Genomic DNA, 72,089 nt, shown 5'->3' with positions numbered 1-72,089 from the left:
AGGCATTTTTGATTAATATCTACCACTTCAGTCTTAATTGTTTATTAATGCATTTTTATGTTAACTAGGCGGTGGATTTTTTCCATTATTTCATCGCGTAATTCCCAGCAGTCGCTAATATAGCTTAATTACCTGCAGTCGGTAATCTAGCATAATTATCAACAGTCGGTAATCTAGCTAGCCGTAGGTAATCTAGGTTTATTTTCAGCCGACGGTAATCTAGGTTTATTACCAGCCGACGGAAATCTAGCTTAATTACCAGCCGACGGAAATTTAGCTTAATTACCAGCCGTCGGTAATCTAGCTTAATTACCAGCTATCAGTAATCTAGCTTATTTACCATCAGACGGTAGTCTAGCTTATTTACCATCAGACGGTAGCCTAGCTTAATTACCAGCTATCGGTAATCCAGCTTAATTACCAGCTGTCGGTAATCTAGCTTAATTACCAGCTGTCGGTAATCTAGCTTAATTACCAGCTGTCGGTAATCTAGCTTAATTACCAGCTGTCAGTAATCTAGCTTAATTACCACCAGTCGGTAATCTAGCTTAATTACCACCAGTCGGTAATCTAGCTTAATTACCAGCTGTCGGTAATCTAAATTAATTATCACCAGTCGGTAATCTAGCTTAATTACCACCAGTCGGTAATCTAGCTTAACTACCACCAGTATTTTAACCGGGTTCTTTGTTTTGAAGAAGAGAAGGATGAAGAAGATGCTGATACAAGAAAGAGGACGGCCGCCTCTTCAGTATTGGGATTTTCTCCCTATCAACTATTCCCTCATAAGAGCATTCCCGCTCTTCAGGGAAGTTCAACACCCTCAAATTTCCCTCCTCAAACTGGGATTGATTCCCTTGTTCCGCCCAAATCTGCGTCAAAAGTGTCAGGCCTAAAGTTAGTTTTCCTAACACTTTACCTTCTCCTAGAGTTAAAACAACCGGAACTCAAATGTCTCCGTCTCGACAAGTCCCTCAATTTGGACCAGACACTACTGACGAGGAATTAAGATCCTTTATATTACCTTTACTCCAAACTTTGGCAGATAATTCTACCAAACAGGCTAATGCCGTAGTCCAAAATGTAGCAATAAACAGAGCAATAGCTACTAGTTTGGATAAATTAGTTAGGGATCTACCCACATTAATAAATAGAAGTACAATTCCTCAGACGGGAAAAGTCCCTATTGAACCGCCGGAAAGGTTAGCATTTATGGGATCTTCGAGTGATAATGCCTCAGAGTTCTTAGCCGCTTTTGAGAAATATGCTAAATTCCACAAGCTATCAAATGAAGATAGGTTAGCGGCATTGCCTCTCCTTTTACGAGGGCATGCTTTGTACTGGTAGAAGGATTAAATCCTTCAGTATGACGATATTTGTAATTCAAACCCTGCCCATCGTCATTTAGCTTGGAAGACATTTAAAAGACACTTTAAGGCTCAATTTAGAGACTCTGAAGCTGATTCCAAACTTAAAATAGAGATTTCCCAAAGGAGTCAGAAGGATAAGGAATCTGTCGAAGATTTCTTCGAGGATGTTATGAAGTTAAACTTAGGGATGACCCATCCTCTTTCCGAAAAGGAGTTAGTTCCTATAATTAAAAGTAATTTAAAGGATGAACTAAGAACTCCTCTCCTCTTTTTGCAATTCACTACAATTATTATTATTATTGTTGTTGAGGAGGGCGCGCGCCCTAGCACCGATGCCAAAGGCATATTGTGCATCCTCATACTCAGGCCTTGAATAGGCCCGTAGCTGCAGTGTAACGAAGAATTCCCTCCACGGTAATAGAGGAGACCCTCGAGGGTTCCAAAGTATGTGAATCAAAATATTCTAGTCTAAGCGAGGCGAAGCAGTCGCACTCGCAAAGTATGTGAGCGGATGTTTCTTCCTTCTCCTGACACGACCTACAAAGAGGGTCGTCGGCAAAACCCATCAGATGGAGGTGCCTATTAAGCCGACAGTGCCCGGTCAAAAGACCGGTGGCCAGCTTAATATCCCATCTGCTGAGCGAAATTAGGTCTCTGGCACGAAACCTGCAGGGACCATTCACAAAAAGATTTGTCTGTCTCTGGCCCTCCATGTTATGCCAGAGCTGGTTTTGTATGACAGTCAACCTGTCATGCAGACACCGTTTGACGTGCCTGTAGGGGATGGGGAGAACCGGCTCCGGCCCCAAGAGCTTGGCCTCCGCACCCCTTTTCGCAAATCTATTGGCTTGCTCATTGCCATGATATCCGCTATGGCCTGGCACCAAGTACAACAGAACCCTGTTGCAGGATGCCAGTCGCGCTAGCAGATCAAGGCAGCTGCGCACCAGTTGAGAGGTAATCTGACACTGGTTCAGCGCGTTCAGGGCGGCCTGACTGTCAGAATAAATTCTCACAGTCCGTCCGGTATACCCTTTGTTAGTACAGTAATCTGCGCAATAACAGATCGCGGCAATTTCCGCCTGGAACACACTAGCGAAGGTACCCAGGCAAGCAGAAAAGCCGACCCTTGTGGTTTGGCAGTAATAGCCGGCGTCAGCGCCGGAATCAGTCTTGGAACCATCGGTGAACCAAATAGTTTCACCCCCAGTGCCAAGAGGCAGCAGGTTAGTCCACTCTGCCCGACTGGGGAAGTGGATGCTGAAAGGCTTAGTGAAATCAAAACTGGTAACGGTTTTGTCAGAGCACATCGTAAGCGACGGCTCAAGTGCGGCGTACTCCCGAAAGAGCTTCGTATGGCTGTGCTCCCAAAGTCTTGGAACCCAGCAGCCACTAATGTTGAGCCTGTAGGCTCCCATGACAGCCTCCTCCTCAATGAAGAGATGAAGACGAAGCAGTTGGGGTCGATCTCATGGCCCCCGTAACACCAATGCAGGCAAGCCTTTGAAGCTTGCGCAGGGCAGCCTGCACCGTCTTAAGCCGGACCCTTGTCCACCAGACAAGTGCCCCGTAAGAAAGTATGGGTCTGATGATCCCAGTATAGAGCCAGTGTACAGCCTTGGGGTTGAGGCCCCAAGTCTGGCCGCAGAGCTCCTGGTCCTCCAGAAGAGCATCTTGGCCTTCTTAATACACCGATCAAGATGCGGCTTCCATGGGGGTCTGCAATCAAAGGTAACCCCCAGGTATTTCACCTCGGAGGACTTTGTCAGGACCTGGCCAAAGAAAGAGATATCATTGAACAGATCCTTAGTATTCTTCCTCGTAAAAGGAACAAGGACAGTTTTATCAGGATTAACGGTGAGGTTAACCGCCTGACACCATTGCTCCACGCTAGAGAGAGCAGATCTCATAAGCGCGGTAACAGTATCCGGGAACTTCCCGGTAAAGACTATCGCTACATCGTCCGCATACCCGAAGCAGCTACAGCCCCCAGCACCCCCGAGCCTCCCCAAGAGTTCGTCCACCACCAGGCACCACAACAGGGGGAGAGCACTCCACCCTGAGGGCAGCCCCTGCTGGTAGTCACCCCTAGAGAGTCCCCAAGGAGGGACGCCGACACCTCGCGGTCGGTAAGCATAGACTTGATCCAGCGGCCAAGAGTATCGCTGATGCCAAATCTCTTCACAGCTTCAGTAATAACCGAGCTAGAGACCTTGTCAAAGGCCCCCTCAATATCGAGGAAGACGGCCAGTGAAGTTTCCTGAAACTCGAATGCCCTATCCAGGCAATTCGTAAGGCCGTGAAGGGCCGTCTCAGTGGATTTGCCTTTTTGGTAGGCAAATTGTGAAGAAGAGAGAGGAGTTACCGAAAGTACCTCGTCTCTAATGTACCTGTCCACCAGCTTCTCCAGAATTTTGAGGAAGGAGGTCAGGCATATGGGCCTAAATGCCTTCGCCTCGAGATAGGAAGCCTTCCCGGGCTTGGGAATAAAGATGAACCTAGAGCGTTTCCAGTCACGAGGTATGTGACCGAGAGCAATGCAGAATCTGTAGATCTGGCAAAGCGGAGAGGCGATGTGGTCTAAGCCCTCCTGCAAAAGCAGAGGGAAGACCCCATCGGGTCCCGGAGACTTGTAGGGCTCAAAACAGTTGACAGCCGACCGAAGCATCGGAATCGTGACAACCTGTCTGGCTACAAGCCAGTCTTCCCTCTTAGCCCTGTGCAAGACAGGGTAGAGAGAGTCGGGGTTTGTTGGATTGATTAAAGTAGAGTCAGGAAAATGGACCTCCAGCATGTGCTTGAGAGTCTCAGCCCCAGACTTAGTGTACACACCCTCCTGCAGCTTAATAGTATTAATCCGATGTGTGTTGTCGTGCGCTAGGATCTTCATGACCCTAGCCGTGGCAGGGACATTGGAGACTTGCTCACAGAAGGTCCGCCAGGAGTCCTTCTTAGCAGATCTAATTCACTACAATGGAACAATTAAGTAATTCCTGTAAGACCATTGAAAAAGATATCGAAGTGAGGAAAAAGAATGCCGAGAAAAGGGAAAAGAGGAAATCTCCCCCTAAACCTAAGGTTATAGTAAAGGCTGAGTCCCCTTGCCAGCAAACTGGGGCTCCGCCCATAGTCATTGTTCCCTTGGGCCGTGTCAAAACCCTTATAATCCTCCTACTTCTCCTTCACATCCTAAAAGGGAATATCCCTTACACCCTTTAGACTCCAGAGACAATGCTAAAGCTAACAACTCCTATAGAGGTCAAAGATCCTATAATAGATATAATAATCAGAGATCAAAATCTCCTGGTCGTCAATTAGCCTTGTCCTACCCATCTACACGTACTGTCACGTGTTTCAATTGTCAGAAACCAGGTCATCTTGCACCCGACTGTCAAGAAAAAATATTAGCGAGTCGGGGGAAGCCAAAGCGGGAGAGGTCCCTCGTGGTCCCTCTCCCGGCGCCTAATAAATTCCCCTACCAAAAAGCGTGTCGCGTTCCCCCTGAGGATTGAATCCGTCAGGAAAGGTTCAGTTTATAAAAGGGTTACCATTCCCGTTACTTTTGAACACGCGACCGTTCACGCTAAGTTAGATAGTGCGGCCGATGCCTCTTTTGTCAATTTAGATCAGTGGCAGAAAATTTGTAAATATAGAAATTCTTCAGAATTACCTGAAGATGAACAATTAGATTGTGTAGTTTGGGGCGATGGCCGTTATACTTTTACAAAAGGTTCTCACGAACTAGAGTTTACTCTTAAGTCAATCGAAAGTGAGAAACAATTTAAATTTAAATTTTACATAGTTCCTTCCCTCAATAGTGACTTTATATTGGGTCAGGATTTCCTTGAAGAAAACAGGGTCAAGTTAGATTTTGAATCATCTCAATGTTTAGTGGGTAACCTAAAGATCCCCTTTTCAATTCCATCTGAAAACGATCCAATAGATAAGGAGATTGTGAATAGTATTAGGGACGCAGTTTCCGCAGCCCCTATTTCGGATGAACAACGTCAGCAACTAGAATCCCTATTGTTAAAATTCCCTGAATTATTTTCGGATAAAGTAGGAAGAACAGGACTAGTCTTCCATGAGATTCATACGGGAAATAGTCCGCCCATAAAATCTCAGATTTATCGTGTTAATGACCAGAAAAAGAAAATAATTGAACAACACGTCAGGGAAATGTTAGATGACGGGATAATCAGACCCTCAGCATCTCCTTGGGCTTCGCCCGTACTTTTAGTTGATCAAACAAAACGGGGTAAATCCTATAGGTTTTGTATTGATTACAGAAAACTAAACAGTGTTACCCTTATTCCTTGCCTAATGTAGAGGATATGCTAGCTCGAGTAGGAAGACCGAAATACATTACAACACTTGACCTTAAATAAGGTTATTGGCAAGTGGAAATGCACCATAGGAGCCGACCTAAAACTGCTTTCGTGACTCACATGGGAAAGTACGAGTTTAATGTACTCCCTTTTGGGCTTTGTAACGCCCCTAGCTCTTTCCAGCGATTAATTGACGAAATTTTTAGAGATGCCGATTATTTCCAATTAATTGACTATTTAGATGATTAAATCTCTCTTAGTGAGGATTGGGATCAGCACTTGACGTGTTTAGAATACGTCTTAAATAGATTAAGGGAAGCGGGTCTCACCCTTCAGTTGAAAAAATGTCGGTTCGCTCAGAAAGAAGCTACTATTTTCGGCCACATAGTAAATGAGAAAGGAGTGCATATAGATCCTTCAAAAATAGAAGCCATTCAGAAATTCCCTCCGCCTAAAAATGTTAAGGAAGTCCAGAGATTTTTAGGGATGGCGGGTTGGCACAATAGGTTCATTGGTCACTACTGCCAAATAGTAGCCCCTATTAACAAGCTTAAAAGGAAGGATCAAAAATTTATTTGGGGTATCGAACAGCAACAGGCTTTCGAAAAGATAAAGGAAGAAATCTGTAAGGCTCATCCCTTAACTTCCTTTAGAAGGGATTCCCCGTGCATTTTAACTACCGATGATAGTGATGCAGGGTTAGGTGCTCTTCTTTCCCAAATACAAGACAATATATAAGTTCCTATAGCCTATGCTAGTACAGGACTTAAAAATGCAAAAACAAGGTACTCCACTAGCGAGAAAGAGTGTTTAGCCATTTGTTGGGCGGTTAAGAAGTTTAGGCCCTTTCTAGAAGGTCGTAAATTCACTGTCCTTACTGATCATCAGGCTCTACAATGGTTATTTCATATTAGGGAACCAAATTCTCGTCTAGTTAAATGGGCTATGTACCTTCAAACATTTGACTTTACTATTAAACATAAAAAAGGAGTAGAAAACGTAGTAGCAGACGCTTTGTCGAGAGCTCCGATAAACGTCATAAGCATTAACTTTAGCTCTTCTACTTCCAATTCTACTAGTAACCATGATCCAACTAGTAGTAGCACTAGTACAAATTCTACCGGTACTAGTAGTAGTTCAACTTCCTCTAGTGATTCTTTTGAAGGTCGAATACGTCCTCCTTATATTCTGTCTTTACAATAGAAGACGTAAGAAAATCTCAAAGGGAAGACCCATTTGCTTCCCCTATTATTAATTCCTTGCAAGGACCTAACCCAGTTAGGAATAAAATGTTCGAACTAAAGAATGATCTTCTCTATAGAAGACCTTACAGGAACTATCCTGAGAAAATTTATTTACCTCCTCGGTTAAGGCTAGAAGCCATGAGGTTATTACATGACCACCCACTATCAGCTCACATGGGGTAAAGATAAGACCCTAAGTAAAGTGACGTATAGATACTGGTGGCCTACTATAGTTAATGATGTCCAGGATTATGTTAGAGGATGCACACTATGCTAACAATTTAAGGCTAGAAATAGGAAAAAGCCAGGGCTAATGCAACCTTCTGAAATAACAAGTCCTTGGGACCAGATTAGTGTCGACATAATGGGACCTTTCCCTCAAAGTAGACACCACTTTAAATATTTAATAGTATTTGTCGATTATATGACTAAATTCGTGGAAATAATTCCACTTAAGACTATTACAGCTAAGACATGTGTCCAGGCTTTAAGGTCTATATTACTAGGTGGGGAGCACCGAAAGCTATCCTTAGTGATAGAGGGGTACAGTTTACCTCGAAACTTTGGCTGCAGACGTGCAGAGCTTTTAAAATAAACCCAAAGTTTACCACCCCCTACACACCTAAGGTAAATCCCACCGAAAGAGTAAATAGAGTAATGGGCGAGTTAATATCTTTCTATGTAGGGAATCACCAAGATAGATGGGATGAATCCCTTGACCTTCTTCAATTTGCTATAAATTCCTCACCCCATGAAACCACGGGCAGTTCCCCTTTCTTTTTGAATTTAAGGCGGGAGCCACGTCTCCCTTGGGATTTAGACATTGAAGAACCCATTCAGGACCCTGACGACCCCGGTCGTACAAAAGTTTTAAAAGTTCTTAGGGAACAATTAGCATTCAGTAATGAATTGTCGAAGTTAGCTAAAGCACACCAAAAAATACTATGACCTCCGCCATGACCCTTTAGAGTTTGAGGTAGGAACATTAGTATGGATGGAAACGCATCCTTTATCAAGTACGACAGGTCAACTTATGAAAAAGCTTAGTCCTAAATGGGCAGGTCCCTTTAAAATAGTAGCAAAACATTCTCCCGTTGTCTACGAGTTCGACGATGCTAACTCAGGGCAGAATATAGGGAAAGTTAACTTAGAGCATCTAAAACTCTACTGGACTAATGTAGCCGTCTTCGACAATGCCGAGAATGCCCCCGCTTCTCAATCGAACGTTGCAGATGATCCCGCGTCTAGTCCCTCAACGAATGGTGGTACCATGGACCACCCTCTTACGGAGACTTCCTCAACCACATCATCATCATCATCTTCTACGTCACCGTCACCTCGGGACGATCAGGAAGTCGATCAACCGATCATTCCTGCTATCCCAGATGTCCTTCAAACCTCGACATCAAGTATTCTAGAAGATCAAGCAGCGGATCAACAGATCCCTCCTGCAGTTCGAGAGGATTCACATCAACCAACGGACTCGGATAGTGAACCGGGCATGGCCCTTTTTGAAGACCCTCCTCTCCTCCTTTTTACCTATCATGATATGAGGGCTTTTCAGCTCGATCATCCCACTAACGATAGTCCGCCTTCTGCGGCAGGGGAGGCTTCCCCTCTGATCTTGAATCAGTCGTGGAAACTAAGCTTCATACACCAACATCCAGTTTTACAGAAGACATTGTAACGCCGGAAGACAAATCAACGTCCTCTGAAAAGTCCATATCGGAACTTGCGTTACATCATTCTCCTTCTTCTGGTTTTTCGGAAGAAATGGTCCCTCCTGAACAGATTTCTACTCTTTCGGAGGAAATATCTACCCCTGAACAGATCCCTCAATCGAAATCCCAATCACAGCGTGTGTCTGACAGTTCGTCGACCACGTTGTCGGAATCAATGAGAACTCCTCGTCTAAATAGGGCCACATTACCCGATATTTATTTAGAACCTTTTAAATTGGGATGGCGACGAGAGGTATGTAAGAGGGCGACGGTTCAGCCCGGAGGTAATGAAGTTGATATCTACTATCGACCTCCTGATGATAAAAGGTTAAGGTCACCTTATGAGGTTCAAGTTTACCTTAACAATAATAATGTCCCGAACTTAACCAGGGACCATTTTTGTTTTTCCCGAGAGCCAATCTCTGTCTTTCCTTAGGAATTTATCTCCCAAGCAACGAAGAGAATCTATTAAACAACTTTTATTTTGAGATGGTCGAAGGAGGACGAGAACATAATACAAGACCTACTTATTTTGACCCTCCAGTCGGAGCCACTAAGTTCACGATTGAACAACATAACCGCATTCCATCCAAATTAGATTCATCCCAGGATATTTGTATCAAATACTCCTCATACTGTACTAACTGCGGACAAGATTCGCATACACCAAGAGATTGCTATTTCCCTAAGAGGGGAAAAAGGAGAACCTCTTCGTTGTGTCAACTGCGGACAAAAGGATCACTTGTCTAAAAATTGCAAGACCCCTTCAGAAGAGATACCCTTAATACTGATAGCCGATCATGACGAAAGAGTTCCCCTATTAAGGGAAACGAACGCCAAGTCGAACTTTATAAGAACGAGTACGAATATCGTCAAGAGCTTATCAAGAAGGGTAAACAAAGAAAGGACGAGTTGGATGAGCTAGAAGGCCGAGAACTCCAGGCTCAACTTAAAACGGAAACGAAGGAAGTTAGCGACACGTAAGAGGAAGGAGATTACCATCTTGATGCTGAATGTGATCATATCAATAATAAAGATGAAGACTCGGACGCACCTCCAAAAATTGAGCATCCACCAAGGGAACAAAAAGCCCAGGAAGTCAATTATCAGGTCATCTTGGACGAAGCCCAAAAAGCTCGTGTCGATTATCATAAACCCGAGCAAGGCCCCGTTCTAGTTTCCCGAGTTCCTTGGCCAAAACCCCCTGCTATACCCCAGTAGCACAAGCCTTCCGCATAACAGTCGGTTAAAGGTCGAATAGTCGGTTTACGGTCCAGTCAGCTGTACCATGCTTATTCCGACACTTTTCCGACTCATGAAGCCGACTACTTCTTTTAGTTGGCAATGCCGACATCTATCTGACAGTTGGAACTGTGGTGGGTTGAAGTAGGCTTGCCTACGGTCTAGAAAATTCCAACTTATTTTTTGCCAATTGATTACCGATTCTCTCGCGCTAGTCGGTATTGTGACGTTTAAGAAGAGTAAAATTAAAAGCAAAGTTATTCTTAGGCCGTTTAGTTACCGACATTTATCCGACAGTTGGAACTGTGGTGGTTTGAAGTAGGCTTGCCTACCGTCTAGAAAATTCAAACACATTTTTTGCCAATTGATTACAGACTCTCTCGCGCTAGTCGGTATTGTGACGTTTAAGAAGAGTAAAATTAAAAGAAAAGTTATGCTTAGGCCGTTTAGTAACCGACATTTATCCGACAGTTGGAACTGAGATGGTTTAAAGTAGGCTTGCCTACCGTTTAGAAAATTCCAACACATTTTTTGCCAATTGATTACCAACTCCCTCGCGCTAGTCGTTATTGTGACGTTTAAGAAGAGTAAAATGAAAAACGAAGTTGTTGTATAGGCCTTTTTCCGTGGGACGGTTTTTTTGACTTTTACTATTCAGCATATGCCACCAAAATATTTTTGTTAAATATTTAACTTATACTATATTTCGACCCACAATTAGAAGTTGATAATACTATATTTTTGGCAACACTAGAAACATAACCTTACAAAAAACTGCAAAGTAAGAAAACACATCTGATTTTCTAGTTTGAATTTTCCCTCCTGTAATTTCTCGGGTCAGGTGACACGCCTCTGTTCTATTGGCGTAACTAAGGTAACGCCATGCACGTCATCGTCGAAGAGGGCGCTGTTAGTGCGAAAGCTTAAGCAAGTCAGCCTTTCCAGTATCTCTGACGCTGCTGAGTCGTTAGAATGTTTTAAGGAGATTTTTGTGGCCGAAAATGATTAGTTCTTGGCTTGCTAACTTTCAATTTCATCGCTAAGGTTCTTTGTCACACTATATAAACTAGAAACGTCTTCGTTTGTCACTTAAGGTTTGAATTTTGTTATTGAATTATCAATTAATCTACCTCTTAGAGCCAGTTTTATGCTTAAGCCTTTGCTTTTTACCTAGCTTCTCATCTGCTGGGAACCACACCCCTATAAAGTGAAACCAAAACTTAAAAGTTTATGTATACGTTCAGTTTCTTTGTTTGAATATAAAAGAAGCAAGTGCTTTGGGGCGCTTGGAAATCAAAAACCTTATATATTAAAGATTTTTGGTTGTGAAAATAATACTGAATTCCAAAATAGATCTCAATTTGTTTTAGTTACAGAATTTTTTGCGGTTTCAAACATTTTAAGAGAAAAATGTGTGAAAAAATACCCTTTAGAATTGTATGTTTTTCTTTTTCCTTAAAAAAAATCTGTAAGTGTATATCAGGGTTGCCACAGTACCTGGATATCCTGGAAAAGTCAGGGAATTTAAAAATGGGCCAAAAGGTCAGGGAAAAGTCGGGAAATTTTAAAAATTTTAGCAAATTCTGGGAACTTGATTTTAGTGGGTAAAATTATTTATTGAAAGAGTAATGAAACTTTCTCCTTATCCTCTCTTAACACAGAAAACTCCATGAGCAATCCTTAAAAATGTCTAGAATTGTTTTTATAAAGTAAATGCCTTCAAAAAAGCTCTCAAGACTGTTATTTATAGTTAAAATAATTCTTATTCATTTTGGTGCAACAAATACATTAGAAAACTTAATGTAGAGAGTTTATTTAATTATAAGCACTTAAAACGTGCTGTAAAAATTTACCCTACCGCCCAAAAAGGTCTGGGAAAATCTGAGAAAAAGGTCAGGGAAAATATGGAAAAGTCCGGGAATTTTGTTCTGAAAATTCCGTGGCAACCCTGTATACTTTTCATTAAGATTTTTGTAATTTAAGAGATAGTAACTGGCCACATCGAAGATATTAACAATGAATATTAATAAATGCTTTAATTGATGTAAATATTATACTCGCCCTGAAAAATTTTACTTTTGGTTAAAACCAATTAGCTAGGCAGCTAATATTTTCATTCGACTAGTCGTGTCATATAGAATACATTGTTTAATATTTGAAATTGTTATAATTGACCTGCATGTTACTTGAAATATAAAAAGTACAAATTCTTAAGTGTTGATCATTGAAAATGTATTAAAGAAATTTCAATACTAGGTATCAGTATCCTTTACTATAAGCGAATGAAGCCTCGAGTTAAGGCTTGATCGTCGCTAAACCATCGGGCCTCGAACTAAGGTTTGATCGTCGCAAAAGCGTCGGACCTCTTGCTGACAGGCGGTTAAGTCGACTCTCAAACGTGTTGGATGAGGGTCCTATTTCATTCGTGTCGTAACAGTCGGTAAACCAGTGGGCCGTCGTCCCACCGGGCGGACATTTCGATTCTCAAACCCTTACTCTACCAGCCCTTTACCGACGATTTACCGTTCCTATACTAAAAAGCCGCGAAATCGTCGGATTGAGCGCGGCTTTAGGTAGGCATAATGACGCCGACCTATAGTCGGCCAACAGTCGTTTTATAGTCGCCTCATAACAGTCTGAAAACCGGCGGGCCGTCGTCCCGCCGGGCGGACATTTCGACTCTCAAACTCTTACTCTACCAGCCCTTTACCGACGATTTACCGTTCCTATACTAAAAAGCCGCGAAATAGTCGGATTGAGCGCGGCTTTACGTAGGCATAATGACGCCGACATATAGTCGGCCAACAGTCGTTTTATAGTAGCCTCAAAACAGTAGGAAAACCGGCGGGCCATCGTCCCTCCAGGCGGACATTTCGACTTTCAAACCATTACTCTCCCGACTTGTTAGTGACTTTTTACCAACTCGTCGGTAACACACAAAGCCGACCATGTAGGCCCTACGTCGGCAGTGCTACTGGGGACCGTTCCCAATGAAGCTCGTCCTCTTCATCCAAATTGAACAATGGGCACCATTTACGGGGAGCAGGAGCAACAGGGAACGTTTGGACGCATGGGATGGACCCCGAAATTACCACCTAAAATTCTAATTCCAGTGAAGGTTGAAGAAGCGAAACACTCTCTTATTTGGAACACGATAATCTGCAAACGATGCAGAAAAACTGGACATCATGTCGTGTCAGACTGCCCAGGAGGGCGCAGTAGGGAATCAATTGCCCGTCGAGAAGCACGAAGACTTGCTCGTTTAGAGAAAAAACATTCGACTAATTGAAGAAAAAAAAACAACTTGTGATAAGTAATTCGCCACCCCTGCTCAAATGTTCAAGGTTCCTCGGGGTAACCTTTTCCTTTTTTTTGTTTTGTTTTTGGTACTACAAAATAGTTCCTAAAGAGGGGGATGTAGCATGGCTGCCAGATTCCTGGGAGATTCTACTCCTAGGATCTGGCAGGGGATATATGCCTCCATGCTACATGCTCCTCCTCCTTTGTCAAAGCTTCTGCGTTTTTAAGATAAGATTGCATTCAGTCGCTAGTCAGCTCTCAGAACGAGCAGAAGTTGTTTTTTGTTATTCACTGTCGAGTTGCGGTGTATTTGGGGATATCCCTTTTTCCTTGAGTAATAAAAATAAAGTACATTTCTCTTCTAGTATTGGATTAAAGTAAGTTGTCTTTATTTACTTATTTTTATGGCCCTCGGGAGAATCTCCCTTATTTTAATTAATTACTACCGAGGGTTACAAAATGAAATTATTCAATTGTCGTTTAAGGTTTAATAGAGAGAAATTCGAGGCGTGTCTCGAAATTTAACTCGAGAACTACGAAATATAATGCTCTAATTAACCCTTACGGCGAGAAGACAGGTGAGGTACTCTTTGTTTGGCACAAATTTCCTTAAATTTTAAGGTTAAAATTATCTCGTTAAATCTTCGTTTAAGGTTTAATCCGCTTAAAAAGGAACGAGTATCTTGAAAAACTATGCTGAAACAAGGACATGGTTAAAGTTAATGGTTAAACTTTGGGCATAATTTTTTGGTGAATTATTTTTTTGGGTTTTTCTAATATACAGCTCCGTGTTAAGATCAAGGTCGGCCGACGTTAGACTTAGAGAAGGCCATAAACGGAAGTGAGATTTGTCACGTAAAAGATACGTTAAAGATGAATAACACCCAAAAAGATAGTGATAAAAGCCCTAGTTGTAAAATAATGAGCTGGGAGCCGAGGATCTCCGTAAGTTACCCTGATAGGGTTTATTATTGGAACCGTTTTACCGGCAATGCAGTTTGAGAAATTCCGATTGAATCTGACGCTGTAAGTTATAACTTATAATATTGTTAGCGTTAATTTCTATTTGATTTTGACGCGTATAACGTTGTACAAGGTTTTCCTTAGAAATCATCTTGTTCATCTTCATATTCGAAATCAAGCGGAGCCAGTTCGTATCCTCCGAAACCTCCAGTTGCCGTGACAAAATTCATTGACAGTTCCAAGAAGGCTGAAATTGAGACTTTAGCTCAAGATTCAAAGGCTGAAAGTGCCTCAAATTCTATATCTAAAAATAATCCGGATAAAAATCCTATAAAATATTGTTACTCCGACAATGACCCGATTAGTGATATGGAAATTGAATTGATTCCATCGGAAGATGAAGAAGCACTCGCCTCGGACGTTGAAACAGAAGATGTAAGATTGATGGCCAAACTGCCTAAAAGCGTAGCACAGTCGTGTGCCAGGCCCGCGATTTCCACAACCTCGATCTCCTCCTCCCCTCCCCCCTCGACGGCCACGCGTTCCTTCAATGAAGTTCATAAACAATTTAACCATTTTTAAATGTTTTCTCCTAATAAGATATTTCCAGAATGATACCAAATATCCCTCGCATTCAGCTTTATACGCTTTATGGGTATGGTGTTAAAAAACGCAGCCCTTTCAAAAACATTTTTTTAGTAATAGATTCATTCTTGTATAGATTAGAGTATATGTAGACCGAGTAGCGTCAATAGGCAAAATGCTTTCAAAGTTATAATTTTTTGGGGAAGGAAATGAGGAACGCATTATTTTCTATGGTGCCTCCAACTCAGATGCAGGACTCAATTATCTACTGGATATCGTTTATTCCATTTGAACACTTATATGTACACATTGGTTTCTATCCTGTCATCTGTTAACGGCTTTGTACGCATTTTGCGCGGGTATGTCGTGAATATTAAATCATAAAACGAAAAGAATTCGTAGTCGAAGTAGCGACAATAGGTGAGATATAAGGTGAAAACATTTTCCACTCCCATCTATACTAGAGTATCTTTAGTCCAAATAGAGCCAATAGGCCTAAATGGACGCCAAAGTTAAAGTTTTTGGGAAACCCATCAAATCATGTTTCCTCTTATTGTCTATAGCTTGGATGAGTAATAGTGCCTTTGGATATAATACTAACGTTCGAGAATGTCGTTATTTACATTTACGCGATCCCTTAACTAACCAGACGTGACGTTAATGGAAACGAAAAACGAGACTAGCTTTGTTAGTCATATGCTGGACCACGTTCGTCTTCACATAGCCCACTTCATCACGCGCTGGACTACTGAAACTGATCACACTGTAGAACTTGTTCAACAGGCCAAAAAGTGCGAAGGCGGAAAGTTCGAAGGAAATCAAAATTAACATAAAGTTCAATGGGAGGATGTCATTGTCATAACAACATTGTAAACAATAGAGAAAAATGCTACGAGGCACGAATTTAGTAAAATAGAGATCCTGTAAAGAGATTGTAATTTTGTGACCATTTTTAAAAGATGTGAGAAGAGTGACAAAGTTATTCGAGTTAGATCAAAGAGACCATTTTAAAATATTCGGGTTACTTTAACAATTCTTGGAACTAACGAACACAAACCGCGGTTTTTTAAATCGCCCAAATATGCAAACCGATTAGTCACCCCAGATGTCGATAAAACTAACTCCGTTTTCTTCCCATTAAAACATGTATATTTTGGGGGCTTTTTAAAAATAAATTAAACGGTTGCAAATTTACTGAGGCAAAGAAAACTGAAGTTGAACGTAGGTTCATGGCGTATTTGAAAGAGATATGTCAAAAAACGCTGCTTTCTCATAGTAGCGTTGTGAGAAAATTAGATTATATAAGACCTTAAAACATATTAATGGCCCAAATTGTATTAAAAAATTCCCAGTAAAATACTTCAACGAGTGTTCGTTAAATGATTTAGAAAATCCGGCTAGAATAATAAGGTTCAATTGTCATTTAGTAAAATAGAACAAAACAATAAAAAAGTAGCGTAAAAAATTGCGGCCATCTTGGATTGCTGTAGATTCAGTTCCTATTGTGAAACAAAAACTGAGGAAATACTTGTTCCGGAAAGTGTCGGGATGAAAGATTACAATCCAAGATGGCAGCAATGTTTTAAGTTACTTATTCATTGTTTAGTTATATTTAGAAAATTGACAATTGAACCTTAAAAGTAAGGGAAAACCTGTTAAAGTCGGGGAGTTTGAAAGTTTCGTGGCAACCCTGTTATATCTTTTTTTGGTATTTAGTCGAAATTAAACCGTACGCAATGATCTCTTTAATTAATGGTTTTTCCCTTATAAATTTGCCCTACGTAACTCCTTTAAAAAATCATAGGTTAATCAGAGAATCTTTGGATTCTCTTTTCTCTGGTTAGTAATCTCCTAGTTGCCCCATGATAGACAGACCACCTTCCGAGTCCTTATCCAGTGCTCGTCCGGAACTTCAATCAAACCCAGGGGCGGCGCAGGTTTTTGTACCAAGTGGCGTTATTTTAGAAGAAAACAATAACGTAAACCCGTCACAGTCCCCGATAATGAACTCGTGGTTGCGCCAGTTACCATTGCTTCACGGGTCACTAAAACTAGAACCCACACCGTTGGAAGAAACTACAGTGGTTCAAATAAATGAGAAAATTATTTTTCAGTGATGATTTTAATAAATTTCCAGCGTTGGTCAAATATCTTCTATCATTGTGAAAAAAAAATCAGGATAAACTTGTTCCGGAAAGTGTCGGGATGAATTTTGCACTTTACTTTAAGTCAAAGAGAACTTACAAAAGAATGGCGAATCTCAAGTAGGTACTGTAACAGTTAAGTTAGTAAAAGATTAAGTGGCCAAACTTATCCCGATTCATAAGGAAAATAATTAAACTTAGAAGTTCCAAGGTTCCCGCTTAAAGGACTTAATGTTCAAGACTGATTTAAAACATCATAACTACAAATGATCCAGTGTATAAAGGGCACCCTACACGCTCAATAAATTGCGCAAAAAACGTGCGGCTCGTTATTTAAGTTACGAAGTATAAATTATACGTTATTCACACTAAAATTAGTACAAAGTTCAAATATAATGCTACAATATATTTTGAGAAATAGAAAATCATTTGCGGGAAATTTTGGGCAATATTTGCGTAAAAAACTGAACATGTATATTGCGTTAGTTTTTATTGCTCAAAATGCCACTCAAAATACGAACAATATTTCGCATTCAAATAAAACTAAAGTCTGAGTATTTAACTATTTATATGTTGTGTTTGGTCAATAAAATTGTACACGGTCCATGGACTCAACATCAACTTTTTTAGTGTGATAAAATATATTCAATATAATTGAATAAATCGTGTGGAATATGATCAATATGTTTGTCCAATAAAATTTTAAATTTTTGTTATACATATTGAGCTTCAATATCATGATAGATTTTTATTTGCACAATTAGTGAAAAGTCTTGGGAATAATTTATAAGATGATGAATTTTATAAATGTCCCCTACTTAATTTGTGCAAAACATTAAGCGTGTAAAGGGCGCTTGAGATGTAAGAGTGATCCAGTGGTTGTCATAATAAGACTTTTATTTACGTTCAATAGCACAAAAGAAACAATCGCGGAGGTCGCGGAAAACGACAAGACAAGACTGTCTTATATTCTTTTTAGCCCACGCTTTTTACTGCGCACAAAAAATACTAGGTGGTGGCGTTAAGGGCGCCACCCCAGAAAATGAAGGAAAAGTTATGTATGTCTCCCCAGAGCAGACGACGTACTTTCCTAGGGTAGTGAGGGTTACAGTACTGGTGGTTTTTTATTATTTTTACTTTTCTTTTTGAGTAGTTCAAATTTGTGTATTACTTATTCAAAGTTGTCGTATAGTTTAGAATAAAATTAATCAAAATCTATTTTGCTCTTTTATCGAGATCGCATTTGACTAGAAAACCCCATAAATTGCGGAGTTTGCTCGGGATATTTTATATATTCAATTTTAATTCAGTTGCTCTTTTCGAAGTAAAATGGAACTTATTTTTTTCTCGGATTGGGCAGCATTTTGAGTCCTACACATTCCTACAAAAACATTATTTCCTACTATAAAATCATTTTTTACCTATAGTTCATTTGAATTTTTGAATGACTTCTTTTTATTTTTGAAATTTGTACCAATTTTCGCCTTAGAGTTGCTCATTTTCTAAAATCTTAGCGGAAGGCTTATATAAAATGTCTTTAGGTAGAGACTCAAAATTTGGTGAAGGATTGTGACAGCATTTGTGATAAAAACCATATTAATAAGCACATCCTTGATTGTGAAAATAGCATTGCAAATAATATCTCGATTCTTAGAACCTCTACCGTTGTTGATCCCTCCACGGCTAAATCGAAATATATTTTTGATAACACCACCAAATGCGCACGAATCTTGTTCAAAGTGAAGAAATGTTGAGCCTTGGAGAAAGAAGGCCTGACTTGGTTGAACTACCCATCGCTTCCGCTTTGTTACAAATTCAAACCGTAGCCGAAATTGTAGTCGTGTCAGAAGATTCTGAATTCGCAACGTCTTCTTGCGTTGACAGTCCGGGATACGTTTATCCTAGTGCTAGCGTTTGTTCAAACGTAGAACTTTCACCCGAAACTATTGTTCTCGTTTTCATCAAACCAAATTGCAAAAACATTGAAGAGGAAATCATTGAACAAGATGATGAAAATATCTTAGTTGATAAACAACTTTGGATATCCAATACCGAAATTGTTAACTCGTTGGAAAATGCCAGTGATAAAATCGAAAATTGTTTGCCATCTCTTTACAATGCCGCTGTGCGCCAAGCACCGTAGCAGATTATTACACGAACCACCACGTTCATTTCATACAGTTTGAGCCTTAGTCGAAACCACCGAAGTCACCACCACCACTGGTTCTCGAGTCAACCGCTTTGAAAATCTGAAATAAATCCATCTCTATTATCTCAAAATCGCTAATTTCTAATACTTCGCCCGTTGAAGAAATCGCAACAACTCCGGATAAAAAATGTAGGGTCGATATTCCATATTCCCAAGAAACGGTCGTTTAATCTTGCCAATGCCAAAACCTGGACCAACGCAGGTTCTCGTAAGAGACGATTTGCGCGTAAATACCCTTACCGCTAACTCCGCTCTATCGCCAATCGACACTAACCAAGCCCCAAAAATTGACACTGCAGCAATCAATCAGTTAAATAGGCCTCGTTCGCCTCCACCTACTACGACTCCTAATAGTCCCGTTAGTAGGACGACCGTGCCCAGTGTCTCAACAGCGCCTAAAAGGAAAGTTTCCTTGTCGGAGTATCGTTTGAGAATGAAAGAAAATGTTAGCAGAATTGGCGGTAGTGGTATCAATAAAAATAACGATGGTTCAACGGACGATGGTGATAGTTGCAAAATGTTTCCCAATTTACAATCGTCTTCGACATTTTCATTGCCACTTTTCTTCTCAGATAGGGCATCTCCAATTTTGAAGAGGGCAACTTCCTTCACTGTTAAAAACACGAGTCCAATCACTGTTTCAAAGTAATACAAGTTTTCCGATATCATATTTACAAGACCACGTGATGTTGCCGAGAAGGGACATCGTGTGTGGGTTACGCTTGTTCCCAGTGCCGCATCCACAAGTACACCCGGGCTGTCTACTGCCAACCGCAGAAACGCCAAGATTTGGTGAAGGATAGTGACAGCATTTGTGATAAAACCCTTATTAATAAGCACATCATTGTTTTAGAAAATAAGGTTGCAATAATAGCTCGATTCTAATAACTTCTACCGTTGTTGATCCTTTCACGGATAAATCTAGTGATGTTTGATACCACCACTAAATGCGCGCGAATCTTGTTCAAAATGAAGAAATGTTGAGCCTTGGAGAAAGAAGGCCTGTCTTGGTTGAACTACTTCCCATCGCTTCCGCGTTGTTAGAAATTCAAACCGTAGCCGAAATTGTAGTCGTGTCAGAAGATTCTGAATTCGTAACTTCTTCTTGCGTGCCCACACTGTAAAAAAGTGAGGTTCATCTTTGATTGCTTAGGCGTACATAGCCCCGACACTGTGGTGGTACGCTTAACCATTCAAATTTGAATAAATTCTTTGCGTTCAAATTTGAATAACTTCTTTGCGTTCAAATTTAAACAGAACACTATTGTTCAAAATTAAACGCTCGTGCATTCATATTTGAACGGTGCTAAGAGGTTAGTATATCTTGTAAATTTAAGCACGAAATCGCTCAAATTAAATTGGAAAATTAAACGTTTAATATTGTATCTTTATGCATTCATTATTGAGCAACATCGGAGAGTTTGATCAAGCGTTCATATTCAATTGCTTACGTTTAAAATTAAGCAGTTCACCATTTAATAATACATGGTGGACAAGCGTTTGATGAAGCATTGAAATTTGACGTTGAATTTTGAATAGCCTGGAGAAATTTGATTTCAAATTTCATCGCTGAATGCCTTATAATAGGGCATACGATATTAAATATAGTAAACACACTGATAAGGAAGAAATCTAATGTGTTCGAAGCTTGTACATCTTCTGAGGGCGGGTGAATTTGAAACACATAAACTATAATCTTTGTGTTAAATAATAATTCAGTTATATGAAGAAAGTCTGCGCTTAAGGAAAGCGTTCATTATCAAGTTCTTTCCGATTATAACGTTGTAGCAATAAGTTATATTATCAAACTATTTGAAGGCCTATGTAAATTTAAGGGAAAGGTGAAATACGCAATAATCCGTAACATTTCCTTTGATATTATTTTATAATGATGTTTATACAGGCAAATATATATTTAATTCAAGGTAAATAATCAAATTATAGTAAATTGTTGAGAAGTTATTGTATTTTTAATGAAAGCTTTGTTTGTAGTAAAAATTTACAGCAGCAGAATCAAGTAATTTTAGGGCAGAATTAATTTTGTTTGGCACACGTTTTGCGATTGAACAATTTCGTTCTCGTTTGAACGCCCATATCACACTCGTTTCAACGCCCATATCGCACTCGATTGAATGCCCATATCGCATTCGTTTGAACGCCCATAATGCACTCGTTTGAAAGTCAAAAAATTTTATTTGAATACCTAAAACGCTCTTGTTTTAATAATAATACAAATACAATCCTATTTGAACGCCAAAACGATCGTATCCGAACGCTTCATTAGCCCAAGGCGGTTATTCAAAATTGAAATTGAATGGGATAAAGATTCATTTTTGAATGGTTATGTATAAGTTGTTCAAAAATGAATGGTTGAGTTAAGTTTTGATCGACATGACGGTAGTTTGATCAAAAATAAATGCTCATGACTGGTTTTGAACGCCTAAAACACCCCTTGTTAAAAATTGAATGTCTCTGGTTAAATGTGAACGCGTCAATAGAGGCTTGTTCAAAATTGAACGGTCACTATCAGCTTTGAATGCCAAAAGCACGCTTATTTTTTACAGTGCAGTGTCTCGACAGCGCCTAAAATTAAAGTTTCTTTGTCGGAGTATCGTTTGAGAATGAAAGAAAATGTTAGCAATATTGGTGGTAGTGGTATCAATAAAAATAACGATGGTTCAACGGACGATGGTGATAGTCGCAAAGTGTTTCCCAATTTACAATCGTATCGACATTTTCATTGCCCTTTTTCTCCTCAGATAGTGCATCTCCAATTTTGAAGACGTCAACTTCCTTCACTGTTAGAACATTAGTCCAATCCCTGTCCAAATTTGAACAAAGTAATCCAAATTTGGATGGCTAGTGATGTAAGGGTCCAAAAATGGTAGGTTAAATCAAAAAATTAATGCCTTCGATTCTTGGTACTAAAACTATCCAAATATAAAGAAATTAGTTCAAATTTCGATGAAGAGTGATGGAAGGGTCCAAACATGCTAGCTTTAAGCCAATAAAAGGATGCCTTCGATTGTTGGTACGAAATATATCCTTACTATCTCAACCATAGACATTATAACACTATTAAGGCCTAGACAACCTATTGGGGAAAGCGGTCCTTGAACGTTTTTGTGATGGATTTTTCGCTTCTTCTCCTTCGCATGTGTGATAGGGTGAATGACTGGTGGCGTTTCCCTAGCGACTAGCAAAGGAGTTATTAAATAAATAAAACTAAAATGCGGGAAATTCAAGTTGCAATTTCTGGATTTTTGAAAACGATATTGTATTAGGCCTAACGTAAATTTGTAATATTTATATCAATATTAATATTAATAATTCACAAAGATTATTAAATGGAAAAATGGTTTTTATTTTGAATAAAGTATAAAATATTGGAAAAAGGTCGTTTATGTAAAAATTTAAATATTATTTTTTTTAAGAAATCAAAATTTGCATTAATTTTTATTATTTTAAAACCTAATTATTTACCCCAAAATGGGTAAATATTGCATTGTTTCTTCTTGAAAAAGTTTTTCAGCAAAGGATAAAAAAGTATTATTTTGATATTATATTTTCACTTTTTTATTAAAAAATAAAAATCTATGGTACAAATTTTTGTCTGATATAGATTCCCACTAAGCAAACTACATGTGTGTTCGAAATGGCTTAAGGCTATAAATAAATCAGATTTAAAGCTAAGTCCCTACCATTTCGTGTGTGGAAAGCACTTTACGGAAAGTGACTATCGCGTTATCGCGAGACGGCGTGTACTTCGGGATGGCGCGATTCCCTCGGTTTTTACGGAACCAAAAAACTCGGACTTTAACGTTAAATTTAATTACACTGGGACGAAAGTTTATATATTTATATGACTTTAAACGTTAATTATAGTAATATCGGAACCTAATACCTGGTTTTCAAAAAACATATAGCAAACTAGAAGCATGCAATTCATCAAATGAATTCCCTGTCCAGGACCCCAGTAGCACAAGCCTTCCGCATAACAGTCGGTTAAAGGTCGAATAGTCGGTTTACGGTCCAGTCGGCTGTACCATGCTTATTCCGACACTTTTCCGACTCATGAAGCCGACTACTTCTTTTAGTTGGCAATGCCGACATCTATCTGACAGTTGGAATTGAAATGGTTTAAAGTAGGCTTGCCTAACGTCTAGAAAATTCCAACATGTTTTTTGCCAATTGATTACCGACTCTCTCGCGCTAGTCGGTATGGTGACGTTTAAGAAGAGTAAATTTAAAAGCAAAGTTATTCTTAGGCCGTTTAGTTACCGACATTTATCCGACAGTTGGAACTGAGATGGTTTAAAGTAGGCTTGCCTACCGTCTAGAAATTTCCAACACATTTTTTGCCAATTGATTACCAACTCCTTCCCTCTAGTCGGTATTGTCATGTTTAAAAAGAGTAAAATGAAAAACGAAGTTGTTGGTGGGCCTTCTTTTTCCGTGGGACGGTTTTTTTGACTTTTACTATTCCGCATATGCCTCCAAAATTTTTTTGTTATATATTTAACTTATACTATATTTCGACCCACAAGCAGAAGTTGATAATACTATATTTTTGGCAACACTGGAAACATAACGTTACAAAAAACTGCAAAGCAAGAAAACACATCTAATTTTCTAGTTTGAATTTTCCCTACTGTAATTTCTCGGGTCCGGTGACACGCCTCTGTTCTATTGGCGTAACTAAGGTAACGCCATGCACGTCATAATCGAAGAGGGCGCTGCTAGTGCGAAAGCAAGTCAGCCTTTCCAGTATCTCTGACGCGGCTGGGTCCTTAGAATGTTTAAGCGAGATTTTTGTGGTTGAAAATGATTAGTTCTAGGCTTGCTAACTTTTAATTTCATCGCTAAGGTTCTTTGTCACACTATATAAACTAGAAACGTCTTCGTTTGTCACGTGAGGTTTGAATTTTGTTATTGAATTATCAATTTATCTACCTCTTAGATTCAGTTTAATGCATAAGCCTTTGCTTTTTACCTAGCTTCTCATCTGCTGGGAACCACACCCCTACAAAGTGAAACCAAAACTTAAACGTTTTCGAATACCTTCAGTTTCTTTGTTTTTATATGAAAGAAACAAGTGTTTTGGGGCGCTTGGAGTTCAAAAACCTTATATATTAAGTATTTTAAAGATTTTTGGTTGTGAAATTAATACTGAATTCCAAAATAGATCTCAATTTGTTTAAGTTACAGAATTTTTATTCGGTTTCAAACATTTTAAGAGAAAAATGTGTCAAGTAATACCCTTTAGAATTGTATGTTTTTCTATTTTCTTAAAAAAATCTGTAAGTGTATATTTTTCATTAAGATTTTTGTAATTTAATAGATAGCAACTGGCCACATCGAAGATATTAACAATGAATAATAATAAATACTTTAATTGATGTAAATATTATACTCGCCCTGAAAAATTTTACTTTTTGTTAAAACGAATTAGCAAGGCAGCTAATATTTCCATTGAAAATGTAATAAAGAAATTTCAATACTAGGTATCAGTATCCTTTACTATAAGCGAATGAAGCCTCGAGTTAAGGCTTGATCGTCGCAAAACCGTCGGACCTCTTGCTGACAGGCGGTTAAGTCGACTCTCAAACGTGTTGGATGAGAGTCGTATTTCATTCGTGTCGTGTAAACCAGTGGGCCGTCGTCCCACCGGGCGGACATTTCGACTCTCAAACCCTTACTCTACCAGCCCTTTTCCCGACGATTTACCGTTCCTATAATAAAAAGCCGCGAAATCGTCGGATTGAGCGCGGCTTTTGGTAGGCATAATGACGCCGACATATTGTCGGCCAACAGTCGTTTTATAGTCGCCTCATAACAGTCGGAAAACCGGCGGGCCGTCGTCCCGCCGGGTGGACATTTCGACTCTCAAACCCTTACTCTACCAGCCCTTTACTGACGATTTACCGTTCCTATACTAAAAAGCCGTGCAATCGTCGGATTGTGCGCGGCTTTAGGTAGGCATAATGACGCCGAGATATAGTCGGCCAACAGTCGTTTTATAGTAGCCTCAAAACAGTAGGAAAACCGGCGGGCCGTCGTCCCTCCAGGCGGACATTTCGACTTTCAAACCATTACTCTCCCGACTTATTAGTGACTTTTTACCAACTCGTCGGTAACACACAAAGCCGACCATGTAGGCCCTACGTCGGCAGTGCTACTGGGGGATGAATGCTTTAATTTCGCTGAAACAGAAATAATGATTTCTGATAACGAAAACACAGAAGTAAATGACCCCAAGAATATAAGTAAACTTATTTTTTAGTAAAATGTCATAAATGTAACTTGCTAATTTTTAACGTGAAGTCTGCAAATAAGAAAATTTCAAACACACACTTCTTGTGCGAAAATGAAACTACAGAAATGGAAGTTGATACTACTGGACAAAACTGGAGAAAATGTACTACGAGATCATGTAGGTTGCTGAACTTTAAAACATAGCGCCGCTCTATTGGATCCCCTACAAGTTGACTTTCCTTACGAAATTCAGTTTTGGCTTGGCGAAGCTAGAGGCATTTTTGGGCGGAATTTATGCGTGCATTTATAAATCCCGCCCACTAGCCTTTGCCAAGCCCAACGCAAAGTTCAGGAGGAAAGTCCCCTTGCAAGGAATCCACCGGAGCCGCTCTATGCTTTAACTTATGTTACTGGTGAAGATTGTTAGTAACTTTGCTTCGTGGATTTCAGACTTATTCTAGGCAATTCAGTGGCGTTACCCCCTCGTATCAGTTTACAGGGTTCATACGAAATTTCCAAAGCCAATTTCCCTGATATTTCCAGGTTTTCCAGAGTGCTTTTACAATGAAGGAGTGTTATAATTTGAAATAGGGTTACCAGACTATACCTACATTAGCATACGTTTACCACGAAAAATATATTAAAAATATTGTAGTCAATTCAAGTGTTTTATTTGGTTTTCATTCCTCAAAAATATCACAATTTTAATTATCAAAGCCGGTTGTTTTATCACATATAAATTTGGTTAACATTGGAAAATAGGAACTATATTATTTTCAAATAGAATCTTCAATCGCTTTAATTTGAGAATCCAATAAATCTTTCTCAGAAGTATGTGCCCTTTCCAGCTTGGTCTTTTTTCTTTTAACAACTTTAATTCGGCAAATTTTCTTTTCTTTTCCAAAGAAACTTTTTCACATTCTTTGTCCTCCTTTCGCTTGTCTTCTAACGCCATTTCATACATGCGTCTCGCTGAATGAGCACTTTGTATTAAAGAAGGAGTTATTTCCACATTTAGAATGTCATTTACTGATTTAACATGATCGTGCACTTGGCGCATGCGAACGACTGTTTCTTCTTTCATATTTTCAACTAGAATACCTTTGTTTATTGAAAAACCACCTTCCACTTCCGCATTTCCATGAGAGAAATTAAGCAAAATTTTAATTACGTCAAACAAATGATTGTAATTCGCTTTGCCATGTAGGAGATTAAAGTAGAATGTGTCTAGCCTATCATCATTTTCAGAAAAACTCAAAATCCTTTTTAGGGTGGTTTTAGAAAGTTCCTAAAAGTGTTAAATTGCTTCTTGGCTTTCTCAGCAATATCATCAGAGATGATTTTCCTTTCGTACATTTCATCCAAGCACATCTTAAAACGTGCAGCTGTGATCTTGGTTTCGAGGAGGGGATCCAGTGACGAAATACCCTTGACCAATCGGTATTTAAGAGGGCTTCTTTCAATAAGTTTCTGTACCATTTTGATGATAAATTTCTGGCAGGACAAACGGAAACTAAGTTTTTCCTTTTCCGAGGCTTTTCTTAGGTTAATGTGAGGTAAAAAGTTATCTTCCTTTTTCAAACCTATGAGCGTCAGTAGTAGGGACTATACAGATTCGCAGAGATCCAAGATGGCCGCCACCCCAAGATGGCCGCCCTCTCCCCATCTACCAAACTCAAACCAAACTTTTCAGACAAGTCTGGACTAGCCCGAGCTGTTAGTTTCAACCCCCATGACATCATCTTCTTAACTTAAACTAAAACTAAAAGCTATAGTCAACCTTGACGTCATCCCTGGCTTGCTGACATTGGGTGTTACCCTTTAACCACTCCAGCTTTTCTCTCTGTAAGCCTAAAGTTAATAAAAACACACATTTTAAGACATCAAATATTTACTTTTTATAAGATGTACAGATATGCGTAATAAATAAATACAAAATATATAGTACAAAATAATCAACGATAAGCAAGGATAAACAAACATGTTTTAACGAGTTCATTTTTCACATTGACCCCGTATCGTTATTTGACTCGGAAGTGCAATCGGCGGAAGGCCGTTTGGGTTTATTTTCCAGCTGTTTTCTGCTTCGCCGCTCGATTTCGTAAAGAGTTAACAAAATGTTGACTATTAACCCGTAAACAAAAAAGAAAATGAGGCATAGCATATTGGGCGGGTTACAAAAGCAAATGATATTTAAATAGCTAGTACGTGATATATATGTAATATAATAGCAAGGAAAGCGATATTGTTGATTGGTTTCTACTTGGCTTATTAGGCGGGGTGTAAGTAAAGAGATAAATTTCATTGGATAGGTTAATTAAGGCGGAGCTAAAAAATAAGCCTATTATTATAAGTCTGAAAAGAATAACAAAGATACTAATAAAGATTTTTTAATAACAAGTCCCAAATAATATATACAATAAAATAATACAAAATAACAAAAATATATAAAACTAAAATATTTACATAAAAAAAAACCCACCACCAATAAAAAATTACTAGACGCCGGTCGACCCAAACCCCCCACTGCCGCGTGACGTAGAGGTCAAAGTCTAGAAACAACATAAAAATGTGTCACATGTTAAAACCTAAATTAAAAACTCTAAAATATTTACCGCCGTTTCCACCGGTCTTAGCAATATAACCGGTGTAACGATCAATTGGGCGAAACGATCGCCCCGCTTGACAACGTAGGGGGTTTCCCCGACATTTGCGACGACGACTTTTATGGGTCCCCGATAGTCGGCGTCTATTAGTGTTAAGAATTATTATACTTTTGCGCATTATAAAATAACTAATAAACATACCTATCGTCCCCTCGGCAACAAACAGCCCTTGGGCCGTTAAGCTGCTACGGCCAACAATGCGGCCGTAGCTGTTCTCGGGCAGCATAACGCCTAACCCAGTCGACACAATTTTGATACCGTGAGGGTCGATTACGGTATCCACTGGACAATATAAGTCCAGTCCGGCCGACTGGGGGGTGGCACGACGGGGAGTAAGCGCTGCCGGATGGATTTTGATCACAGGCAGGCAGGGCAAACGAGGAGCGGTGGAAAAAGACATCTTAAAGTTCTTGGGACTGGTATTTCAGAAACAGAAGTTAAACAACTGATAACTTTCAGTTTGAAACACGGGGCTTATATACAAAATTAGCGAGGTCAAATCTAATAGTGTCTAGCCAATACTTTCAAGATTCTTAAAACTCAATAAAGAGCAAAAAGTTAATTAGATAAATAGGCATAAAATTACCAAAATCTCTCCGAGGTCTAAGTTTTTTTCGTATGCAAAAAAGTTGTCTAGGAGTGTTTTAAATAATTCAAACGAGTTCGTGTTATATAAAAAAACCCTTTAGCGAAGGTTAAAAAGAAGTTACTTTGATAGCTGCCTAAGGGGACAAATATTATTCGTATGCAAAAGCTTGTTTAGGCGTGTTTCGAATAATTAAATTTGAATAATTCTCACAAGATCGTTTTATATAAGAAAAACAATTTATTAGTGAAGGTTAAAACTAATTACTTTGGGAGGGATAGAAATTGTTTTTTAACATGATTTTAATCTAAATAAATGTATATTAATATTAAACTAAACAGGTTATTTTTTATATAGATAGATATATTAATGTCCTTTTTAATCTTTAGTATCAACTCCACAATGAAAAATGTATTTTAGGTTAAATTAAAAAATAGCGTATCAGACATAATTATATTTTTTTTAAACTCTTAATACGAACAGAATAAGGTTGTGTTATAAAAAAACCATGTCTGGGCCTGTATTCTAAAAAAAATGGCCCTGAGATTTTGGGTATAAAAGCTCAAGCATGGGCATAGGGTTTTCACAATCAATCCAGCCATGAGTAGCAAATATCTCCAAGAATCACAGTCTATGTTTGACTCTCCACCGTCTTCTCCTGGGGATCGAGCCGGAACCAGCAGCGGTAAGCGCACCATAAATCCATTTTTGAAGCCCGACCCTGTCGAGGTGTTAATCGACTCGGACGACGAGACGTTCGTCCAAGACGTACTACAAAAACACGTCGTTGGCATTCACGGAATTGAAGGGTCTTACCGGCTGAGGAGCGACGGTCAATACTTCGAGACAAAAGTCCCCCCGCGAAAAGGGGACTATTTTGTAGACATAAGTGTCTACAAATTTAAAGATATAAAGGACTCCCAAGCCGACAAGCTTTGGGAGTGCAGCCACAAGCGGCTGAAGCGAGTCGTTGACGGGAAAGATAAGGACGCGGTCAAACTCCTCAACGCCTTCCACCGGTTGGTGGAGGACATAAAGGGTGACGCTCAGGCCACGCAGCAGCCGCCAAGCAAAGTAAGTATCTTATTAACAATAAATTTACAAACCAAAATTTTGTTCCAATTTTTTTTTATTTCTGATAGAGATTCAAAAAATGAGTTCGAGCAGCGGCAGCAGCGGGAGTGACTCGGAGGGTAGTGAGGGAGAAGAACACGCACAGGTAAACCGGTACTACACAATTGAGCGGCAGATTGACAAAACGAGTCGCAAGTGGCATTGTAAACAAATCGATTTGCGTATAGCTTTTAAAAATTTGAATGACATTCCAACGCGAGATTTTTTTCAAATTTTTCGAAAAATTCTCGACGAAGTTATACGAAAATTAGTAACTGAGAATCCCGGGTATAATCGGGTTCGATTTGTTTTAAGCTCCCCCGGATTGACGACCCCCGTTAATATTAAATTTATAAAAATTGACAAATTCACCAGTAAGCGAATTATGCGCACCATCTATAGAGTAACGCAATCTAGTCGGGACTTTGTCTTTAATGGCGAAGATTTTCAGTTTGATATAATTTTTCTAAACCTCGATGCAAATATAGCGACTTATTATAAATCCATAAAAATTAGAACTTTGGTTAATTTGGATTATTTCGTTAAACAAAATAACCAATTTATTTTTATGGAGAATAATGATAATCTCTGTTTTGCTCGGAGTTTAGTTCTGGGTAAAGAGATGGCCGATCGCAATTTTTATCAACAAAATAAGCAAGGTCCTCCCTTTAACCAGAACAATTTTGACAAACTGAAACGCAATAGCACCCTCGTGGGTAATATTGCGAAAATCTTGCACAGAAAAGCGGGAGTCCCCGAGGGTTACGTTACTCTAGAAGATATTCAAAAATTTCAAAATTATTTAGTTCCCCATTATCGGATTGTGATAGTTGATGCGGCGAATAATTTTACCATATTTTTCAAAGGACCCCAAGCTCCTAAATTTATCTATCTCTTAAAAATTGGCGACCATATCCACCCTGCAAAAACTTGGCACGGTATGATGGGCGGTTGTATTTCTTGCGATTTATGCTTAAAATCTTTTTACAAATACGAATTGTTAAAACAGCATAAATGCCCCGAGGATACAAAGCCCTATATATGTTTTCGGTGCCAAGGAGAAGCTTTTCATTTAACCAACGAGGATGTTTTAAAACGTTGCGACGAATGCCACCGCTACTTTTTCCCGGGCCCCTGCTACGAAACTCATTTACTTAATGGCACCTGCGCGAGTCAAAAACGATGTTTAGAATGTGGGCGACTTATGGGTGACGATCACGACTGCAATCCCGAATGCTCTCAGTGTAAATTAGTTCATCCGCCAGGTGAACATTTTGTTATGCCTTTGGAAACCAAAATGAAAGCCTCGCGGTTTATTTATTACGACATTGAGACTATTCTTAGAAATAATATCCACGTCCCCATTTTACTAGTTTGCGACGTAGAGACTGAAGCTGGCTTTGAAACCAAAATTTTTTACGGCGCCAATTGCGTCGAGCAATTTTTAAATTATTTATTTAGCGTAGAGCAGGTAGTTTTGACTGGACAGAAACGTAAAACGTACCAACCGCGCTTTACTAACACTCAAGTAGTAGCTCATTACGCGAAAGCTTTTGATAACTTCTTAATTCTTAACGCTTTAGTCCATAGACACGTCACCCCTGCCGTTATTTTTGACGGCAGTAAAATTTTAATGATTCATCTTGAGGGACCGCAAATTAGATTCCTCGATAGCTTTAATTACATTAGTCAGCCTTTGCGTAATTTCACCAGCATGTTTAGCCTCGGCGATATAGCGAAAGGATTCTTTCCATTTGATTTTCATACCGAAGAAAATCTTAATTACATTGGCGTCATCTCTGAAGTTTCGTATTTTAACGTAGCTCAAATGAAAGCCAATGATTATCGAGATTTTCAAACTTGGTACGCGTCAATGGAAGGATCTATTTACAACATCAAAGAGGAGCTTATTAAATATTGCATTCAAGACGTCAAAGTCCTAAGACAAGGCGTCGAAGCTTTTAGAAAAATTTACGTAGATCTAACAAAATTAGACCCTTTTTGCGTAAAAAATATTACTTTGGCGGGTGCTTTAACCACTATTTATCTTAACAATTACTATAAACCTTACAGCATGGGTATTGTTCCTTCTAACGGCTATAACGCAAAATTTTATCACAGTCAGATTAGCTTAAAATATCTCGCTTGGGTGGAGAAAACGGAAAATATAAAATTGCGAACGGCTTTAAGCTATGGGGGTGAATATCGGGTGGGGCGCTATTTAGTCGACGGCTATAGTGAAACTCCGCCCAAAATCTACGATTTCCACGGTTGTCCATGCCAAAAACTCAATGCCTACAATACCCAACTCAAAGCCAGCAACAGATTTCTGTACGAGCGGACTCTAGATAGAGAGTTGTTTATTAAAGAGAAGATGGTCGGGTATGAATATACCTCGATTTTTGAGTGTCAATTTGCTAAGCTTTTAAAAGAAAACGCCGAAGCAAAGGCTTTCTGCAAAAGTTTAACTTTTCGACCTCAAATATCAGCCCGTAGCGCTCTCTATGGGGGACGAACGGAAAATTTTGTTCTTAACTGCCACGTGCAAGGTGAGGAGAAAATTTTCTACAAGGATATTATTTCTTTGTACCCGAAAGTTTGTCGCGATTGTCCGTACCCTAGCGGCCACCCCATAATCTATAACAGAGATTTTGACAAATCGCCAGGGTGGTATTTTGGCGTTATGAGTTGTCGTCTGCTAGCCCCTCAAGATCTCCACATCCCCTTAATTCCCTTTCGCAGCGGTGGTAAATTAGCTTACGCCCTCTGTCGCACGTGTCTAGAATTGCGAGCGGAAATCTGCGAACACACTGTCAATGAACGGGCTTTCGAATCAGTCTGGCCAACGGTCGAAGTCTATGCCGCTATGGAACATGGTTATAAACTCCTCGATATATTCGAGGTTTACCATTATCCAAAAACGGAATATTTCTTCGCCCAGTACATGACTGATTTTATCGCCTTGAAAGTGAAGAATTCCGGATTTCCAGCTCACGCGCAAACGCCTCTGCAAAAAGAGGCGTATATCGCTGATATAAACAAGAATGAAAAGCTTTCTCTGACCATAGCGGATATTCAATCAAATCCTTCCCTGCGTAATATCGCTAAAATTAATTTAAATTCTCTTTGGGGTCGCATGGCGTTAAATACGGGATAGATTCGCAGCATCTTTATCAACAATTATTACGAATTGATACGATACGCGAGCGATTACACTCTGGAATTAGTCGACTTACGGCCAGTTACGGAGTCGATCGCTCTCTTATCGTACAAAGCCAAAAGCGATTACGTTTCGGACTACAAACTGGGGTCGGCCATTGTGGGGAGCTTCGTTTCTTGCTACGGGCGACTCGAATTGAACAAGATGCCTCTTCAATTAGACCGCTCAGCTTTGTATTGTGACACCGACTCGATAATCTACCGCCATCTACCGGGAAAGTTTGACATTCCAACTGGCAATCATATTGGTTGCTGGGCGGACGAACTCGGCGGTGATTATATAACTTCCTTTTGTAGTACCGGTGCCAAAAGTTACTCGTTTCGCACTAGCAAAGGAAAAGAAGTCAAGAAAATTAAAGGGTTGACGTTAAATCGAGAAAATCTTGAAAAACTTGACTTTGAAACCTTTGAAAGTGTAGCGATGAATCCGGAAAAGGAAGTTACAGTCAATGTCCCTTTTAGTTTTAAACGGGACAAATACAAGCTGCAGCTAGAGGCCGTTAAAATCATCAAAAGATTTCGCCAAACCTCGAATAAGAGATTGTTGAACGCCGATTTGACAACCAGTCGACCCTACGGTTTCAAAGAGGCAACACCCGCTTCAACATCTCTTTCGCATGAATTACGAGGCTAGGCGAAGACATACTTTTGAGGGCTTGTGGGAATCTTGCGTTCCTATCGAAGCCCTGGCCAAAGACGGTTTCTATCTTGCAGATGTAGAAACACAGACGACGCGCTGCGCCTTTTGCGGCATCGCCTTGTACCAGTGGCGTTGCACGGACCATCCATCGAGGGAACATCGGAAACACAGCCCATCGTGTCCGATGGTTTCCAAAAAACCGTGCAACAACAAACCACTGCGTCAGGGGTTTCCCGAATTCCCGACCAGCGAGGGCGAGGATGTTTGCGAGCCTCTAATCCAAACATGCCCAGCCACCAACAACGAGCGGTCGGGAAGCGAAAAAGTGCGCGTGCGCATAAATCCGTCGTGTTTTCATCTGTAGTGCGTGTGTACCAACTACCCTCCGAGTCTCGCGTGAACTTTGACCTCATCAACGACCAACGCTTTCGCCAAAGGATAACGGAATTTGAAAAAAAAAATTTAAAAACAATTAATTAATAGGGATTTTTTTGGGTAAAAGGGTTTTTTAATGCTGTTTAAATATGTAAGGGTTTTTTTGGGGTTTTTGGATTTATAGTGTTTTAATTTTTTTTTGGATTATTAATGTTTTTTAAATATCTATGTTTTTAATATAAATAACCTGTCAACAATAATAAAATGTTTATTATTTAAAATGAATTCGACCGAGTCAGTCTCGCATTCTTTAAAGTTCCAAACACCCGCCCAGTTTCTAATCGTGGGGCCAACGCAAGCGAGGAAGAGTTTGCTTTTAAGTAACTTATTGCAAAATCATCAGCTTATGTTTGACCCACCGCATAAAAAGGTTATTTATTGCTACGCCGCCTGGCAGCCAAACTACGAAAAATTGAAACAATTGATTCCGGGAATTCAATTTATTCAAGGCTTGCCAACGGCGGATCCGGACTTTTGGGAAATGAATCGCGACTCCTACTTGATATTAGACGACTTAGCTAGCCAATTATTTAAACAAGCTCATATTGCCGATTTAGTGTGCGTGACATCGCATCATTTAGGGTATACGGTTATTATTATTACTCAACAACTGTTTCCCAAGGGTAGCCAATCGCAAATAATTTCTCAAAACTCTTCCTATTTTATAATAATGAAAAATCCTCGAGATGTCGCCTCTATTAGGTATCTAGCCCAACAAATAAGTCCAGATAACCCAAAGCGTATTACGGACGCGTACAGACTAGCCACTAGAGAACCCTATAGCTATTTGTTAATTGATTTAAAACAAGAAACTCCTGAAAATTTACGATTAAGGTCGCGTGTTCTACCTCACGAATCACCTATGTATGTCAATGTCGATTAAATTTAATTGTCATTTGAATAATGGCCCCACGCGTTAAACGTCGATCAGCAAAACGCTCCCGACTCGTCGTAGCCCGTCCCTCAGCCAAGTTTGCCAAATTTGTCCCTTATTTACAGAGTTTGCGTCAAACTAGCTGTAAACAACGGCGAACCCTCTTAAACAATAGTAGCGCGCCTCAATTAAAGAGCATTCAGACAATTTGTAAGAATTTAAAGGGCGGGGGTATTTTTTTGAGTAAAGACCGCAAGAAAAAGCTAGCAAAGTACAAGAAAATTATTAGACAACTCGGATCAAGTACCTTGTCGCAGAAAAGCAAAAAAGCTGTTGTTGCAGCAATCAGGTGGTTTTCTTACGACGTTGCTTGCAGCAATTTTGCCTTCAATTGTCCAAGCCATAGCTGCTAAACTATGAAACAAATGGTGCTTGTGCCCGCTAGCGCAGTAACTTCAACAGCTGCCCAAGAACACTAGGCTTTGGACCGAGAGATTGAGGATATTTCAAAATCGCCATTGAATGCCTACGATAAATTATATAAATATTTAGACGCTTTTAAGAAATATTTAAGTATCGAGAAACAAATTCCTTTACCTAAATTTGAGGTCGTAACACAGGCAATGTCCAATGTCCCCACGCCGCCATTACCGGTCACCCCTAAAATGCCGCCGCGAAAAAAACAATTGTCATGGCCGACTTATGCCCCGTCATCACCGACAACAAGCACGTCGGGCAGTTCTTTTACTACGCCTAAACGAACCGAGCCTCGGCAAAAGGTTTTTAAAGCGAAACGGCTGTTGGGACACCAACACAAGAAGATTTTTACCAGCAATATGGGCCGACCTATGTTGGAGATATGGTGAAACGGCAAGCCGAAGTTCTTGCAAATCATTTGCAAAACACATTTTTTACGCCAAAAAGAGAGCTAGAAGAAGGGGCTGTTGGTTATGCAAATCGTGACGACAATTTTCAAGAAGAAATTGTCGATGAACAAGAGAATTTAGCGGAGGAAAACGGGGACAATTTAACGGACTTGGAAAACCTGTTCGAGACGGCCTCCGCTAAACAGAAGAACAAGAAAAAAAAGAAAAAACCTCGGAAAAAGAAAGACGAACTTCAAAATCTCGGTCCAGTAGTTCCATCTAACGAACGAAGACCTCGACACCATAAATGGCGTGATATTGATCAATAAAATGTAATATTAAGACAAATAAAAAACTGTTTTATTGCGAACAATATCTGTGTACATGTTTTTTTAAATGTAAAGATAAATATAATAAGGCGACATAGTCGTTAAGTTTAAGATTCTGGTCATAGATGGCGTCTAATATCGTCTTTCTAGCCACGCCCTGACAGCGGAGTGCTAGGTACAGACTACAATGCAAACCGCACAGTTGAAAAAATGGATGTTGAATTTGTTGTTTATTGTAAACAACTCGTTTCCCGTATCGTTTTAAATTAACTTTATAGTATCGCGGCGACTTTCCGTAAGTGCAAAACATTTCTACCGTGTCATTGTTAGAAAAGCACGCTATCCAATGTTCTCCAGCCTCTCCAGCTGCTTCATTATTGAATATAAAGCAAAATTTGGGCCTTTTTGGACGTGCTGGGAGTCTGTTTACTGGGAAGCATCCTAAATAGTAGGGTCGCGTTCTTTTGTCACAAGTTAAGAGAGCGTTTATTTGCGAAGTGTTCATAATTTAGTCTTGACAAGACCCGTCTCGGGTAACGAGACTTTTTGTAGTTCAGCACCGTAGAAAACACCCAAAATTTGCTCCCCCTTTAAATCCGCTACGCGATAGACGGGTGGTGACCTGGGTATGACGTCAACAACGCGAAATATTTCGTCAGTAAACGTGCCTCCCGAGCTGGTTTTTCTAAATACTCTACTAGCTATAGAGAGACGCACGTGATCGCCAACTTTAAGCCTCGGTGCGTATCGATTAATGCCGTTTGATTTCCCGTACAGTTTATTCCAAATGATTGATTCGTTATCTATATTAACATGAGCCGGTGCAATTCCAGTAGTTGAATGAACCCGTTCATTATAGGCTTGAGTAATTAAAGGTAAATATTTAACGTAATTTTTATTCCCCGTGGCTGTAATAACCCGGGCAATTTGTTCCTTAATTGTTTTAATAAAGCGTTCCGCTAGACTGGCCTTATGCTGACTCCGGGCAAAATGTATTTGCACATTGTTTCGTTTCAAGAAGGAAGCAAAGTTGCGCGAACTAAATTCTCCACCGTAGTCAGTGTATATTTTTAAAGGGATTCTCTCTCGAAATATTTTTTTAAAAGCTTCGATAACCTCGCCAGATGTTTTGTTTCTAGGAGGTACTGTCCATCCGTAGCGGCTTAAGACGTCAATGACGCACAAAACATAGCGAACATTTTTATTAAAACGTTTTAATTTTGGTAGATCCAACAAATCAGCTTGAAAAACGTCATCGATAGTCGAGGCGTACACCTGGTTGGTTTTGAATCGGAAACGTCGAAATCGGTGTTTCGTGTAGGCGGGTTGTTTCTCGAGAAAGGCGATTAATTTGGCTTTTGGCACGTCCGGTAAGGCCTTTTGTAATCTCGCTAGCGACCCATAGGCGGCCGGATTAGCCACGTCGTAATAAATTTTTCTAATTTTAGCGTCCATGTCTTAACAAGTATAAATAACGACTAAATAGTTTCCCAATAAACAACTTTATTTAATACACACAAAGGTATTTTATAAAAACAATATCAGTTAAACAAATACGATATATCAGTACATTTATCTTAATAGCCATAAATCAAGGCATTTTTTAAATCGGCAAAACTGTTGACAAAATAAGCGTAAATATCTTCTTGATCCTCGATCCATCCATGGTCGGTCTCAAATTGATGCAAAATTTTCTCACGATCCAGTTGAGGCAACGCTTCTTGCAAATTACGCTCGACTCGATCGCTGAAATTTGTGTCAAATTCCGAGCAGCTTTGAGAGTGGCATATTTGTTTTCGACACTCGACGTTGGCGCAAGTGGAAGTGACGTCAAACAAAGTGGTAGTGAGCTCGTTTAAAATTAATTCGCGCATACGACAGACAGCTATCCCTTTAGCCTTGAGAGCCTCGTCAATCAACGGTTTTAAATCGATCAATGTCTGCCATCCTGTTTTGTTTAGGCTAAATCCTTCGCTGGTGCTAAAGTTGAGGAAATAACGACTGCCACTGCCTCGTTCATAGTATCGAAGATCGATTAGACGTTCATCTTTCGAGTTGACGAAGCATTCCAACTTTATGCGCTCTTTGACGGGCAACCAAATATGATAGCGAGGTATTTTTCCGTCAAAAAAAGACGTGAGTTCATTTTGAAACCGAAACAAAGCGTACCAGGCGTTAGGTTTTAATATAGTTTTTGTACGCGTATCCGATCTTTGAATTAATATTTTAGGTTCAATCGATTCAATGACGCAAATGTCGAGCTTTGGCGTGACGGTGTGTACTTGGTGCATCTTGGCTCGCGACTGATATTGTATTTATAAAGTTTTAGTCTTTTATACGTTGGGGTGATTATAAATAATTTCTCTGTTTTTAGATATTATTAATTGGTTGTTTGGAAATTCGGCCATGACAATGCACGTGACGTTTTCGGTTAGCGGCGAGCTAAATCGTAACGATAAGCGCAAGTTACCAGTCTGGGGCATGGAATTTAGACCTAACGAAGCGAGATGTTCTCTACTCAAATCAAAAACAACGACAAAAAAACCCTTCTTATATAAATCGTAAGAAATAATATTTCCTCGGTCAAGACCTAATATCTCGAGACCCTCGAATAAAGAATTGTAACATCTAACGTATTGATCGTCGGCAAAATTAGGCGTAAAGGGGATATCGGGGTAATTTTGTGAATTTAAAGAGAATTGCATGAAATCGAGTTTGAAGTGTTGGAGATCCAGGGGGTTGGAAGTTGCTTCCCCTACAAATTTTTTATTAGTAACGAAAGCCACGACAGTTCGCGAGGGTAATTGCCCCGTAAACAAGCTGTCCCTAATAAAATCTTGCGTTCCGGTGGTTATTAAGAAATTTTTCATAACAATAGAGTTTACTTCGTAACGAGCGTTTATTCCCGAATTTAACATCTGAGCGTGAGCTAGCTGCAGCTCTGGATTAACCTCAATTTCGCGCGTAAACAAGGTGCATTCCGTTAAATCAATCTTATACTTTTTGCCCGTTTCATTGTGAATAATAGCGAAATCCGTGGAGCTTCGATGAAGTCTAATTCGCACCTCGATATTATCTAGTAAGAATTTGGGTGTTTTGAATATATCCAAAAATAATTCGCCAATTACATCGCACGTCTTTGATTGTGCCACGCGTTTAGTGCGACGACCAATACCATTATCTTCCTTGTTGATACTGGCGTCCGCTAAAGCCGTCGCCGGATCGATAATGGTATCCAAATAATATAACATAGAAGTTAACCAGGAATTGGCCGCCGTTTGTCCATAATTTAAAAGTATTTTAAAATAGGCCATATATGGGTACATATTATTAGGTTGCTGGACAGCGACGCCATTAAGAAATAATTCTACTTGACAAAATAGCGAGGCAATTATTAAATTTGTTACCGAGACTTTCTTTTCCGCATCTGGAACGGCCGTGCCGTCCTCGTGTAAAACGCGAAATTTTAATCTCAAAAGAGTTTTAGTCAAATCATGATAATTGTTAGAGGGAGGAATGATAAATTCTATATATTTTGCATTAGTTAGGGGAGCAATTGGATAATGAGCAGTCGTTTTAGTCCCAACAATATTATTATTCACCACTGGCTTTTCAAATACTTCAAAGTCGGAAAGAACACTTTCGTAGGTCGACATGTTTAGTCTAGAAAATCGCGTTTAGTGCGTCGCTTAACACGTTTGCTCCGGCTTGTTTCAGCAGTCCTCTTTCGGTTTCGGCCCGTCCCGCTTTGAGTGTTAACGAACCGGTCCACGCCCTTATGTAGTAGGGAATTTATAGATTGTTTGACATTTCGTTTAATCGATTCTCGAGGTGATATTCCGGGGTTTTGTGCATCGCTAATTACTCTACTCGTTAACCCAACAGCTTCGGACGCTAAAGTACTAATGGCCGGCCTAATAAAGGGTGTAATTTTGCGCAATAAAGAATTAAAGATACTGCCGACACTAAAACGACCCCCCGATTGGAAAACGTTTGCGTGTAAAGCCGGAAGGGAGGATCCTCTTTGGAAATACAGAGTATATCTATTGGGTACCATCGCTCAAGTTCTATTGACGTCGACGTCTAAAAAACAGTTTAATATATACTTTGCCCAAATTAAACGGGATATTTTCTCCGTAATCGGATTTCAATTCAATTTCAATTTCTTGTATATCGCTGGTTGAAATTGGATAAAAATCGATATTATTAAATATTTCCTGGTTCTCCTCGTCTAGCAGCGAAAAAGCCGGCATTTTTATGAAACATAGCAGAGGGGCTTGACCACCACCCACTACTTGTTGACGGATAATATTGGTATAAACAAACATGGCATCGACGCCTCTCATGATATCCGCGGGGTACTCCGAAGTCTCGTTATTAAGATACCGTTCTAATTGATTGGCACTAAAGCCTAACAGCCTCCCGAGCCCTCTTCCGGGTGTTGTTTTGGGAAACAAAATTGAGACCGTATCGTTTAATTTTGAAACCGTCACGGTTCCGTCTACATTCTGCGTAAATTTTAGACTTTTCCTATGCGCCGGGGACATGGCTTCGCTCATAGCACTTAAAACATCGCTAATATGATAATAAACCCCGGGAGGAATCTCGCACGCGTAATTGTCAACTCGTTTGCCTTGAGGGTTATCCTGTTGATATCCGGGTAGGGACGGCTGGTCAGCCATATTTGGATCTTCTGGAAATCTATCAACATCGTATTCGCTAGTCCAAAAATTATTAGCCTCTGTCAGTGTCATTGATCTCAATCGGGGGTTCACCAACGCTACACCCGAGTGGCTATGTTGCAAAACTTCTCCCTCTTCGGGAATGTTAAATAACTTGGCCATCGGTCCAGCTACCGATACGCGAACACCTCGCTCTATTTCGAGACGCGTGTAGTATCTATTTTCTGGCGCCGTTTTGAGAATAAAGATTTTAAAATGACGGCGAGTCATAAATTGCTGAACTTCCAATAATTTGTTAATCACTTTTAAATGTAGCGAAAAGGGGATTACCGCACCGGTCGGGGTAAGATCACAGGTATATTCACGCGCCGGTATTTTGATTTTCGTTGTCTCCGTCTTTGTAAAAAGATACATTAATGAAAAGTAGACGCGATATGATACGCATGTACTGTTAGTAGTTTTAAAATGCGTAAAATTACCCTCTAGAGGCCTATTGGATAGAAACGTCCCCCCAACGTATTCATTTTCTAAATTTAATATATCCTGCAAATCCGGCGAAAATTTCATTTCAATTTTTGCCGGACAATGGACTCTAAAATAATGCTCCGCTCCTTGTTTAATAACGCTAAATTCAGCATTGTGCAATCTTAAAGGATCGTGGTTGTTCGAGCTTATTTTGAGCTCTTCGGCGATTTCATAATAAATTTTAAAATCATCCTCCAAAGATTGTTTCGCTTTAAACTCGCCTGACACCGAGAACAATAAATAAATCCATGGCTCCTCCCCAGCGGTATAATGCTTAATGGTTCTATTGACTCGATATTCTAGATAGGCATTGTTTTCATTTATGGTATATTCTTGTATCGTGAGGCTTAAGGGACCGCATTGCTGCTTTCCGGTATAATATTTATCGGGGTCGAGGTTGAGCAATTTAGCTAATTGGGGGGAAAATTTAATTTCCGCCCATGCTGGTGTGCTAAAATTATACACGATAGCATAGCCCCAATTATCTACTACGTGATATGTGAATTGAATTTTATTTATTACTAATTTTTCTAAAGTGTTGGCTACGGCTCGATAAAGCCCTTCGGCGTTTTTCTCTGGCGTTTTACTAGCTCTAAAAGTTTGCGGTAAGAACAATATTTTATAGTTATCATAATCTTGAGGGTTAATTGGTTTTGGCTCTTCGGGAATAATTGGTTCAGGCTTTTTTTTCGGCGGATCAACCGGCTGCGGAAACAAGGGTTTTTCATCAACCGGTGGTGGGGAGGGGATCGGTAATATGGGTAGCTCAAAAGTAGAGGATGTTGTAGAGTCTGGAGATTTTGAGAGGTCAGGCTTGGATGGGTCGGGTTTTGATAGGTCGGGGTTCGGTAAGTCAGGTTTTGAGGGGTCTGGAAATATATATATTTCCTCAACCTCCGTTGGCGAGGGGGTCGGCGTCAGTGGTTCAAAGGTAGAGGGTTTCGGGGCCTCTTGTTTTGATAGATCAGGCTTATATGGGTCCGGAGCTGGAATTTTGGGGGGATCCGGAAGTTTCAGGGGATCTGGCTCCGGCTTTGACTTCGGTAATTCAGCCTTTGGTTTTGGTAGTTCGGACTTCGTTGGCTCCGGCTTTGACTTTGGTAATTCAGCCTTTGGTGGCTCTGTAGTCAGAATCTTTAAGGGATCTGAAGTAGACGGGGTTGGCCTAGTTGTTGTTGTTGTAGTAGATGTTGGTTTAGTTGTTGTGGTAGATGCTGAATTAATCGTTGTAGTAGCGGCTGAATTAGTTGAGCTCGGAGGTATTAGTTTATCCGAACTTGGAGGTATCGGTTTATTTGAACTTGGAGGTATCGGTTTATTTGAACTTGGAAGTATCGGTTTAGTCGAATTTGGAGGTAACTGTTTACCTGAAGCTGGCGTTTTAGAGGGGTCAGGCCCTGAATATGTTGGATAATAAGGCTTTGGAGAGGTTTGTTTCGGAAGCGTTATTTTGGGTGGTGGTGGCGGGGGAGGGGTTATTTTGGATGGCTGTGGTTGTACAAATACTACGGGTTCAGTCGTAGCAATAGGTATCGGAAGAAAAGGCGTAGTTCGCGGTAAAATAGGTATAGATGGCGGTACAGGTTTATATTCTGGTTGAGGTTTTTTTCTTATTGGCGGAACCTCATGGCTTGTTTTACGTTTAATGGCGGCCTTAGGAATGTACTTGTAATCAAATTTTTTTTTAAAACTATCTCCAACATTATCAATTTCGATTTCCACGTAATTATTAGTGTAATTTAAACTTATATTTTTAGCATGCTTTGATACAGGATATTTGGATATATAGGGAACATCTTCGTAATTATTCTCTTTAAATTCAAATAATGTGGTCAAGGGGGAATCAGCTGGTATTTTGAACCGTATGTTTTCCTCTCCTAAAACTTGCAGGTAAACGGGAAAGTTTGTATCTAACTGTTTTCCTAGGGCCCCGTCTTTACATTTATTCACTAATTTAAAAGATAATTTGCCTTTTAAATACGGATGACTGTCTACATCATCATTTAACAGCTCGACAAAATTTTGGGGCAGTTCGTACTCTTTGGTCTTGGTATAACGATTGACAGGTATCTCTATTTTTTGATATTCAACAGGCTCTCTAACAGCTGCATAGTTGTCACGGTTTGGGTCACTTACAACCTGAATTTCAAACTTGTTAAACTCTTCACTTATATTCACCCAATGATTTGGAAATATGATTTCTGCCAACCCGACTTCATAATCATTAGTCAAGTTCAAAGGTTGATGCAAATAATTTTTAAAACTTGATTGGGTATTGTTTGGGTATTCTACAGGGCCGGTAGGCCCTTGTAGATATGACATGACACCCTTCCGTAATGTTAAAGAAAAAGTCACACCTTTTAGGGTTAGCATCCCATAGAAAAAGCATTAAAAAATTTTCGGTTTTTTAAGGAAATTGAGACAGGCCATACGGAAAAACTATAGCGAAGTTAGTTTTAGGAATGCTTCTAAATTAACAACCATTTCTTAAATGAGAAACTTACCTGTTTCGATTTTTAATTAATGAATTCTAATTTATGTAATTTAACTAATTAAGATAGTACGTCAAAAAATTACTTTTGGGTCAGAAGTCAGCCTAACCTCCTAGCGCGTTTAAACTTATTTCCCCATTTTCGTTCTCATTGATAACTAGAACGGCCTAGCTTTTTGCGTGCTAACAAGTTACGTTGATAAATTTCAAACGTTTGCTTTTATGTGGAAAATTCCAAATTTCATAGAAGACGACAGTAAGGCAACTAAAATTAATTAATTTGGTATTTCATCCGAGCTTGAACACCTTATTTGGATTTGCTAATTATCTATAACACCCTTAAGAACAAATACTTTGTTATCAGGTCGAATTTTCATCTAAAAAATTAATTCAGGTAAATAATTACAGTTAATAGAGGTTTTATATCTTTTGAAGTTAGTTTTTCGACGTTCTTTACGGCCAAGGCTTAAGTTGTATTTTAGTTAGTCTATGAAATTATAGTCTTTATAGTGTCTGTCCTCTTCAAAGATTATTAAAAAGGCTTATTTCCAGCTCTCATTTGTTTTGGAATTCTTTATATAGTCTGCTCCGTTTTATGCTAGAAACATATCCTAACCAGGCTAACCCCAGGTTTTTTTTACTGTATTTACCATGTGCGCTTCCAATTTGAAGTAAAAAATGGCATATTTATTCAAATTATTAAGGTGTTGAAATAAAAATAGTGCTTTTCACCCTTTGAAAAGATCGAAAACTTCAAAATAGTACTGGAAAGATGACAAAAAGTTCAATGTGTTTTCCTTACGGCAGTTTTAAGAGTCGTCGTGTTTACGTTAGCGCAGTTAATTCAACATTCTCATTTGAGGTATACAAGGTTTCATTATTTGTTAATCTCACTAAAATGCTACTAATTGTGAAGGTGTGTGATATAATTCCTGAAACTCAACCAACGTAGAGGACCAGATCATTCATTAAAACAATTTCTATACTATTGAACCAGTCAGTATGTTATGTTTTTTTTTTTTGCTCCAGTGAGGTTGACGAGCTAGGGCTAGTATAGCCTTACAGCTCCAAATATAATATAGGTAGATAAGAATATAATAATAATACAATAATATAATAATAATACAATAATATAATAATATAATAATAATATAATAATAATATAATAATAAAATATAGGTTAGACAATGTGAGAACTCAAATGCCCAAAAATTTCTTAACTCCAGTTTTAAAATGAATTATTGATGTCTGAGAGACGAGGTCATTAGGGAGGGAGTTCCAAATGGGGATGGTTCGACGGAAGAAAGAGTGTCTCAGGGGGCCCTTGCGGGAAGGGGGAAGGAATAGCTTTCTACTATTGCCGCGCGTTTGATGGTAGTGGGGAACCAAGGTGAAGTAATGCTGGTTTGATTTACTTAGAACTCTGTAGAGACTGACGAGGTCTAGATAGGTACGTCGCAGTGACAGGGGGGTCCACCCCAAAGCAGATAATCTGCTGGCGCGAGGAAGATGACGCAGGGACGTACAGAGCTTGGAAGCACGACCTTGGACACTATCAAGGAGGGCAATATCTCTTTGGAAAGAGGGGTTCCATAACTGGCTTCCAAACTCCAGTAACGGCCGCACATAGCAGTGGAAGATACGTGTGAGAAGCCGGGGAGAGAGGTGTGGGAAATTGGCCTTTATTGTTGCTAGGAGACCGTTAGCTCGACTGCATGCTTGCTTAACATGGGTGTGAAATTTCAGATTGTGGAAGACACGAACCCCCAAATCCCGACACTCATCGACACGTCGGATGTTAGAACCTCCAAGATAGTAAGGGGTGGGTAATGCTAGGTCTAAGTGAGAATTTTGAACTGTAAGGAGCAAGGATTTTAGACTGTTAAATTGGAGGCCATTGCGCGCCGACCAAGCTTCTAATTGGTGTAGGTCTGATTGTAAACTCCGAACATCAGCATGCGATTTAATAACACGGAAAATTTTGAGATCGTCAGCAAACAGACGTAACGGAGAAGTTAAATGGGAGGGTAGGTCATTAATATAAATGAGGAATAGTAAGGGACCGAGGACGCTGCCCTGGGGAACACCACTGGGCACAGGTAGGAGGTCACTTAAGGATTCACCAAAGCGTACCGCTTGGGTGCGTTGAAGGAGGTAGGATTGGACCCACCGGTGAATATTGTTAGATATGCCTAGAGATTGTAACTTAGCCAAAAGGCGCTGGTGGGGAACCGAGTCAAACGCCTTCGCGATGTCGAGATAAATGACATCTACCTGGTTACCTTCATCGAACGCGTTTAACCAAGTAGAAAAGGCAGAGAGGAGATTCGACTCCACAGAGCGCCCACTGAGGAAGCCGTGTTGAAAAGTACTAAGTAGGGGGTTGACAAACTGCATTAAAGGGGCGCGAATGCATTTCTCGAGTACCTTACATACAGTGGATGTTAGACTAATCGGGCGATAGTTTGCCGCGTCACTTCTACTACCCTTGCCATTATAGATCGGAGTGACAGACGCAACACGCCATTCCGAGGGTATGGTTCCGCAGGTTAGGGAAGCTGAAAAGAGGGTGAGAAGGGGCGCGGCAAGTGAAGCGGCGCAATTTTTGAGGAGTCGGTTGGGTATACCATCAGGGCCTGATGCACTCTTAATGTCCAGTTGTACGTTAATAATTTTAAAAACTATTTGTTACCAACAGTGGATTTTGTTAATTCATAAATTCTACAGGGCCGGTAGGCCCTTGTAGATATGACTTGACACCCTTCCGTAATGTTAAATGAAAATTCACAGTTTTTAGGGTTAGCGTCCCATAGAAAAAGCATTAAAAAATTTTCGGTTTTTTAAGGCAATTTGAAGCCGGCCATACGGAAAAACTATAGCGAAGTTAGTTTTCGGAATGCTTCTAAATTAACAAGCATTTCTTAAATGAGAAACTTACCTGTTTCGATTTTTAATTAATGAATTCTAATTTTTGTAATTTAACTAATTAAGATAGTACGTCAAAAAATTACTTTTGGGTCAGAAGTCAGCCTAACCTTATAGCGCGCTTAAACCTATTTCTTCATTTCGTTCTCGTTGAAAACTAGAAGGGCCTAGGTTTGTGGGTGCTAACAAGTTACGTTGATAAATTTCAAACGTTTGCTTTTATGCGGAAAATTCCTAATTTCATAGCAGACGACAGTAAGGCAACTAGAATTAATTACTTAGGTATTTTGTTAGAGCTTGAACACCTTTGATTGGATTTGCAAATTATCTATAACAGTCTTAAGAACAAATACTTTGATATCAGGTCGAATTTTCGTCTAAAAAATTAATTCAGGTAAATAATTACAGTTAATAGAGGTTTTTATATCTTTTGAAGTAAGTTTTTCGACGTTCTTTACGGCCAAGGCTTAGGTTGTATTTTAGTTAGTCTATGAAATTATAGTCTTTATAGTGTCCGTCCTCTTCAAAGATTATTAAAAAGGCTTATTTCCAGCTCTCATTTGTTTTGGAATTCGGTATATAGTCTGCTCCGTTTTATGCTAGAAACATTTCCTAACCAGGCTAACCCCAGGTTTTTTTTTACTGTATTTACCATGTGCGTTTCCAATTTGAAGTAAAAATTTGCATATTTATTCAAATTATTAAGGTGTTGAAATAAAGATAGTGCTTTTCACCCTTTGAAAAGATCGAGAACTTCAAAATACTACTGGAAAGATGACAAAAAGTTCAATGTGTTTTCCTTACGGCAGTTAAAAGAGTCGTCGTGTTTACGTTAGCGCAGTTAATTCAACATTCTCATTTGAGGTATACAAGGTTTCATTATTTGTTAATCTCACTAAAATGCTACTAATTGTGAAGGTGTGTGATATAATTCCTGAAACTCAACCAACGTAGAGGACCAGATCATTCATTAAAACAATTTCTATACTATTGAACCAGTCAGTATGTTATGTTACGTTAATCATTTTAAAAACCATTTGTTACCAACAGTGGATTTTGTTAATATATTTGTTAACGTTAATTATATTTTCAACTCCTCCCTAACGCCACACTAAAGTTCATTTCATTAATTGTATTGTTTTCGGACGAGTGAGTCGCACGGATTCTAGCTCCCGTTAAGCCTCGGCTCGACGGTGAAACGTTCTCAACCTGACTAAGGCTTAGTAAAGTTGACAATAAATTTTAATTTTTATTAATTTATATTCTATTTTAAATGAGTTGTAACAAATAATAAATGGACGAAGATTAAGTTAAGTTAGGATTGGAAACGAAGGACGCGTTAAAGATTCTCTAACTGTGACCAAGGCCCATTTCACGGGTCTGTTCGCCGCAATCTCACGTCGCGCTTCGTCGCTGTCCTGAGAGCGATCCAAACCTGGAAATAGGAAAAGAAGAGTAGATAATCAGCACCTAGAAATAAAGAGGATAAGTCAATTCTAAATTACTTTCTACCTTACACAAGAGCAGTTGCCGGGTTTTTAAATAAGTACTAGCAGAAGACTAACACTACTATCTGGCTATTAACATATCCTCTGTACTTGTCAATATTCTCAAAACACAACTCTGAAAATATTACAATGCCGCCCGCTAAAGACCCATGCCCAATTTGTGAAGAAAGCGTGTTTGGTAGTCAAAAAGCAATTCCCTGTAAGGAATGTAAAGTGAAGAGCCACAGCAAATGCTTAAATCTTATAAGTGAGGCAGAGACCTGCACGGGCCGAGTTTTTCAGGCCCGACCCAAGCCCGGCCCGGTTTCAGCATTTTGAATAAGCCCGAAGCCCGGCCCGAGTCCGAGTACATAGTTGGTTTTTCGGCCCGGTCCGGCCCGGCCCGTTACATGCATTAACCAAGCCCGGCCCGGCCCGGCCCGACACATTGCATGAATTGAACAGGCCCGGCCCGGCCCGGCCCGTTACACGTAGTTCAGTTGTAATTTTTATATTTTTTTTACATAAAATCAATGATTTGAATTCATATTCTGAGAGAGCGGTAGCTCTCTTAGATAAGACTTCATACTGCCCTTAATGTATAAGAGTGGTTTTTTGATTGGATGTAACTTTTTTTGTATTAAGTTTACTGTTTTGAAAAAATCCCACAGAACTACAATTAGGGCCCTAAATATGTGGTTAAAATTTCAAAAAGATCCATCCATTAGTTTTTCTTATAAAAAATAAAGTTGCTAAGGGTGGTTTTCATTTCCATAAAATTCATCACACCTTTTGTTGAAAAACCGGAATTTTTCCCATAGAAATAACATGGGAAATTTTCTGAAAAAAAGCGATCCGGTGGCTCCGATATTAGAAAAACTATAAGTTTGTTAGTTTTGGGAACGGTCTTAAATGAAAGGTACAACATTTTGCATTCCGCTAAGCTATTTTCATGGAAAATAATTAAGTTTAAGTATTAATTTTGATAACATTTAGAACATAACTCGATTTGCGATTTTATATCATGGATACACTAATTTACTAGAAAATATCAGCGCGATTAAAATTGGCCTTTTTTAACGCTTAGTTGCCTCATAATAATTTGAGAGTTTCTTCATAAAGCTTTATGGATGAAATGGCCTATAGAGAGCGCGATAAGACGGCTTTAATAATGCCGCGCAGCCGCCGTGAGTCCCGTGACGTTGAAATGGCGATAGTCGGCGACGCAATCAAATACTCGAGTCTAAATCGTCGCCTTAAATAGCGTTTATGAACTTTATGAACCTTTTGGAAAGTAATTTGGTCTAATTTTAGTATTTTTAGTTGCTAAAACTTAATATTATTTAAATATAAAACGCTTAAGGTAAGAATTATCATTAAATTTGTAAATTATTGTAAATTAATCTATTTCATTTCACTAAGCCTTGGTCAAAACAATTTCCGTAGCACGGTTCTTATCCCATCCTGGCTCCTGGTTTCCTCATATCCTCTGCTCTTGGCTTTGAAGTTTAATGCTTTGTTTATCTCGTCAACATAGGTAACAGTGGCGCTAGTTAATTTAGGATACCGTTATCTAATTTGCTCAAATCAGGGTAGAAAAAAATGTAGTCGTGTTCTTTAGTACACTTGGGCTTTTATCTGTTACCGCTATTTCCATATCTCCATTGTATTAAATAAAAATTGGCATTTCTACCCAAATAATTGAAATATTTAATTAGGTAATGCTTTTTGAAAGACCACGCTTACTACAGAACAACCAACGTAACATCTTTCTTTACATTGTAAACTATTAAACACAAGAAATAGCACTGCCGTTAACGGTGATTTTCCAATGAAATAAGTAATGACTGCACACCTTATAAGTAATGACTGCACACCTTATTTTGTTAACTAATAGACCTCATTTATTATAATTTTAGCTCAAAGTGCTTTAACTGACACGCTTTTAACAAGTTTTATTATTAATTGTGATTATATGAATGTTACGATTGATGGATGAAGTTCAGTTTGGTACGCAAGCCAACCAACAAACAATGGTTTCTAACCAAATAGACTATTGTGAGTAAATCAAAAATAGTAAATAATTTCATAGAATGCTGCTAGTATTTTTCGTTTATTTCAACAAAATACTTCCATCAGTTTGACGGAGAAAATTCTGCGTTAGCGTTAACATAGTTAACAAATAATGGAATGTTGAAATCAGTATTTAATGCCCAACATTTGTTATTAGGTAAAAATTTAATTATAAATAAAATATTCGCGTGTCCAGTCACTGTCCATAACTCGGTTTAAAAAAACCAATGTTCCTACTGTTGTAAAATTATTCATTTGCAGAAAAAGTTTATTTTGCCAAGGTTAGCGGAGCATCTAGTGCCGTCGGGTTAAATTAACCCTAACAGATATTCTTTGAGATGTGTGGAAATTTGTTATGTGGACAAAATTGTTAACGCAAATTTATAAATAAATTGACAATTTTAATAGATATTATTAATATTATACAACAGTAGCTAAATGACTCCATTCATTCATTCATGACATGATTCATTAATGTCAGTATACATGTTTGTTCATTATTGTCAGTATTCATGTTTGTTCAATATTGTCAGTATTCATGTTTGTTCAATATTGTCAGTATTCATGTTTGTTCAATATTGTCAGTATTCATGTTTGTTCACTATTTTCAGTATAAATGATTCATTTATGTCAGTGTAAATAATTCATTTATGTCAGTGTAAATAATTCATTTATGTCAGTGTAAATAATTCATTTATGTCAGTGTAAATGATTCATTTATGTCAGTGTAAATGATTCATTTATGTCAGTGTAAATAATTCGTTTATGTCAGTGTTAATAATTTATTTATTTATTGAATGTGTTGTTCACAAAGTCAACAATATGACGTATGTGTCAACATCGGAGTTTAATACACTAGGCAAGTTGCGGAAAGACAATAAAGGAGTAGAGTAATACGAGAACAAAAATGGATAATGTAATATTAAAAAAATAATAATAACAATAAAAACAATGTCAGTTAATTAGGAATTCCCTGCACATTAATGCAATTTTTTATAATAATCATTTAGGTTGAAGGGTGAAAGAAGTATAATGCTTACAATTTAATACAAAAAATGTCTAATAATTTACGACGAAAATGGGATTTATTAGTTAGAATGACGACATGATTCATTGGGCAAGGAATTACAATTGTCAATGACAGGCTGACAGCACATGCAAAGTGTGTTTGTCCGAAAACTGCACAGCACAGACCTCTAGGCCTCAGTCTCAAATACGTGTTAAACCTTAATGATGAAACCTCCGCTGCCGAAACTTTGGCGATAACTTTTCAAGGGAAATTATGCCAAACAGAACTGTATAGATTCTTTCATTTAATATTATTTTACATTTACATTATTTAAATTAAAATACTTCATTAAAGGTAAAAATTATTGCGGTTTACTGAGTTCCCAGTTTTATACTCACGGAATAAAACCAAGTAAATTAATTTTTATTTTAAATGCAATTTTAACGATAGTATACAACACATAGCTTGGAAATTACGCATGACGTTTATGATTGATTTCTTATAAGTGTTAAGTAAGCTTTATGATAAAAACAAACAGGACATTTCTACTTAAATTTTCGTGTTGAATATCAAACATATTGTAGATTTCTAATTAATCATTAGAAACACATTACATTTATGAAGATATTTTATTAAATATTACAATGATTAATTAATGTTGAATTAATAAATAAAATTGGAATAAATCATTATAAAACTGCACACCATTTATGATTTCCTAGTCCCGTACACCTTCCCCCCTCCCCCCTCCCGGGTGTAAACTAAAAAATTGGAATAATAGACCAAATTTAAATGATTAATAGAAAAGTGAATTATGTAATTTTAATAATTTAATCAATTTTAAAACAATGAAATTTTTGTCATTTTTACAAACTAAAAATAAAAAAAAACAGGTGAATGATGATCCTATATAAAACAAGAAGAAAAATTATACTCTAAGAAGAATTTTATTGGGGCACAGGAAATTAAATTAACCATATAATACTGGTAGAAAAGCCAGTAACAACTAATTGTAAGGCTAGTTTAAAGTTTCGCGCGTATTAGCAACAGGTCCCTTCATTGTCACCCACAACGTCCTGGCTAATCCATAACTATGAGACTTTACATTTTAGCCCTAACCAAAGTTTTGCCTATTCTGGAGAAATATGCTCAGAGTTTTACTATATTTCGTCATTCATTATATTTGTACCTAAATTTTTTAGTATAATATTCATGTCTAACATTAATAAAAACTGTTAACATTTTTTCCAGTGCCCCAGTTTAATATAATTCATCACATTATTTCTAAGAACTTTAATTATTTATTTTACTTACAAAACAAAAATTAAACAGTCTCCTTGGCGACAGTCTCCTCCCTGTCGTCATCCTCCATTTGGATGACGACATCCTGGGGGGCCTTCGGTGGCATCCCCTCTCCTTCCTTGCCCTGAGGCATTTCCTCCTCCTTTTTTTCTTTTCCAATAATATAAATAGGCTATTAACTATCTTTATTGAATTTAGACTATCTTTTTGTTTGCTAAGCCATTCATTTGGTCTAACAATTATTAAACACAAGGAGGATTCATACCATTTACACCTGAAGGCAAGGAGGCGCCTGGAGGAAAAAATGTAAAAGGGGTTTTTGTCTTCCAGGTAGCCTGCCCTCCTGGCGTAAATGATATGAATCCCCCATATGTGAAAACTAAATATAGTTTAGGAACTAGAATTTGGATAAAAAAAGGCCCAGTGTTTACAATTTACTAGTCATGAGAGATAGTATTGTGCTGCCAGTCTTGCAACCACGGAGTTGTATCATTTCTTTAAATACATGCAGGGTGGGAAATAAGGATTTTTTTGAAACTGGACATGGGGACAGCGACCCCCTGGAATAAATAAACTGGTCCATGACCATTCACCAGGACGCGTCGTCTGCTAAAGTAAAGAAGTGGATAATTCAAGCAGTTGAGATAATGTCTGGACTCTGGTTACCCTTGAATTTTATTAGTGGTCAAGTGGACCACTGACCCCCCTCCGATTTAATTTCTAAACTGGTCCAGGCAATTTTTAACCTGGTCATTTGCCCTGTGCCACCGCCTTATTTCCCACGCTGATCAAGACTGAGTTGATCTTATTGATAAATTGGCTCTAACTTGTTATAATATTTAAATGACACATATAGGGCAAATTGCTACTACCACCAAGATCTGCACCAGAGGCGGCTCCAGGCGAGCTTACTATATGTCTCAGACGACAGCTTATTCTGTATTATACAATAAGCCTCTGGCTTTCTTTTTACCCGTCAATAAACTTTATTATTATTATTATTATTATTATTATTATACTCTGTTACAGCAACGGTGATCAGCACGCTCAAAGCTAGGTCTCTATGTAACGTAGCTTTGTGCGTAATGTTAAGAGACGAAAAACTTCAGTAACTTCAGGTTTAAAATATGCGCGAGGCGCTAGTTTCTTACTTCCAGTGCACGCCTGCACGGACCTTTAGGCCTTAGTTTCAAATACGGGTCAAATTGCCTAAGGCCTAGAGGTCCATGCACTCGAGCTAAAAAATTCGCGGATATTTTAAATCCTGAAGATCCTTATTTTCCTCGTCTCTTGTCAACGCGTGAAAAACTACGTTACATAGAGACCTAGCTTTGCGCGTGCTGACAACCGATGTTGTAACAGAGTATATACAGAATAAGCTGTCGTTCGAGATAGGGAGTTGCCTATCCTATAGCGTTAAAACAAATTCCCTCACGCGCATTCTTTATCCATTGTCACACCATCAGCTTTTAAAAAAGGATCCGTACCTTTCAGGACAGGGCAATTTCTAATGAAATGGCCTGTTTTTTTACATAAATAACAAATGCGCGGACGCCCCCCACGTTTACCGCCTCGACCACCGCGACCACCACGACCGCCTCCACCACCACTGTTATTCGTCACGTAAACGTTGCCCGTAATCTTCCAGCTGTCCATTGTAAGCCTTGGCCGGTTAACAAGGAATTAAAAACAAATCACAATTAACGTTAGAAAGTGCTCACTATCTATTTTCAAACTAATTCATATAAATAAACCTTCAAGTTGTTAAATATATGACTTAGCTTAAAAACTAATAAAAGAAAATTAATTCTTAAATAAATTTTGGCATAGAACTCACTTTCGTTCCTTAAAATTTGAAATTTGCGACACTGACTATAGCCCACTCGATCACGCACTCCACCGTCGTGGAGCGCGTGATCGAGTGGGCTATGCACTGACAGTGTAAAATAAAAGAGAGGAATAATAATAATAATTAAAAATTTAAATATTTGTGTGAATGCTGAGCTCCATAAAGGAGCCGCCCTGTGTTTTTAAAACTATTATGGGACACTTTAAAATTTTATTGGACAATGTCCAGTGTCCTGTGCTTATTTCCGGCCCAGCCTATAAATGTTCTTGTGCTTATTTTCGGTCCTGTACACAACTGTGACTTTTTAACTAAGCCTTTTTTATGTTAAGCGCCAGTGCGCCACGTTTTCGGGTGCCTTTCGGTGTTTTGGACTTTTGGTACGTATTCTCCAACACATTTTCCTCTGCTACTACTAAGACTTACAATTAATTTCATTTCTAATTAATCTTTTAAGGGTTAATAACTGCTTTTATTAGTTCCATTACTTTACAACGTCTGTATTAAATTATTTACATTTTTTCTCTTGTTTAATTTTTATTCTTTTTTCCCTTCACTTTTTATTACATTTCACTGTATGTTGTTTTTATTTAAGAGTGTATATAATTGTACTTCTTTGTGGTTCCAAAACGTTCTTTGTGCAACACTTTATTGGATAGCTTTGTGGTTCCAAAGCGTTCTTTGTGCAACGCTTTATTGTATTTCTTTCCGGATCAAAGGTGTTCTTTGTGCAAGAGCTAATTCGGGTTCTTTGCAAACACAAGTTGAAAATTGCTGCGTGGAATTAAAATCAGTTTCAAAAATACAGAACTGTGTTATATTTCTTTACGAATATTCGAAATGGTTTCTCGAGCAGAACAAAAGAAAATATATAAGCGCTTAGTAATGCGAAAAAAAAGAGCGGAAGGCAAGTTAAAATCGCAAGTTCAGAGTAAATCATTGAAACATGATAAAACTAACAAACTATCTTAAAAACAAGGCGTTGTTTAAGAGAAATAGTGCAAAAAACTATGTGGAGCGTAAATCTCTACTTGAGACAGGGAAAAAACCTATGAGAACTATGCCGCCAGGTGGAGACGCTAATTTGCGCTCAAAAAATAGAAAACCAAATAAACGGGATAAATTTGTCTTTGCGAAAAGACTCCTTAATGCGGGGATTTTCAAGACGAAAAACAAAAAATTTATAGCCGAAAGTTACAAACGGTTTCTAGTCACACGTTTAACTGAAAGGCTGGCAGTATTGAAGTCTTTTGACGGTGAGACTAGTAAAAGATGCACCAAATTTGTCTCTTACAAGCTAAAATGCCAATTGTTAGCTGGTAAAATATTGCATTTGAAAAGGCAAATGTATTCGGCATACCACGCCCAACTATCAGGGATGGTTAGCGAATTTAAGGATTTTGTCAAAAAAATCAAAGAAATTGGGTCAGTCACTTGTGACAATTTGACGGAAGTTGTGGGTGGGAAAAGGCTTCACAGTAGCCTAAAAGAAGCCTATTTTCATGAAATTACCTATTATGCAATTGGGAATAATGGCAGAATACTGAAAAATGACGAAGAGTCACGCTATACCAAAATTTTTCAATTGAATTCTGATGGTAGTGTACGAAAGGTTCTGAGAGACCGTGCTTCCAATTCGACTAAAGAACTGTTTGTTGATGAAATGGGAAATTTCGTTGAAATAAGAAACAATGACAAAACTCATGTCATTGAACGAGTCTTACAAATTAATGAGTCGGGGGTTGTTACGAATCTTTTCAACGTTGTTGAGAATGAGGAGAATAACCCCAAAGCAAATTTAGTGATCAACGAAGATGGGTTCATTGAAACCCAACCCAAAACAGTTTATTGGGAATGCAGTCATATTTGCAAAGTTAGAAATCAAGCCATTTCAAAAGTACTAGCTTTCGTAAACACAGTTGCGACTGCCAATGAAAAATCTTTGACTAAAATTATTGAGTCAGATTTGGACCTTTGCGAATTAAGAAAACAATTTTGCGCAAAATCAAACGTGTCTATACCACCAGATGGGGACGAAATAGTCGTGAAAATAGTTCCGTTTCTAGGACACACTGCTTACTGCGCTGATACGGAAGAGTGCCAAAGTCATTTGCGTTCTTTCGCTGAACTCGCTCCTCATTATTCGGGAATTAGAAGTATTCTGAATAATATTTATCGCGTCAAAGCGTTGCTCAACGCTTTAACTAAAATTTCAACTGAAATTGATCATGGTGATTACGAGTCTCTGACAAAAGTCATGGCGGAATTGAGAAAAATCCTTGTCACACGTGGAAAAAATTTGAATAAGGAACAAAACGATGCTCCTACAGGAAGCGTTAACGCTCCTCGGCCGAGTCTCGATGAAAATGAAATCTTGAGTCTTTACGAGAATCAATTCGCTCGGGCAATGCTACATACCAACGAATTTCACGATACACCCTGCGACTGCTGTTTAAGATTACTGAAAAAATCTGATTTAAGAGCGGTAGAAAAACTGGTAAACAGTGCCGTTTTTGATAACGAGGCCTATTTGATTTTAAGAGCTGGTTGGATAATGAATAATTCCGACACGAGAGAAGCAGACATGCTTCTATGTCGTTACTGCGCCACGGATTTGGGAAAGGGTAAAGTTCCCATTAGATGTTTTCTGAACAACTTGGCGGTTGACAATCCTCCGCCAGGTGTCACCTCTTTAAACATGTTTGAGAAAGTTTTAATTCAGCTTGTGAAGCCGTTCCACACTGTGGTGCGGTTAGGCACCAAAACCAATTCCAACATGCAGTTTGGTACGGTTAAAGCTTTAAAGGGAAGAGTAATTTATCTTCCAATTCCCGTGGAGAAAAATTTGAAGATGATTCCTAAGACGTTGCCCACAAATCACGAACTGCATATCTTGGTGAATGGCGTTCCCACTGCGGACAAAAAAGTTTGGCAGCAGGTTGTTTGCCTCGAAAAAGTGTTGAAAGCATTCAGTGTGCTAAAAAATATTAATCCTTTTTACAAAGACATTGATATTTCGGCAATGAATCTGGATTATATTTGTGGGACGCAAAATGTTGATGGCGGAGAAAATTCATTGACTCCCGATGAATTACTGAGCGTTACAGATCCACTAGCGCTGATCAACGATGGCTGTGATGCGGTGCCACGTGCTCCCGCTGCGCTTCCAATGGAAGCGGTGAATAGCGGTCACGACATGCAAGCTGGCCAAAACGCTTCAAATATGGCCGTGCAGGGTGAAAATCACTTGAACCTTGCAGCAGACGACGCCTACGCAATTTTAACGCAGCCCGATGCTTTGTTGCGAAAACTTTCCGAATACGAAGCCAATGATCTGTACGATCACTACTCTATTCATCCGGTGAACGTCCAACCACCGAAGGATTTATTGGGTACTTACCAAATGAAGCGAGCCGGTTAGCACTTGGGACAAAAAACTGGAATACATGAGCTTCGTTCATTTGTTCCCTCGGGGTCGCTTTGGCAAGCACGATGATAGACCATTTGGAAAAATAACGGAAACCGAGTATCGTTTATCCCGTCTTTTGAACAAAAGTCCAATTTTTAGACGAAATTACGCCTATTTGTTTCATTCTTATCAAGAATGCGAAATGAAAGCGATTTCTAGCAGTTTGAACTACGTTCTTCGTGTTAAAAAACCCATGCCAATTGGAGTTGGAACTTTGCTCAGTCGGGTTGAATCTGGCGATAAAGAACTTGAGAGTAATTAAGCTACTTTCTTGGGCCATATTCGAGGTACTAAGGACTACTGGTATAAAGTCCTTAGATCCGTTCTAGCGATGATTCGGGAATTTGGCCCTCCCACCTGGCTCTTGACTTTTAATCCGGCCGAATATGATGACGTGGAACTGCACGATCACTTGAGAAAAGTGAATTCAGACGTTCCAGGAGTAGAGTCGATGACGGTGGCTGAATTGTTGAATTTCGATCCACTTAGCGTCAATTTGCACTTTCACAACAAAGTGCGGTCGCTGTTACACAACTTTGTCTTGTGTAAGCAAAATCCAGTTCTTGGCATGATAGAACATCATTTTTGGCGGGTTGAATACCAATCTCGAGGTTTACCTCACTACCACATGCTTTTGTGGGCCAAGGGCGCTCCAAAGATTGGAACTTCTTCGGCCGAGACTATTTTGGATTACGTGCAAAAACACGTCACGTGTTCGATGCCAAGCGCATCGGTAAGTCCGGAGCTGCTCCGGCTGGTAAAAAAATTTCAAACTCACAAATGCACCTCCAGTTGTTATAAGAAGGTGAAAAATTCTAAAAAGGGATCAAAAGTGTGTCGTTACGGTTTTCCTCGAAACGTAACAAACGTTGCCACTATGAATTCCGTCAGATCAGTTACTCGTCATCGTAAGATGAAAAAGGTGCAGAAACGACTGTACGACTTGCCGAGAAAACAACACGAAGAGTTAATAAATGATTATAATCCCACGCTTCTTTTGGCTTCCAAAGCCAATATGGATTTGCAATTTGTCGCTGACAAATCGGAAATTGTGGCAAACTATGTCACTGCGTACGTGACAAAGGGAGACCGAGCTGACATGGACCAAACTTTTGCCGAGTTAGGGAATGAAAGTTTGTCCAAAAAATTATTTGCCTATAGATTGAAATCTTTGACGTGCAAGCAAATAGGAATTTATGAAGCTCTTGGTATGATGCTGGGCCAAGATCTTTACAACAAGTCCGACAGCACTAAATTTATAAACACTAACTTGAAAGAAAACCGACCGAGAATTTTGAAAGGTTACAAGGAACTCGCTCGTTTGAGGGAAACTGACCCCGAAAGCAAGGACACTTGCCAAAAAGGGTTCGTCGACGACAAGTATCCGAATCGTCCCGACAGCTTGGAAAATCTTAGTTTGCGGGAATTTGGTCAGTTTTACGATTACGCGAAGCACTCTGATGGTGTCGAGAAAAATGCGAATGTAATCGAGTTGAAAAACAATCTGGGTTTCATGAGAAAGAGAATTAAGCCCTAAATAGTGGAGCACTACATTCACGACCCGATAGAGGAGAAAGAAAAGTATTGTCACGCTCTACTGATCCTCTTCAAACCTTGGCGTGACGAAACTGAACTATTAGGCGAGTTTGAAACTTACGCGGATGCTTTCGAAAACTCGCTTTCGGTGTTAAAAGATATGAGAGAATATCACGAGAAACTCTCGGTTTCCAAAGAAGTTGAAAAGAAACGCGAGGGTTCTAAAAAGGCGAAAGAGCCAGAAACCGTAATTTCGGAAGCAGAAAGTGACGACGATGAAAATGCGTTGCAAGGGAAGGAAATTGTTATTGAAGTTGAGAATGCGATGGCTGATGTAGAAGCTGCCATGGAAATGAATTTCGAGACTGATGTTGACAATGTGGCGTTACTAAACTCGGATCAAAGACGAATATATGATCACATCATGGATCACTTCTCCCAAGAGGGAGAAAAATCTGGAAACAAGTGCCTTTTTGTGTCGGGACCTGGTGGCACTGGCAAATCGTTTCTTATCGACACTCTCGCCAAGCCGTAAGGCGACGCTTTCAAAATCCTGCTAGCGTGGCAATTGCCGCGCCAACGGGTTTGGCAGCGTTGAATGTTAATGGCGTAACATTACACAGATTACTAATGTTGCCGGTAGATCATTGGCGTATTGCCGAATACCATTCCCTAAGTTCTGACAATATGAGCATTATGAAAGAAACTTTGGGAAATTTAAAACTGTTAATTATTGATGAAATTTCCATGGTCTCGTCGGTGTTACTGACTCATGTTCACTTGAGGCTCAACGAATTTTGGGAAATGAACCAACCATTTGGTGGTGTGGTCTCTATCCTTGTTTTGGGAGACTTTTTCCAATTGCCTCCAGTTCAAGGGAATCCCGTGTTCATCAAAATCACTTCCGAAGAAGCCAGACTTAGATTCAATTGCATCGGAGGAAGTGATCTTTGGAAGTTTTTTAAATACGATGAACTAACTCAAAATGTTAGACAAGCCAACGACCAAAGTTACAGCGACATTTTAAGCAGAGTTAGAATTGGAAATATTTCCGAAGCTGATGTTGCAACCTTAAAAAGTAGATTGGTTGCTGACGGACAACACATCGAGGTGGCTATGGACCTTTTCATAAAGCTGTCCAATGAAGGGTTTCACCCAATTTGTTTGATGCCTAAATTAGCCATGTGCGAAAAATTCAACTGTGAAATGCTGCGAAAAAACGGCGAGAAAGTTGAAGTCATTCCTTGCCAGGATAGACTCGCTGACTACGGCAAAAAAATGAATAAAAACATTCTCAGGAGACTGCAAAGGCTAGAAAACGAACCGTCCAAAACGGGTGGTTTGGAGAGCAAATTATTTCTGTGCGTTGGCTGCCACATAATGGTCAGAAGGAATATCAGTTTTGAAGAAGGCGTTGTAAATGGTACGATGGGTTTCATAACTGGATTTAAGAAGGACGAACAAGGAAACGTTATTGGTATTTTTCTCAGAGTAGATCGCGAACCGAATAACGACGACGCTAACACTGACTTTTTAGTTGAGAAAATTTGCGTCAAATTTTTGCTCATGGCAAACATTTACGTTAAGCGCTCGCAGTTTCCCGTCATCCTGGCGTACGCTATTACGATACACAAAAGCCAAGGAATGAGTTTAAAATGCGCCATTATGGATTTGGGTCCAAATTTATTTGGAACGGGCATGGCGTACGTCGCTTTATCGAGAGTGACGACCTTAGCCGGACTCCATCTATTACAGTTCGATCCGACTAAAATTAAGGCGGATGGACGAGCCATAATGGAGTATAACAGGCTTCGCAAAAAATATAGGCCAGATCTGCCTGTTTTGGAAATAACGGAGTCGAAAGAAAGGCGCGGTGGGAAAAGAAGTGCGCCTACACTATCTAAAAGCCTTTTAGAAGGCGAGGAAGAGAGATGTGAAGAAACACCGAAGAAGAAAAGGAAAGCCCAACAGAGTTTGGATAGTTTTCCCTTGAAGGGTTTAGCTAACGATGATCAAGTAACGTGCTATTCTAATAGCGTTTTGCAACTGCTTTTATTAGTGCCGGAATTAAGAGAATTGGTTAAGTCTTACAATGGATCGTTCGTTGAAAAACCAGTTTTACGGTGCCTTCATGACACGATAAACGACATCGAGAGTTCTCAAGGAAGTTTTAGTCGTAAGGGGTTGGAACTGAGAATGGCTGTTGGAAATCATTTTACGCAAAACGATCAACAAGACGCCAGTGAATTTTTGATGGTGCTCTTGACGACACTAAGCCAAGAAATGGAAGCCGATTACTCTAAGGCTCTAAAAGATCTTTTTTGGTCAAAGTCGCGAAACGTTATCAAATGCCGCAAATGTCAAGTTGAACAAAATTCGGAGAATATTGTTGAAAGCAACATTTTCAATCTTCCACTAGAAAACCGAGATAAAATTGATTGGAAAACTCTAGAAAAAAGGATGAGATTAACAGAGGTGCCATGCGTATTTTGTAACAACCCAAAAATATAAGAGCGTGATGTATTGATATCCAGCGGGAAGTACGTATTTTTGTGTCTTCTCCGTGGCGATTACAAAGATGGTCGACCAATTAAGATTTCGACCAAAATATCAAGTTTTGAAAATTAAAATGTCACTATGAGTAAGATGCTTTTTAAAACTAAAGGGGTGATTATTCATAAAGGTGAATCGTTGGCCGAGGGACATTATGTGAACTTTGTGAGAAAAAACAACGGCTGGTACGAGGTCAGTGATACAATGATCAGAAAAAGGGAGAGATTCGTCAGTAACTTGACTGACGTCACTGTTCTGCTCTTAGAAAGGGTCCAGACACATTAAAGGGAATCTAACGTGCTTGAAGAATCCATATCAAATTTACCCCGCGTAAAGTCCAAAATATCAATATTCGTACCAGAAAGGAGCATCATATCTGTCAAAGATATACTTATAGTTTCATATTCCCTTTAAAGTAATTTATGACTGGGTAAGATTGCTAATCCAAGAGGAAGTTTAAGGTTAACGATGGTTCTGGAGTAATTTTGATGTTGCCTACTATAATAACCGTGAAAGGGAGAGGAGGGAGGAATGTAGGGCCATGCTATTTTTACGAAAAAAAGGCGGTGATTCTTGCATTCATTTTAGAATTTTCTAGTGAAGGGTTTTGTCTTGCCCCAATGGTATTTTATGTAAAAACAAGTTAAAAACGCAGCCCCTGTTGGTAATGCTATGTTATAAAATATAATTCTTTAATAAACTGGTGATACTATTGAGAGAAACTCATATTATTAGTTAACATTGAACAGATTTTTGGAACTGAGATTTAGACACTCGTACCCAAATTTTAAATAAATACTGATTAAAACTAATATATTCGAAGAGTTCTCTAAATATCAGTTTCGCAACTACCATTTTTCTCTTTTAAGCGCGCTATATTTTTTTTTACATTAAGACGCTTATAATTTTTTTTGCATTAACAATTTCAAACCGTTCCAAAAAAGTCCACGAGATTTTATAAACTAAATTAATTTAATCTAATACTGTTTTAATTTCAACCCCTGTAGCGAAGATTTTGTGTTTAAATATTATTTATTAATATAACCTTTTCTTTGTATTACTTATCAATAATGTGTACCGGACCCAATCTAATACCACTTACAAAAATTTATAGCCATATGAACTTATTAATTTGTCCCACTAACTAATATCCTACTATTGTTGGAGAATTTGTTTTTATAAAGTTTGAGAATTATTTCCCCAATTGCGGTTACCAATATATATATATATATATTACATTACCCTTGTAAATAAAATAACTAAAAGATTTTTTTTACAATTAATATTCCAGGAAGTTTTGCATATTCTACAGGGCCGGTAGGTCCTTGTAAATATGACTTGATACTCTTTTGTAACGTTAAATCAAAATTCACATGCTTTTACCAATTTTCCTATGGAGATTAACATGGGGTTTTTCGTGATATTTAACCACCTCTAACTGAAAAACTAGAGCGAAGTTACTTTTCGGAATACTCTTAATTTAACAATTAAGTATTCAGGGTGTGCGATCGGCTAGTCTAATCAGAAACAATTAAGTCTAAGTATGTTAATTTTAGTTAATTACAGAAGTACTTGTTTCGACCATCGTGATTGGACATAATAATAATGCTAGAGCTCTTCGAAAACTCAAAATAACCAAGTATCTATGGTGTAGTGGTTATCACGTCCGCTTTACACTCGGAAGGTCCCAGGTTCGAGCCCTAGTAGATACATGACTTGACTATCGTTATTGGACACAATAATAAGCTAGATCTCTTCGAAAACTCAGAATAACCAAGTATTCATTGTGTAGTGGTTATCACGTCCGCTTTACACGCGGAAGGTTCCGGGTTCGAGCCCTGGTAGATACATGTTTTGACCATCGTGATTGGACATAATAATAAGCTAGATCTCTTAGGAATCTCAGTATTACCAGGTATGTGTAGTGTAGTGGTTATCTCGTCCGCCTAACACGCGGAAGTTGCAACGTTTGGGCCCTGCTAGATACATGTTTTGACCATCGTAATTGGACATAATAATAAGCGGTAAAGAAAACATAATTACTCAAAATTTAATTACATTAAGACTGAAGCGACAGATATTATATAAAAACGTCTTGGTTTGGACCAAGGCCGAAAAAACAAACGATATGTGTGAGGTTTATCAATTGACTGAAGTTTCAGATATTGAAATTTTTTCTAGTTATTTTTATACACTCAATCCTTAATCAATATTTAATTCAATCAACTGATTTTACTGTTAGTCGACCTAGTCCCTCTAAATTAATTGAAAAAATTACATATCTACGCTTTTTCAAGAACAATTACATTTTCCGAAAACATTTTATCATGAAATTAATTATTTTGAAGGGATTTCGTGTCGATACTCACTAACTTGTGAGCATCTTGACCGACATAGTTTTAATTGTTGCTGGCTTGACAAATTTTCAAGTTTGCACCAAAAGAAGTTTAAATCTGTTTTAAGTTGTTGATAAGACTGTCGTTTAGAGTGAATGTCGTCTACTTAAGACAAAGCAACAAAGTTTATCCTGTGTGGTAAAGGGTAAAGATCACATAAACAGAAATACTTCTCAGACTTGTTATATTCATTTCCCGCGGAAATAATATGGTTAAACAAATCATTCATTACTAGTTATGCCAAGAAGGTCACATTTAACTCCGACACCCCCTCCCTTCCTCTATTTACCCAATATATGGCATTTTATAATCACCAGTGGTTTCAGTGTATGGGTCATCTGAGCCGTCGCAACACACTCAGCCAATATTACCATAGACTGAGTTATGACCAAGAAATTCTTAAGTACGGAAAAGGAAGTTCCAGTGCAACTTTACCATCAAAGAGGCGACAATAGAAATGTAGCATTTCGATATACGAAATTAAATGTATAAATTCGCGCAACACCCTTGTTTGGCATCCACGATCAAATATTTACATTTTCCATTCGAGTTATGCCAAAGTTCGCTTGCTTGTTTTAGACATCCAGTAGAACATTTCAAATATTCAATACTGTATCCTCAACATGATAAATTAATTTCACGATAGAATGTTTTCGGAAAATGTAATTGTTCTTGAAAAAGCGTAGATATGTAATTTTTTCAATTAATTTAGAGGGACTAGGTCGATTAACAGTAAAATCAGTTGATTGAATTAAATATTGATTAAGGATTGAGTGTATAAAAATAACTAGAAAAAATTTCAATATCTGAAACTTCAGTCAATTGATAAACCTCACACATATCGTTTGTTTTTTCGGCCTCGGTCCAAACCAAGACGTTTTTATATAATATATCTAGACACGTATTAGACGCTAAAGTTAAAAAAAAGTCGTCATTCATGACTAACGTCTGTTTATCAACTAACCCCAACTTCTTAAACAAACCTTATTTTATACATAAAAAGATCGTCCATAGCTCGGTAGACTGGCCGGGATTTGAACTCGCCACCTTTTTGGGTATTACATTAGTAGACCCTGCCTTTAACCACTGAGCTATGGACGATCTTAAAATACACGCCGTTTATCTTCATCAAAAAAACTTTAAAAATTCTTAAACTTTTAAAGTCGTTACCCTTGAAAAATCTACGTAGCTAGGTAATTGACCTTACCCGATTCCAATAAAAAAAGACAACGCCCTGACTAGTTCGAGCCGGTTTCAACCTGTTTTCAAGCGGTTATTATATAAGACACGCGGCTTTAATAGTACGTTTCAGGGTGTGGTCGATAGGGTGTGGTCGGTAAAAAATAAATTTTTTTTATCTAGAGAACTTGTTTAATATTAAATCTGCTCTCGGTCATTTAGTATATAAGCTCCGTGTTTCATAAAGAAAGTTATCAGTTGCTCAGCTATGCTCTTAAAAGTCCAACAAAAGATGTCTTGCTTTAACTCGTGCCGCTTTTGTTGGGTGAGTAAGGACCGAACTCAATTTTCCAACCGAAATGAGATCAAGGGAAAGAGACCAAGTTCGATTATTCCAAGTGTCTCTTCTCAGGACTAGCCTGAAAAGAGACCAAGTTCGATTCATGTACTCTATTTACGTAGCTTTTCAGGACAATCTCTACTCTGCTACATTTGGTTGCACTGAAAAGCTGCGTAAATTTGTGTGAAGTCGCATTTTTTCGCGTCCCACCACTCAACGTCGGCCATAGTTCGTGACCAAATGCAAGAAATTTACGTGAGAAATCCGGAGAATTTGGTCCCGGATGATGTTGAGGAGGTTCATGAATCGACCTTCATTGCAGTGTCATTTGTGTCCACACAACGGACTATCGCAATGAAGGAAAATCGAGTTTAAGTTAAGTCCTGCTACTTTTTCCGCGGCAAGACTTAATTTTACGTGTTTTCCATTGGTCTCTTGAAAGTTGCGTAAAATTTGTGTGAAGTCGCCTCAGCCATCAGAATGCACGAGCAAAGCTTTTTGGTTGTGGTTCGATTTCATTCACAAGGTCGGACTGACGCTGGAATGAAGGAGAAGTTCTGGCGCAAACAACGAGACCAGAACAAGAAGACCAGGCCCCCCACACTGGCTCGGATGTAACTTCCTTCGGGAGGTAAAGGGTCAACGAAGAATTTTATGGGACATGGCCCGTACAACCCGACAAGCCCTACCACCGCATAAGGTTCTGCGTACCCTGCACCAGCTGGAGCACGTTCTCTTCGGTGAGGCCTTGACTTCGATGTCCTTCTCAAACTTAACAGCTGTTCGCTCGATCAACGTGGATACGATTCGGAGCCGAAATGCCCAAGATCTTCATGAATCAATGGAGGCATGTACCACCAGAGTGCCTGAAAAAAGCTGGTGGCCAACGCCCCGCTAGAATGAATGCCGCGTTGATGTTAATAAAACGCGGCGCTAATTACGATTTAAAGAGCGGCTTTCAGTTAAGATTTCGACTAAAATATCAAGTTTTGAAAATCAAAATGTCACTTTGAACAAGATGCTTTTTACACTAGAGATAAGAACAATTACCTTCAAAATTACAATTTAAAGAGTGGTTTTCATTAGCGGTAAAAGTGGCGGTAAATATTTCTGGTTTTAATTTAATCTTTGTTTATATTTATATTCTTGTTATTCTCTATTTATATTCTTGTTATTCTCTATTTTATTTTATATATTATTTGGTATTTGTTATTAAAAAATCTTTATTTATATATTTGTCTTTGTTTCTCAGACATTTTTTAAAGGTTATTTTTATGGCGGGAAATTCAAACGAGAATCTTACAAAATAACTAGACTGGTTTATTAAAAGAACTACAGCCTCCGAGGGTTAAGCCGAGCTTGTTTTGGGGGAAAAATAGGTAAAACCCCTCTAAAGAGTCATAGCATGCTGGAAGGTAGGGTTGATCAGGTAGGAATTTAGCTTAATCTTTGTTTGGAAGTTTGGTAGATGAGGGTCTGGCCGCCATCTTGGGGTGGCGGCCATCTTGGATCTCTGCGAATCTGTATAGTCCCTACTACTAGCGTCAAATCATAAGAGGTCTTGCCAGCAAGGACGTTGCTCTTGACAATTCGACTTAGCAGGTTTTTTAAAATATCTGTCAAACTGCTGTAAAGAAATGGCGCCATTGGCTTGGCAGACTGAAACCGCCTCAAAAATGGTTGTAGCTCAAAAGATAACATCTTAAAAAATGACAACTTAGCATCAAACAAGGGGTCATTTAAGGAAGTTTTTATAACTTCGAGACTGTTGGAATTTTGCAGTTTAGACGCATTGACAAATGTTTTAAGATGTGGAAGAAGTTCTTGACCCCTTTCAACGCATGGGAGGCTTTCCAGCCAGCGAACTTGGCAAAACCTTAGCGGAAATACTTCAACATTAGTTTTAGCTACGAAATCAGCCCGTCTTGCTGGTGAATCTTTCATCAAATAATAAATTGATCTTAGATACGAATTCACATTCCACTTGGCTTCCTTGTGCCCTGCTTGAAAGGCTCCATGGACTACATGAAGCCCGCAAGAACCAATATCAAGAATCTCTGGTGTGTTTGGGTCTTCAAAATTCATTTCTTGTTTTAGATCAGAAAAAAATCGCCAATTCACGTTTGGTCCATCCATGCTGATTTGCAATACCTTTTTCAGGGGAATATCACCAAGAGCCATCTTGAAATGTTTAAGAAGTTCTTTAACTGTTGAATGTCCCATGAAAACAGACTTGAGAAATCTGGTTGCTGTTTCTCAGTGTCCCAAAAACGTAGATGCATATCCATTTGACATTTTTGTACGACTTAATTTAGAGATTCATCGAAACAAACAACATTGGCATTATTTAACTTGTTAGTTAACAACTGCTTATGGAAGTAGGGAGCTAATCCATAAGTGATCAAGTAAGCGCATTTTTGCGGACCCATTGCGTAGCTTTTTGCTATGTTACTGTCTGGAAACATCTTTGCACAACATTGGTTGCCATTTTTAGTTGAGTTGAACGTTTCTCTATTCATGACAAGCCTCAAAGCCCAAATTATCTCAGCTCTCGTGACATCCGGTTTAAAAACTGTGGCGTGTTTTTCAATTGAAAATAGGTAATTGCTACCAGCAGTTGCTTGACTAGAAGAGACAGTACTTTTATCAATTGCACACTGAGAACTGCGTTGATCAGGAGCTTGACTAGAATGTTTTCTAATTTCATTATCAGTTGCTTGAATGGTAGAAGTTGAGGGGCATACAGTTGTATCTCCTATTGATGTCTTTGAGTCCATGCATTTTTTACTTTCAAGTTTTAGATGAAATAAACTTGAAACACTTAATTGACACTCCGAAGATTGTAGTTTTTTCAGATGTGTTGGACCTTTGGCATGACTTTTTACAGCTTGACATCCCATATTACTGAGAGAAAAGGTCTTGCAACACAATTGGCATTGCGCTACAAAAGGATCCTTGGTATCCGGTCTGATCCATCTACACCAGTCTGGATGCAGCTCTGGGTTTGACCAATCGGAGTTAAAAGCAGTTTTATAACGAGTTGAAGAGCTTCTTGCCATTATTATCTGACAATAAAATGAAATAAATAAATCTGTTTCGATACTGAAATTGTATTCAAAGTTATAGTTAATCATACATACTCAATAAGGTCAAAAGCTTCCTATAGTATTTATGTGCTTGAGCTGCTATTTTGTTGTCTTGCTCCCAAAAAAGGCGGGAATAATACTGTCGTCTGCATTTACCTTTTTTTTTCATTCATTCACCAAAACGAGTCTCATTGGCTTTGGCACCACCAGGCACGCTGCATTTCTATACAAACCTCTCCCTTTGTAACTTCGTTCCTAAATAACGCGCATGCTCTTTGCTAGGTTATAATAGACGAACGATGCTTTAGCGGGACCAACACACACCGAAGAAATATATTTCTCTACACCGAGACAAGTAACATCTATTTTCCCGTGCACCGAATTAGATTATGGGTCCCCCTGAAGTGCATTTGTTTCAATTTATTTAATTTCCCTGATTTTTTGAAAAAAAATCCATTTTCCCTGATTTTTTCCAGGTATTTTTCATTTTCCCTGATATTTCCCTGATTTGTTTCCTCTATGCCAATTTCCCTGATATTTCCAGGTTTTCCATGTTCCTATGAACCCTGAGTTAGAAATATATAAGATTAAAATTTATTTTAGCAACAAGACTGTAGCTTAAGCTAGACAATTCATTTTAACTTACTAACAGAGATCATGTCAAACATCAATGCATTCAGTTTCATTCGCGAGGGCTTTGCAGAATCAGAAAATCGAAGTCCAGATGCTACCTAAATAACTTCGAGTTTCTAAGCAAGCGAGGAAACTCAGCAAACTAACGCTTTCTTCTCTGAAGCATGCTCTACACCATTTGAAAAAAATAATCTTATCTTAAAAGAAAATGCTCTCGACATTGAAGAAAGATTTGGACCAACTGCAACAGAGTTATTTAAATTTCTTGGGCAATCTGGACTGAAAAATAGAAAAAACAACAATACCCTCAATTGATTAGAACCTTTGCTCTGACAATCCATTTCCATTCTCCCAAGGCGTTCCGAATTTTTAAGATAGAGCCTATGTCTACCACACGCAAACACACTTCGCGAATGGATGAATAAAATTGATGACCAATCTGGCTTTACAGCTTCGCTTTCATTAAAAATGAGGTTGAGAAATCGGAACACCCACTTTGGATAGCACTATCATTTGATGAAATATCCATTAAAGGGAGGGTGAAGAGGAAAATGAAGTTAGTTTTAATCGATTATTTTACTAGTTATAAGACCTATATGCATAGTGAAACATTCAGGAAATATCTCTAGAATTTTTAAAAATTCAAAAAAGGCGCCGATTTTGTCCTTTTTTTTTATTATTTGAGCCCTGCACCTCTGACCAATGAGGAGGGCCCCCTCTAGCGGACAATAAAAATGCGGGAAAAACGCGTGCTGAGAGCCTGAGACAGCCTTCGCCCTTCGCCATGTTCGCGTTCGCCTTAAGTTAAAATCCGACGGATAAATTTGTCGGTAAATACAGTTAATATACAGTAAATAAATGAAGATGAAGGGAAAATACTGATAGTTGAGATATATTTCGCTAAAATTCAACGTAGAATTACGAGTGGTATATCGGGATTCAGGTGAAAACTGAAAACTTTTCTATCGGCCAAGGCTTAGTAAGTATTAGTAGCAAATGTTATGTACCTAATGCAAAATTATATATCATACAGTATTTTAAAAGTGAACGTAAAAGTTTAGTAACAAAATATTGAGATGTCGGGTGATATTTGCGCGGTTCCGGGCTGCACTAAGACTCAAGAAAATTGCCGAGGAAAAGACGTGAAATTTCACAGTTTTCTTAGCAACCCAGAAATTCTACGTCAGTGGAAAAGACGCAATTGGTAAAGAGGGAGATTGGATCCCAAGGAAGAAGTTGAGAGTGTACTCCAATCATTTCACCCCAAGTTCTTATGCAAGTGATAAACGAAAATATTTGAAAAGAACTGCTGTACCTAGCGTTTGGGGAGAAGTATCATCTCGAAAAATGGCCAAATTAGATACGGTACAAAGCAGTCATCATATTGGAGAGGCTGCTGCAAATACATGTTAGAAACTACAGTTTATTCTGATATTTAAGTAAGGCTAAATTTCATAAGAGTTATCAGGTACAATTTGCGATAAAATTATTACAGCGGGGACACTTGAACTTCAGGTTTCTACTGAAAATGAGTATCAAAACTTGAATATAAAAGTTTTTTCATTCCGCATGTATTTCCTATATCAAAGGATGTTTCATCCCATAATTGAAAAGGTATTGTCATAAATTTGAGATATAGACTTGTATCTAACCATTTTTGAAGTTTTGGGTCATAGAACAAGAAGATCTATTGCTATCAGATCCTGCGAAGAAATATACTCTTTGCGGTGATGGTAGAGCTGATAGTCCTGGCTTCTCTGCAAAGTATGGGACATACACTTTTATGGATGCAGAAACGAGCAAAATACTCCACGTTGAACTTGTTCAGGTTATAGCAGGTCATATAAAATAAGCTTGTGAAGAACTATATCAATGGCAACAAATTATTCCAGTCCACTGACGTAACGGCATCTAACCAGATGGAATTAGAAGGATTGAAAAGAGGACTGGACTTTTTCTCAAATATGATGATTGGAATCGCCAAAATAGTTACTGACCGTAATCAAGGGGTTAAAGCTTATTTGAGGGACATGCACACTGACATTATCCACGAGTTTGATAATTGGCATGTTGCCAAAAGTAAGAGTCGAAACCTTGATGTGGAGGTGCCAAATAGCATGCTGAAATCGGTTGGTTAGCTTGACTCAGATTACAACATTGTGAGCTAGTTACCAAATGCAATTTGACAAATCAACTCTAAAGGTACACCCCATTTTGCAAATGAAGTCAGTTTTGCTTTGTTTTCAGATATAAAGGCCAAACTAGCAGTAATTGCAAAGAAAAAAGTTACAGTGCTTTAAATTTGTGGATACCTGAGATAACAAACCACATATATTGGGTTGGGGCATCATCAACGACAAGAGACGAAAGAAAGGATAAATGGCTCTCTATGTTAAATCATATTACTGATGTTCATGAAGGACATGGAAAAGAATTTCCGAAATGCCAACACGGCCCGCTTGAAGAAC

The 72,089-nt window shown here is 38.8% G+C and overlaps 1 protein-coding gene, 3 long non-coding RNA genes and 1 pseudogene across 4 annotated transcripts in view; 4 read left to right on the top strand and 1 right to left on the bottom strand.

Moving 5' to 3' along the window:
• Window positions 1-23,862: 23,862 nt before the first annotated feature.
• On the top strand, window positions 23,863-24,611 carry LOC149654937 (uncharacterized). The gene is made up of 4 exons (XR_016370297.1): window positions 23,863-24,018; window positions 24,104-24,242; window positions 24,309-24,376; window positions 24,448-24,611. It is a non-coding gene; the product is annotated as an uncharacterized LOC149654937 (long non-coding RNA).
• Window positions 24,612-47,299: 22,688 nt separating this feature from the next.
• On the top strand, window positions 47,300-47,760 carry LOC149654936 (uncharacterized). Its single transcript, XR_016370346.1, has 3 exons — window positions 47,300-47,343; window positions 47,419-47,576; window positions 47,631-47,760. It is a non-coding gene; the product is annotated as an uncharacterized LOC149654936 (long non-coding RNA).
• A 1,659-nt stretch (window positions 47,761-49,419) lies between these two features.
• Window positions 49,420-50,053, top strand: LOC149654935 (uncharacterized). Its single transcript, XR_016370347.1, has 3 exons — window positions 49,420-49,562; window positions 49,622-49,736; window positions 49,918-50,053. It is a non-coding gene; the product is annotated as an uncharacterized LOC149654935 (long non-coding RNA).
• Window positions 50,054-65,951: 15,898 nt separating this feature from the next.
• Window positions 65,952-68,961, bottom strand: LOC149654934 (uncharacterized; annotated as a pseudogene).
• Window positions 68,962-71,181: 2,220 nt separating this feature from the next.
• Window positions 71,182-72,089, top strand: part of LOC149654933 (uncharacterized) — a 914-nt gene continuing 6 nt past the window's right edge. Inside the window, exons 1-4 of the mRNA XM_089844997.1 lie at window positions 71,182-71,235; window positions 71,285-71,449; window positions 71,514-71,700; window positions 71,869-72,089. The exon at window positions 71,869-72,089 is cut by the window's right edge and continues 6 nt beyond it. Of these exons, the coding sequence (XP_089701123.1) occupies window positions 71,191-71,235; window positions 71,285-71,449; window positions 71,514-71,700; window positions 71,869-71,921 (450 nt within the window). The 5' untranslated portion in view covers window positions 71,182-71,190 and the 3' untranslated portion in view covers window positions 71,922-72,089. The remainder of the gene's footprint in view (window positions 71,236-71,284; window positions 71,450-71,513; window positions 71,701-71,868) is intronic.

Source organism: Phalangium opilio, unplaced genomic scaffold (assembly GCF_054372755.1).
Source record: "Phalangium opilio isolate 3A_F unplaced genomic scaffold, DU_Popi_V2 ptg000078l_1, whole genome shotgun sequence".
NCBI classification, from domain to species: Eukaryota; Metazoa; Arthropoda; class Arachnida; order Opiliones; family Phalangiidae; genus Phalangium; species Phalangium opilio.
This window is presented reverse-complemented; position numbering and strand designations above follow the sequence as displayed.